At 25.7% G+C, this 72,089-nt stretch overlaps 2 protein-coding genes and 4 non-coding genes across 7 annotated transcripts; 5 read left to right on the plus strand and 1 right to left on the minus strand.

The window, feature by feature from the left end:
• The first annotated feature begins 7,987 nt into the window (after nucleotides 1-7,987).
• On the plus strand, nucleotides 7,988-22,516 carry LOC132929120 (putative leucine-rich repeat-containing protein DDB_G0290503). Its single transcript, XM_060994227.1, is given in 21 exon segments — nucleotides 7,988-8,173; nucleotides 8,880-8,971; nucleotides 9,311-9,375; nucleotides 9,444-9,716; nucleotides 9,824-9,897; nucleotides 10,449-10,590; nucleotides 10,815-11,029; nucleotides 12,329-12,460; nucleotides 12,765-12,953; nucleotides 14,489-18,651; nucleotides 18,713-18,860; nucleotides 18,933-19,007; nucleotides 19,067-19,210; nucleotides 19,284-19,348; nucleotides 19,424-19,490; nucleotides 19,492-19,513; nucleotides 20,890-21,122; nucleotides 21,197-21,274; nucleotides 21,341-21,403; nucleotides 22,241-22,255; nucleotides 22,257-22,516. Coding segments are annotated over 21 exon segments (6,384 nt in total). The 5' UTR covers nucleotides 7,988-8,140; the 3' UTR covers nucleotides 22,353-22,516.
• A 2,828-nt stretch (nucleotides 22,517-25,344) lies between these two features.
• Nucleotides 25,345-29,405, plus strand: LOC132930386 (tRNA selenocysteine 1-associated protein 1). Of its 2 annotated transcripts, XM_060996233.1 has the most exons (7): nucleotides 25,345-25,467; nucleotides 25,639-25,924; nucleotides 25,989-26,177; nucleotides 27,247-27,406; nucleotides 27,516-27,681; nucleotides 28,664-28,842; nucleotides 28,969-29,405. In XM_060996233.1, exons 2-7 carry the CDS (start codon nucleotides 25,703-25,705, stop codon nucleotides 29,088-29,090), a joined length of 1,038 nt encoding a protein of 345 aa, XP_060852216.1. In that variant the 5' UTR covers nucleotides 25,345-25,467; nucleotides 25,639-25,702; the 3' UTR covers nucleotides 29,091-29,405. The 2 variants fall into 2 exon arrangements, with proteins under 2 accessions (XP_060852216.1, XP_060852218.1); XM_060996235.1 differs by lacking the exon at nucleotides 25,345-25,467 and having other exon boundaries at nucleotides 25,784-25,924; nucleotides 25,993-26,177.
• A 1,871-nt stretch (nucleotides 29,406-31,276) lies between these two features.
• Nucleotides 31,277-31,439, plus strand: LOC132931088 (U1 spliceosomal RNA). Its single transcript, XR_009662336.1, has one exon. It is a non-coding gene; the product is annotated as a U1 spliceosomal RNA (small nuclear RNA).
• A 5,106-nt stretch (nucleotides 31,440-36,545) lies between these two features.
• Nucleotides 36,546-36,708, minus strand: LOC132931087 (U1 spliceosomal RNA). The gene has a single exon (XR_009662335.1). It is a non-coding gene; the product is annotated as a U1 spliceosomal RNA (small nuclear RNA).
• Nucleotides 36,709-41,082: 4,374 nt separating this feature from the next.
• LOC132931089 (U1 spliceosomal RNA) lies at nucleotides 41,083-41,245 on the plus strand. The gene has a single exon (XR_009662337.1). It is a non-coding gene; the product is annotated as a U1 spliceosomal RNA (small nuclear RNA).
• Nucleotides 41,246-45,014: 3,769 nt separating this feature from the next.
• On the plus strand, nucleotides 45,015-45,177 carry LOC132931086 (U1 spliceosomal RNA). Its single transcript, XR_009662334.1, has one exon. It is a non-coding gene; the product is annotated as a U1 spliceosomal RNA (small nuclear RNA).
• The last annotated feature ends 26,912 nt before the right edge of the window (nucleotides 45,178-72,089 follow it).

Below are 72,089 nucleotides of genomic sequence, written 5' to 3' on the forward strand. Positions count from 1 at the left end.
CTTGATATTCTTTTTTACTAAGAAAACATTTTTAAACATTTTTTCTTATTATTATTCAATACTTAGAATCTGATTTTAGTACATTGAACTACTACAAAACCGATTTATTTATTTTATGTAAATTATACTAACTAATACAACTATAGATTTATTCAATATTTCATCATACAATTACAATATAAACTTTAATGCCCTCTTTATTTATTACTACATAATTTTATAGTAAATAATGGGTGAACAATTTCAATAAATCGATTTATCTCTCTGCACTTTTGTGACATTTAATTGATCCACTCGTAACTGTTAGCATAAAACTTTCACTGCATTCGACTGCTGCACAAGCGTTAAACAAAATGAGTTTTTTAAAAGTCGCAGTTTTATGTAGATTTTCTATCACTACAAACGAACTTCATTGCCGTAGCCCTCGTCTGGCATAATGGGTATTCGTAAAAAGATAAATAAAATTACCGTCCTAACTTTACGATCCCATTTCCGGGGTTTATGACGAAAATACTTTTATAATATAGTAAAATCACAAGTGTATATACTATATATTTATTTTCTCTTTTTATGATTTCATATCTTTATATCCTTCCTCTATATAACACCCTTATAGATAGTCCAACAAACATTTTTGCTGATTTTAAGAACTCCCAAGTCCTGATGTATGCACGTTATAGCTACACAGAATAAATAGAGCATATTCTACAATTCTACATTGAGTACATAATATTATGTATGTCTGATCAAAAGATTCATAAAAAATATTTATTGTATTTTTTTTTTTAATTGGCCATTTAAGTATTTTTTATTAATGTAGGTATATATATATTATATCAATAATAATTAAATTAAATATACATTGTATTTTTCAATGACCACATATTTGTATTAAACTTATATAGCTTCAGTAATATTATTTAGTTATTTATTTTTATATTTCAATATACGTACAATTAAGACTAAATGTACTTGTATAATCCGGTTTATTTGAGTAAAAAAGTATATTCAATCGTTTAGATCCCGATGTTATATTGTTCCGCTCTTTTTCACTCCTACTTCATTAGTATAATACATAATGTGATTAATTGAAACAATTAGTTGTAACATTAGAATCAGTCACTAAATATAACCAGTATAAAATATCCCTTAGACAAAATTTCATCAATATAAAATAATTATTATAACAGCAATATAATTATAATATTTTTTTATAATAATTAGTATACAATATAATATAATAATTACACATTATTTGTAAAATTAAAAATTGAAACATTTAATGTACTTAAGTATACAGTATATTTAACAAACTGTTAAATATTAATAATCTTAGTGTATATTATAATTAAAATTATATTAGGTTTTAGGTCTTATACACATTATTAACTACATGTTGTCCATGAGATATTTTATTGGCGATATTATTTATTTGCACATATATTATATTAGTTTCGCTAAATTTTAGTGGTTATATATGGTCAGTATTGATCACTGATTCTAATGTTATAACTATAACTTACTGTTTAAATTAATCACATTATCATATAAATAATTTAGAAATGAAATAAATAATAGTATGTATAGTGTGTTAGTGTATGCATAGAATAGAACTGCGTCGAATCTTTTTTGTATGTCCGTTTCTAATAATGAAATAATAATTAATTTCTCCAATGATAAGGAAAAAAGTAATAGTTTTGACATAGTAACATTTTTATTCATATGGATAAAATTCTAAAATCTTTTACCATGTCACTAGTGTAAAAAATATTTATATTATGTATATTATAATGAAAAAACAATAAAAATTAAAAAATGAACTATTTTTTATTTAAAAATTTGTAATATTACCTCATTTACATCATTATTCTACGTGTTATATTTTATTAAAACAAACGTTCATTCCGTTTAAAATAAAACCACAATTATTTGAAATCGGGATAATAAAAAGCAGAATATCACTGATTCAAGTTGCGCACATGGTTAAAATCCTAGCTGTTGTTTAGCATTCCGGTCATGATTCGAAAGAGATAATCTGTTTGATACTTTACCCATCGTACATTTTTATTTTTTGTACTACCCTCACAGACATCAAATCCACATTGTCACTTGTCATACCAACTTGTGCATATTATACTCTTATTATCATATTTTGTGTAATAATGTAGTTATAAACGATACATTATTTTTAGATGTAAACTATACAAATGAATTTAGGATAAGACAATTCATATTAAATTCTACAAAGTTAAAATTAAATTAAAAAGTTTACTGCCGCATCGTCTATGTCAGCAAGAGATTTTAGATAGATTTTAAGTTTGATTTTGTTTTCTAAAGATGAGTTGAAAGTTTCCCAATCCATTTTACCCTGAATTAGGCATGGTTTAGTTGGTTTGTTTGGAGGGATTGAGTCGATCATAAGAAGGACTGAGTAGTGATCAGAGCAGAGTTCGTTCAAGTTTGTTCTTAGGAATTGTATGTTGTTTAGAATCTTTGTTTTAAAGATATCAATTAGTTTAGGTTAGTTAAAAAAGTCTTACGTAAAAAATTACCTGTACAAATTCGATTTCAAATACAAAATGTAATCATTCGCTCAAGTAAGTAAGTACCAAATCTTATTTTTATAATAATCGATGGGTCACAATATTTTTAGATTACCATTCTGTCAAACTTGTATTTATTTCTGGCTGGTTACTTCCACATCTTATGACATTCTACATAATATTATAAATACTATCTAATTGTTTTCGATGTTAGTAATTATATAATCGCATATTTTTTATATCGTATTTATTTTGAAATTGTATTGATAATGTTTTCAGGTTTTTATAAAACATTTAAAAATAATTTTCATCATATTTATTTTAGATTATAATATCAAATAAGTGTAACTGTCATTAAAAACACAATTTCCTCAACTTTATTTGGATGGATAAAAATACACATTTCATATACCAAAATAATACAGTACCTATTCGGAGTATTAAATAAATTTATTCTCATTTCAAAATGTAATTTATTGAAAATATTTTTCGTAACATTTATTTAAGCCTATAGGATTATATATTTATAATTTATATGAATAAAATACTAACAAAATGTATTTTTTTCTAATAATATGATATAGTTTATTACGTTACTGTAAAAAATTATTAAAATACTCGATCGTATACGTTTGAGTAAAAATATAATATATAACAGTGGGTACATATAGTTCTACATATTTCTGCACCACACAGTGGGCCGACAAAACGTTTTGAAAATATATTTTCCCTTTTAGGTACGAGACACAATCAAACATTCAGCGGTGTACTATAATTCTACAATACGAACACGCGTTTCACGTAGTTTTCGGTTATTGTTTTCACGACTCTTTTGTAACATACATATCTCTATAATGTCGTCTCGTGCAATATCCCGCCAATCGTGTTTGTCCGATGACGATATCTACGAGTTTCGCATTAAGCTAAAAAACCGTTTGTAAAATATAATATATTTATTGTATATTATCATAATATGTACGCATAGAACGAGTACCCGTTACAGTCGCGGCGACACAAATAATAATATACAAACGGTTTTTGGCCCAAGTTCAATATCATATTGTTTGGCGCATATATATATAATAATATATTATTATATTAGTGGTTTTAAATTTTTTTTTTCGTTAACCCTCGTGCACATATAATATATACATATACGCTCACAGACACCGCGACCGCGGTGGATTATTAATCGCTATCACGTGGCCGCCGACGGTATTTTGGACACGCAGTGCGTGTGACAATTATGTGTTCCTATGACGATGATGATGATCATAATAATAATAATAATAAATAATGTACTCATTCAGCATAGGATATATTCCGCTCTCTCCGGCGGCGGCGTCGGTCTGTTATTTTTGTTTTGATAAAACGCGCTCGAATGTTCATACTATACATCACGCGCGCATACGAACCTAATACACATAATATTATATACATATGTGCGGTATGAGTTATCCAGGATACTTCTTTCCTGTGTTACTCATAAATCCGTCCTCGGACGACACTCGAACGCCGCTGTTTCCCGCAGTAACCGTACCGTGCTGACAAACTTCCGGTTTGCAGAGACCTCGTGCACGCGTGTGGCATCTCATTCATGGTTATTTTATCACGTGTATAATATTATTATAATATAAAGCACTTGCACGCGCTTATACAAATACAATATATCATCGCTAACTCTTATACGCGTACAGTACGCACCCGCATCGTAACGGGTTGTTTGGTCTAGAAATCCTTATCGCCGCCCCTAGACATCAGTGAACAGATCCATTTAGTATTCAACGGCTCGGAGGTGGACTTGTCGTCAACCTGCGTGAATCTCGAGTGCACATCGAGTACGCGGGTAAATGACATAGCGATAGTCGCGTACAATCCAACGGAAAACTTTGTAAAAAGTGAGGTCGTATACGCATTACGAATAATTTCAGCATAATATCATGTTAGATTTAGATCCATAACTTGAATGTTTGTGACGGATTCGGCAACCTCCGATGCTTTTATATGAGCTCCGGACATACCCAAGCACCATAACATAATTTCGACGATAAAACATTGTAGTCATTTATTTATATGACTTGACTAAATAATGATATGGTTAAAAACTGAATTTTTAATTTATGTGTGTTTTCCAGTAAAATACATATGTTTATTTTAAAGAAAAAAACATTAACAAATTAATTATTATTTAAAATAATATTGTTATCGTGGAGTAAATTTAATCTGGAAATTATTTAAGGCGATAGACGAATATTTATGACTTCATGAGTGACGTATGATAGCGGTGATGGATTCGGCCGTATTACAATTTAGTGAAAACATTTCATGATAATCGCAATTATTATTTTTATTATAACTGATGAAGAATTTAAAGCGGTGTCGCGGTACCTAGTTTTGTAATTGTCCAGCAACACACAAAAATTGTTCGTAATCGACTTGAGATCAACTTCCAAACATCCAAACATTTTATTTCTCTAATTTAAAAGTTTTAGATACAAAAAAATTGTATTTAACATTTTTCAATGTCTTCGTAAGTATTCATAAATACTGTTAAAAATAAGTATCTGTATTTGTATTTGAATACTTTTAGAAAGTATCTTTTACAAAACTGATGTTTTCACTCAACTCAAGTTTAAAACATGCCACCAAGGTTATCACATATTATCGATTGATTACACATAAATAATATTTTTAATATTAAATAACTTAACAATATATTAATATTCTTAATTTGTAATTATTGTTAACGTACTAACGTTTTGGAGCAATTATATTGCTTATTATACTGATAACGCCCATCGATCAATCTATAGACAAAGAATTATTATTCCTTTTTAAACAATGTTAACAGTTTATCGCCATGGTTTATATTGTTTATAATATACTATGACAATTTATTGACAAATATTAAAATAAATCCGTTTAAAAAAATTAAAAATTACGATTTAGGTGCTGCGCTCTATTGGTCAAACTGTTATAACATGCATGATATTCCATAGTAAATATTCTTTAAATTTCGTTTAATGCGTCTTTTTTTTACTGTTGTGTATAATCAAACAATAAATTATAAATTTATAAATATTAAATTTGTAACTTATTTTACATTTTACGTCAACTGTACTTCATAGTGACTATAATGTGAACAAACTTCCGTTTCTTATTGTAAAATTAGACCAAATTAGGTAGTTCGATTTTTCCATTTTTTAGCAATCCTAGTAATTAAATGGTTTCAGTTCTTCTATTTGATACGGACATTTACTTATGGTTTAACTAGGTATTCTACGAGTATAATTATATTGTTTTGAGTTTTATTATTTACTGTATAGTTATTACTTTCCCATCCTGTCCCCCGTGTAGCACCACCACTGTTCACTATGCTGAAAGACATTTCCAAAAAAATTGATACGTTAAAAAAATGTAGGTATTAAAACAATTATATTACTTCATATGGTTTTCAATATAATTTATACTTTAACTATAGGTAACAATATATTATATATTTATAGAATTTAATTATATTATATATGATGACATATTGACATTACTTATATTGATTAGTAATAAGATTGTCTAGTTGTTATATTTAAGTCAATAATACAGCCAAATAGATATTTATTCAATATTATATACTTCCTAATAAATTTCGAGTGTGTATACCTAATGACCCCATAGGTGATAATTATTATATAGGTAATAGTATTAATATTAACACCGAAATAATTATCATAATATATCTACCATTGCTGCAATATAAATAATGTAGATTAATGTTAACCATCGCAAACGCGCGTATAGTTTGTTTTGTACGAACAAAATAATTAAGTATAATAATTTTTAGTTATGACCTAAAAATGTATTTTTTTCTTTCAAAACTATCTAGCATCTGGTGTTATTTTCGTTCACTGAGATTCAATATTATAATGGATGTTCTCAAATGACCTATAACAGGAAAAAGTAAAATAAACATTGCTTTTAGACTATGCAAACCGTTTTTATCTTCAAACAAATCTAAAACTAACTCTTATGAAAAACTGTTTCGGGATATATTTTTTGTGAAACTGTTTTTTGCGTAAAAATATTAATATCTGAGGCGAACGTTTTGACGTATTAGCCGACAGCAGATTACTAGGTCAAGATACATAAAAATATTTTCAAGTGAAGCCCGCAAGTGGCGCAAGTATAATTACATAAGCTATGCGCCTTCCAATAGCGCGTTATGTATTTACTTGATACTTTACCATCGAGTTTGCATATATATTATACATGTATATAGTACCAATCTCGATATTTAAAATTTTATACGAATTTCATATCCAATTCCCATTGAATAAAAATATAAAAATTATCTTTGGAATAAATATACCTTGCTTAGAATACAATACCTACTCGTTTTTCTGCAATTATTAATTTTTAATCAAAATGTATCTATGTTTTAAAGTATTAATTCTGAAAGTGTTGGAAAAATTTTTAAGTACCTAAAACGACTACAACCTACTGCCTACTAATTTTACATTACAAGCAGTTATACAGAAAATAAAATCCATGTATTACTGTATTAGCCTCATTTAAAATGTCCAAAAACTTTTTTTTTATAAGTACGTTTACAACGGAGTCTCGTTGATTATTGGTGTTAAAGAGTTGGGTGTAATTCGTATTAGGCGCGATTAAAAGTTAAATCTTAAACTAACTATATAAATTATGCTAAGCTATTTTTGGTTTACAAAAAAATTCTCATCTTCTTTACCAGTGTCTGTCAATCACTACAACGTCATCCGCAGACCGTACTGAATATATTGTAGGTATAACATAACTATAGGTATCTATAAATTCTATAGAATTTATACTGTACATTGGAATATTTTTTTTATAATTGTTTGAAGTTCAAATTTTGTATAACATTTTTTAAAACGGAAAACATAGTTATTACTTTGTGGCTAAAAATGTATACAATTTTGAATTTAAATACCAAAGACTTGAAAAAATGTAATAAATAACTCTTCATAGGAGTTTCAATAGTTTCATATTTTTGAAAATTACATAGGTTTAACAGACAACACACAAATATATTAACTATAAAACGATTATTAAATCTTCAATTTATAAACAGTTAATTTAGTGTATTGCATAGATAAATATAATATATTAATAATGTAATGAATGTATTGTAATATTTGACTGTGATAGGAAATGTTGAAAAATGATTCCACCCCACTCTATCACAGAAATGATTATCCATCGACATTACTCCAACGCCGTTCTTCAATGACGATAAAATAATAATAATAATAATAATTTAACCAATGATAAGTCTTGATAAAAATGCGAGATTCTTCAATTGTACGTTATTTCATTTTATAAACCGTAGCAACACTGATCGGTCGTCATAGTGTTATATTATGTTTACGGTTTAACGTATTTACTACTACAATTTAATGTTTACTATTTTAACGGTCATATCGAAAACGAATATCCCTATTCCCTACTGTCTCGTTCGCTCCGTAATTTTCGGGTTCGTTACAAACGCGCAATTAATACAAATGCACATTCAATACGTGCATATTAATTAATATTCACAAACCTGATATTTTGAAATCGAAATGGACAATTTCGAATCTACTTTTCTTCGTTGGGTAAGTCAGTCGAATTTGATAGTGTTTTTTTCTCGTTTAGGGTCAAAATTGATAATTTGAATTTAGACAGAATTCATATAATGTAGACTCGTAAAAATAAGTTCACATTCTTGCTATACATATACGTAATAACATATACAATTATTTGTTTTTATAGAGCCAATAATTGATTTTTACTATTTTATGCATACCTATTATACCTACATAAGTACTTGGCATAAATACCTGCACAACCTTAACACAATACTGATATAATAAAAGTTTTAAAACACAATAGTCATACTACAATAATGTTTTGGCTACTAAATACAGTATAATAGTATAAACTAATCAATTTATTTAATTTTCTTATCAATTTAAATTTTATTAATTGTTGTTTCTGATTTGTGTTGCTGATCTTATTTTATATAATATTAACTTAATTAATTTAAAAAAATTGTCTATACAAGACTAAGAAGTCCTCTTTTTGCACTAAAAATAAACATTAGAGGCGTATATTTCCGTTACAATTTATACACAAAATTGAAAATATGTATCTAAGGTAAAGAAATGCAAATTCAGTGATAACTTGATTTTGTCAAACATTGAACATGCCCCCTTTTTGGAATTACTGATTCATATAGTGTTATTTGATAAAAATTATAAATTATAACAAATTATATACCAGTTATCTTTATTATATAATATTATATTTAATAATTTTCAGATATGTTTGTTTGACGAATTTAAAGACAATGAATACTCAAATATAAAAAATCTTGTATCGAGTACATCGTTTAAACAATTTGTTGATAATGTGTAAGTATTGTATTTCATTTATTATACCTAAAACATAATACCAGATAACTCAAAATACTAATATTTTTTTTATATAACCTTACTACAATATTAATTTATATTTGCTTACCATTTTACTAAATTTAACATAAGTACTAATGCCAAGTTGTATAAACAATCACGAACATTTAAGGAATCAATAATGTGATAATGATCTCTTAAAAATAATTTAATGGACCATACAATTTTAATGAAAAAAATTAATTGAATTAATTTTTCTATGCAACTTGGCAATATTGTATTACTAATTAAAATATATTATAAAATATTAAATATATTTTGATTTTTTTAATTTTATAGATTTTGTTTAAAATGTTCTTCAACTTTGAGCACAGAAAATACACAAGTTTATAACACTATAAAAGGTATTTTTATAATTTTATAATTTTAAAGTGATTTTTTTTTATATTAACATTAAAAAAAATTTAAACAGTGAACTATTGTGAGTTTGAAGTCCAAAAGTATGAAGAATTATACAATGAAGAAAATTCAATTTACACTTGTGTCGTGGTTTTACTACATGCATTATTAAAATGCACAAATGACAAATACAGAAATCAGTTGAGTGAAAGAATGAATAATGAAGAGCAAGAATTACTAGCAAATTTCTTAAAAGCTACACAATCCTTATTGTTCACCAAACAAAATATTTCTGAAGCACTTATGTTAATAAGTGATTCTAAGCATACTTCTATTAATGTTTCAGGTAAACTTCTTTAAGTTTACAGTATAAATCTTTATTTATATTTATATTTTTAAATTTTAATTTATTTGTTGAAAGTAATAATTGTATTTGGTATTATATATGTATAGAAATATGTTCAAATAACAACACACCAATCAGATCAAAATCAATGCGCCGAAGCTATTTACAAGAATTTTGTGAGGTAATACTAACATTTATAAAATTAATTGACCACTTTTTAAAGTGTTTTCATAATGGTATTTATATATTTATGTTCAACCATCCAAATTGTGTGTTTTGTGTATTAATATTAGAATAAATTAACTTATTATCAAACTTTAGGGTAAAGACACATCTATGTTCTCCCTTAGTTTATTTACTATATTTATATTTTTAAGCTATCTATGTGAATTTTTAAATTGTAATTTATTATATACTCATAACTTACTAAGTACTACATATAGTATTATTATTTGCTATTTTGTATGCATGTAAGACAGATAAAACATAGTGGAGTCCAGGAAAATATTAATATTGGATATTTGGTCCACAGAAATTATTAACTATAGTACATTTTGGTCTGCAGCCTATTTTATTTATCAAATATTTGTCACCCAGTTTTTTAATCATACTGGATACTGGTTGGTGATAAACAATAAATGATACTATATGTGTTTAATATTTATAGTTAATAATATTATTTATAAGTCTATATGTATATATCAAATACCTATTTTAATTAACTTTTTTTAGTCACCAAAATCACAATGTTTAATAAATCAAGAGAAAGAAAAATATATTACCAAACTTACTGAAGATTATAAAAATGAATGTGAAGAAAACTATAAGTTGGCTGAAAATGTCAAGTATCTAAAAGATCTTAATACTAAACTAAGTAAGCACTAAAAAATAATAATTTAATTTAAAATAATAGCAGTTAAAGTTTAATTTTAAAGTAAATTGTACTAGGTTAATTAGAATTAATTTAAAAATTATTATTTATTAGTATATATTCAATGGCTTATTATGTTTTTTTCACTATACATAAATTAAAAATAGTTAATTGTTTTTACTTTATTATATATATATATTGAGTTTTATTTACAATTTATAATTTAGGTAATAAATTAGAAGATAAAGATAAAATATTACAACTACTGAAAGATGAGATCAAAGAATATTCCAAACCAAACCAGTCTCCAGAAAATAAAACAGATAATTCATTAATTATAAAAAAATTAAATAGAGACAAAATAGATTTGGAGATGAATTGTAATGAATTAAAGCAACAAATAACAGAACTTGATAAAAAACATAAAGAGCTTAATGGAAAAGTATGTAAATTATAATTAATTATAAACTGTCTTTCAAGACTATCAATCGTGGCTTTAAAGTTGATACACGTATGGCCCAACTAATATCTTAAAGTGTACATAAACTAAAATCCCACATTAATTTTTGATCGACAATTTTCTAATAAGGATATAGTTTTATATTATGCAGTAGGTATAAGTTTATTGGAATTGTGGCTAAACTTTTTTTGATTTAGATCTATTAAAACAAAATTTAAGTAATATTGCACACAGTTTTCCCTTTTTTTTTTATCTGGGGAATAGTTACTGAATGCTCAACAAAAACGCTATTCTAATTTATCATAAGAAAATGTAACTCAGTATTTAGATTTTATAAATTTAATGTGGAAAAATGACCACACAAATAGATAAATCTGAAACATGTATAGTTACATACATACCATATTTTTTACTAAATGTATTACAATAATTTCTAACACAGAAAGTTCGACTTGGAAATCAATCAACTGTTAAGCCTACCCCTGGTATATTAAATAGTGGGTACTTTTCTGATAAACTATTTTAATTATGACTGTTATTGTGACTACTGTGGTTTCAATGTAAAAATGGTCATGATACAAAACTATATTCTGATTATAATATTAAAAAGTCAGCTTTTTTGCTTTTTAACAGTTTTACTCCATTTGTACTGTTAGAAGATTTATTTTTGCCTAGACCAGACAGGTACTACAATAATTTAGGAGAACTTTTCATTCTCAGTAGTAAGATATAAATTGGAGGATATAAAAATAATGTTAACTTAAATTAAAATGTATTATACAAGCACCAAAATAATACAGGCAGAATACTTTCATAGCAATTAATTTTTGAAGAACTATATTAAGAAAAAAAGAGTTGAATAATCATTAATGCATTGACGGATAATCAATTATTAATTACGATTTTATTTGATATATTATTAAATAATAGGAATATTTTAAAGTATTCTATATTTCTATGTGTTTGAACAATAAGAACAATGAAAAAGAACTGCTGTACTATTAATGCTCTTGAGAATTTTGAATCAAAACATGATATAAACAGCTCTAAAATAAAATTAAAGATCAAAAATTAATTCGAGATTTTTGTTTTAAATTCTTTGGTGACGTACTGATTTTTTTTTTTTTTTGTAGATTTTCTTAACAAATTATACGGTCAGACTTATTATTGATAACTAAATATATAATGTTGCATTATAATAATACTACATGAATATTATTTAGTGTTTCTGTATAAAGTGTTGTAATTTTATAACTAATTTATTATTATTTTTGTTTTTAGTTTGAAACAAAAACTTCAGATTATAATAATCTTATTTTAATGTTTGATAATATTGAAAGTGAAAATATGATGTTAAAAAACAATTTAAAATTATTTGAAGAAACCATACAAGCAAAAGACACCGAAATAACTGTAAGTTTAAAAATAACTTGATTCCATACTTTTAAAAAAGTATTATTGTTATTAATATTTATTATTATTTTTTTAATATTATTTATTTCTATATGATAGAGTTTAGTAGGCCATAATAAAAAATATTTTTTGTATTAAAAATCTGTCAAGTCATAATATTACAGAAAAAATACTCTAAAAATGTAATTGTAAAACTTACAATTAGGCGCTTATTTGTTTGGTAGTCATCTCAAATTATAAATTTCAAACACTGTATATTCAATAAAATATTATGTTTAAAATGTAAAACTTTTTTTTATTTTAGTCTTTAAAAGATGAATTATGTAATAAATCAATTACAAATAATCCAACAAATATATGTGGTCAGGAATCCAATTCTATGCCTTCAAATACATTATTTAATGAATTGAGTTGTCTAAAATTAGAAGAAATAACACATGATAAAGAAAAATACAGACATAAGTACAAATCAATAAAAAAAGAATTATCAAATGTAAGTATATCAATAAATGATTTTTGTGATTATTTTTTTTTTTTTCTATAAAATTATAACTTATAGTTTATACATTTAATATTACAACTGCTGCCTAATGAATACAGTAATATTGTCATATCAAAAACTCTCTCAATGCTTCTTAATGATTTTGCTATAAAATTTCTACGTGCTCTAATGTTCCATACCAATAATATAATACATAATAAAGGATACTGCGACGTAGGCATAAATATTAGGATAACGATCACTGATATATTAGAATAATATAACACGCATTAGAATACTACAACGTAGAAATAAATAAATAATGAGAGTAGGGTAGCCATCGTACCGAGACCGTATTGCACTAGTCCTAAAAACAACAATAATAAAAACCGCATTAACTTTAATCCTCAGCGCTGGGAGATACACCCTACGGTGTATTAACCAAACCCAACCGCAAGAATATATTTAAAAACTATATCCATTATATAATTATATTGACAGACATATTTTTAATCATAACTTGAGTTCTGGAAAACTCAGACAACAGTTATGGCGATTGACCACCTGCGCGTGGGCAGAATGTCACCAGATGTCATTGGAAATAATCATCGCATGTGCCTCCTGAAATGCGTAATAGTGTAAGAACGAATGATGTACTTAAATATAGGCCAGAAGGGACATGGGTAGTAAGTCGGGGGACACTGACTATATAAGGGGGCCCTACAGAGGACTCCGGCAGATGTGATTTACCAGAGTTAGCGCAAGCACCTTCACGTCAGTCTACATCAGAATTTAATCATTTAGACTTAGAATATTTTCAATTAAAACAATAAACAAAACGACCTGTTTTCGACAACCACTTGTTGGCCCACTACAAAATAATAAAATTAAATACACCTAACATATTTTCTGGACACTAACAATATAAATTTAATTCATGTAGTACTAATTACCAATTTGTTGATGCTCAATTAAGAGGATGGTATACCAACATGTGTTGTTTCCATCTTATAAATGTACAACTATACAAATTTGTATGTATTATTAAACTTAAATGTAAAAATATTATCTTGATCATCTAAAATTTTTTTATTTATATTCTAATTTTAAAGTGAAATAAATACTCTATATTAATAGAAAATATACTAGTACTGCACATGTATCTTTCCCTTTCCACTGGAAAATAGCATGCAGAGATATTGTCTAGTTGCTTTATTCATAAGACAAAAACGTTTTACCGCCTACCATATTAACTTTCAAAATAAAACATAATTTAGCTAAAAGCACGGATTTGATAAATACAAAATTGCCATGTTGCATTTAGTTAGACCCGAAAAAGAAAAATATATGCATCCAACAAGAATAAATAAAACTAAAATAACAATATTTGTTTATTATTTAATATATTTCCAATATTTTAATTTATATCAGCTACTATACTGATGAAAGAACAAGTATTACTAAAATGGTCTGCAAATTAATTAACTGATAACTACTGTAATAATATCACATAATTGTATTTATTCTTTCTTTTTATGTTTTTCTAGACTGAAATACATGTTGAAGAATTGAATGAGAAGATAATTATATTAGAAAAAAAGTTGAATGATAATGAAACTCACAAGGATGAACTGATAGACCAATTCTCAAACAAAGTAAAAGAACTTCAAGAATGTCAAAAGAAAAAAAATAATTTAGAATCAAAAATTAAGCATCTTAAAGATACTATTAAAGACAATGAAAATCATATTGAATCCCTGTGCTCTAAGTTAAATAAAAGAGAAAAACAGATAGAAACTTTGTCTGGTGAAATAGATTCTGTTAAAAAATCAAAAACTATGATTGAATTAATTTTAAGCAAAACTAATACAGAAATTGAAGCAATACACGAAGAACATGATGAAAAAATAAAAAATTTACAATCAGTTATAGAAGAATATAAAAATTCAGAAAAATTATCTCATCAAAACTATATTGACTTAGAAAATAATATGAAAAATATTGAAGATAACTTAGCAAATAAAGAACATATTATCATTTTTTATGAAGAAAAAATGGCTGAAAATTACCATATTATGGGTACTCAAGAAGAACAATTGAAAACTATGTATCAAGAAAAGCTATTATTAGAATCTCATTTAAAAAATTTAAAAATAGAAATCGAAACACAACAAAAAAAATTCAGTGACAAAAATCATGAGATGGAAAACTGTTTAGAATATTATCTTGATGAGTTGAAAGATGTCAAAAATGAAAAAACAAAAATTGAAGAAATTTTACTTTGTAAAAAAAATGAAATAGAACAACAACTAGACCTTATCAACTATCAAAAATATGTAATTAAAACATTAGAATCAGAACAATGTAGTCAACAGCTCATCATAAATGATCTTAATGAAGTTTTGCAACAAAAATCTTCTGAAAATAAAGATTTAAGTGCGAAAGTACAGGAATCTACATTAAATTTAAATAAATTAAATGAACAACTTAATGTAGCTCTGGCTGATAATAATACTTTAGAAACAAATTTGAAAGAAAATGAATTGCAAATGAAAACTTTAAAAGAAGAATTTCAGTGTCAAATTAATGATATGAAAAATGAATTAGAAAATCAAAACAATCAATGTATAATAAAAATTGAGAAATTACAAGATACTCTAGAAAAAAAACAGAATGATTTTAATGATCAACTTATTATATGTAATAAACTAACTGAAACCATTTCTCAGTTACAAGTAGAAAAATACGACTTAGAGGAAAAATTAAAGTCAATTGGTCAAGATTTAAATCAAAAGCAGATACAATTTGAACAAACTATTGAAGAAAATAATAAACTGAAACAAACTGTTGATTATACTGAAAATCAATGTGTTGATTTACAACATAAATTAAAAGAATTGGAAAACATTTTATTAAAAAAAGAAGAAGACATTAAACTATTAAAAGTTGATATATCAGATTATTCAGATTCCAAAGAAAACTTACAGAAAGAAATTATTGAAGTACAGCAAGTTTTGAATAATAAAAATATTGAGTTAGAAAATAAAATTCAACTATACAATGAGCAAAGAGAAACAATTGTAAAATTGAACTATGAAAAAGAATGTCTTAGTGATAAAATAAAAAACCTTGAAGATTCTTTATCTCATAATGAATACAAATTTAATTTATCCGAAGGAAAATTATACGATTGTAGTAACACAATTGATAATTTGGAAAAAAAAATTAACGAGATGAAAAATGAAAAGTCATTTTTAGAATTAGAATTAAATGAAACTATTACTAAATTATCAAATGCGAACCAAGATCTTGCACTGCAGCTAGAAATTAATGAAACAAATTTATTAGAAACTCGAGAAAAATTAATTCTTGAACAAAATGAGTTAAAAAAACAAATGGAAAAGTCAAATGAACAATTAAAAACAATATCTATTTTAAATGTTGAAAAAGATAAGTTAGAAGAAGAAACCAATAAACTTCAAAAATCCTTAAATTTAAATGATGATACTTTAAAATCATTGCAAGAAAAAGTTCTTATTTGTGAAAAACAGTATGAAGAATTACAAACATTGAATACAAATTTAGTATCTGAACTCAGTGAAAACCAATTGAAATTAATCAATTTACACCAGGAGTCTAAGCAACAACTTGAAGATATGAATTCCAAATACATTGAAGTACAAGAAAAATTAATTCTTGAACAAAATGAGTTAAAAAAACAAATGGAAAAGTCAAATGAACAATTAAAAACAATATCTATTTTAAATGTTGAAAAAGATAAGTTAGAAGAAGAAACAAATAAACTTCAAAAATCCTTAAATATAAATGATGATACTTTAAAATCATTGCAAGAAAAAGTTCTTATTTGTGAAAAACAGTATGAAGAATTACAAACATTGAATACAAATTTAGTATCTGAACTCAGTGAAAACCAATTGAAATTAATCAATTTACACCAGGAGTCTAAGCAACAACTTGAAGATATGAATTCCAAATACATTGAAGTACAAGAAAAATTAATTCTTGAACAAAATGAGTTAAAAAAACAAATGGAAAAGTCAAATGAACAATTAAAAACAATATCTATTTTAAATGTTGAAAAAGATAAGTTAGAAGAAGAAACCAATAAACTTCAAAAATCCTTAAATTTAAATGATGATACTTTAAAATCATTGCAAGAAAAAGTTCTTATTTGTGAAAAACAGTATGAAGAATTACAAACATCGAATACAAATTTAGTATCTGAACTCAGTGAAAACCAATTGAAATTAATCAATTTACACCAGGAGTCTAAGCAACAACTTGAGGATATGAATATCAAATATATTGAAGTACAAGAAAAATGTAATAAGAAACAGATTGAACTTGATGAATACATTACTAAATATAACTGCCTCATGAAAACCATTACTAATTTAACCACAGAAAGAGATGATTTGATAAATAAAACTGATGTGCTCGAGAATACTTTATTAAATAAAGATATTGATATTACAGCTAACCAAGAAAAATTACTTAAGTATGAAGAAATGAATAATAGAATAATAACTGAAAAGACTGTAATGGAAGTGGATTTAACTCAGCGTCTTGAAGAAATGGATACAAAATTAGCTGACTTACAAGAAGAGCTACGTATTGTGCATTTAAGTTTAAAAACTCAGAAAGAAGAAAATGATCAACATTTAAAGACTATCTTTGTTTTGACTTCAGATAAAGATAATTTAATAAATGAAACAAAAACACTTAAAGACTGTTTATTAGAAAAAGAAAAAAATTTAACATTAAATGATACAAAATTGATTGGGTTTGAAACACAATTGAATGAACTACAAAGTCAAAAAAGTTACTTAGAAGCAGAACTCAATGTTACTAAAGAACAATTAGATAACATTCAACAAAAATTAATAGTGACAAATAAAAATTTACAAGAAGTTGAAAAACAGCATAATAATTTGCAAGAAGAATTGGATATACAGAACAAATGTTCAATTGAACAATTAGAGAAAATCAATTCATTAACGAGCGAGAAAAATAATTTTATAAATGAGACAAATAAGCTCAAAGAAAACTTAGCTCAAAATGAAATTGATTTAGAGTTAACTCAAAATAAATTACAGGATTATGATAAACAAAATAATGAAATAGAAAGTCGAAATACATTGTTATTGACAGAATTGAATCAACTGAAATGTCAGTTGAATAACTTGCGTCAAGAATCCACTGAAGAAATCGATAAGATCAATAAAAAAAATTTGGAAGCTCAAGAACAATTTAGCCATAAGCAATCTGAAATGAATGAACAAATTAAACTAAAGAATGACTTAATTAAAGATATCTACCAGAAAATAAATTATTTAAAAAATATGAAAGTTGAATTGGAATCAATACTAAGGAAAGAAAAACAAAATTTTGAAACTTATTTGAATTATTCATTTAACCATATTAAAAACAACCCCAAAGTAGATAATCATCATGATTCTTTAATCGAAGTTATAACTTCTGCAGATACATTTATTGAACAAAATGGTATTCAACTAACTCAAGTTGAAAACTGTGATGAATACTCTATTATTGAAAAGGTGAAAAAAATATTTGAAGCATTGAAAATGTTTATAATCAGTTTAAAATCACAAGGAAATGATCAAGCAATTGATTATACTAAAAATGAATCTAATGAAACTTATACTGAATTACTTGCTTTAACGAAAACGTATGTATTTCAGTTAATTAAATTTACTATACAACGAATAAAAATATTTAATTTATTTCAGTCAACAAGCAACCATTAAAGAATTAGAAGCTGGAATTACAACATTAAAATCAGAATGTAATTACAAAATGACAAAAGTGCAACAAAAAACTCAAGAGTATGTAACCTCAGAATATGAAAAGAAGTTTGAAAGAAAGCGAGAACAAATGGTAATGTTAAAATAAAATTCATCGTAGTTAAATATAAATATTAAATACATTATTTTATTTTTATTTTTTTAGAAACAATTTTGTAAAGATTTAGAGGCAAAAATTCATCAAGATTATGAATTTAAACTGTCAAAATACAAAGACAAAGTATGTTCTTTAAGTTCTTTATTAATTTTCATTAACATAAATTAATTGTTTTAAAACAGATAACCAAAGATGAAATACATATTAAAGAACTTGGTCGTCAGCTATGGGAAGTTAGTGATAAATATTTAAGGTTACAACAAAAAGACAGAAGAGAATCAACTATATCTTTACCACCATTTGAAATGTCAATGATATCTGAAACAGTAAGTATTTTAAAAATCCGTAAATTAAGTATAATGTGTTTAATAATTATTTTTATGTACATTTATTTTACAGACAACTACTCTCCCAAAATATAATTCTTTTACATTGCCAAAGTCTAACTCAGTCGGTCAAATCAAGTAAGAATAATATTTTTATAATAATATAGTAAATATAAATATTTTATATATTCAATTGTAATCTTATAATTTTAGATCACTAGTTGAAGAGAGCACTCGTCCTTATGATAATACTAAACGAAATGTGCCTGCAGGAATCGGTAAAAAAATTCAGCTTATCGTCTGGTGCGTTACTAACAAAAATCTAACATTATTAATATTTTTGCCTAATTAAAAAAATATTACGTTATATAATAATAATCAATTAATACTAATTATTTCAATACTCATAATATAAGCAAGGCCATAACTTGGTGGTCTGGATGACTTCCCCCGCCCCTAATATATTTTTTTCAATTACGGCATTAGATATAAAAATAGAACTTATATTAAATATTTTATTCACTATCTCAAAACTGGTCATTTTTAAATAATATAATTTAAAATTGTAATCTTAAATCATTAAAATATGGTTTTAAACTAATAACAAAATTAATTAACAAAATAATTTAAGTTATATAACTTTGAATTTGAACACTGGATTTGTATAATATATTAATTTTACTATAGAAAATGAAGTGATAAATCTGCTTTGCTACTCTCTAATTCATTAATATTCCTATTGAACAAAATTAGTTTAATATATAAACTATCTATTCATGAACTGAAATAAATTGTAACTAATAATAATGCTTTGATTAATAGTATTGGTTTACTTGTTATAACTGTTGCTTAATATGCCTTATTCATAAACTAAATATTATATTTTATCTGATATGAATCATTTTGTACATTATGCAAAAGATTCAAATTGTGGAGTTTATTATATACTATCAACATCACAAAATATTTATGAAAAATAAAAATAAGTAATAACAGTTAATTTTCTGTTAAAATTTAACTACTATTTTTTTAAATTAAATTACTTTTCAATTGACTAATTTACTAGTATTATGTAAAATATCACCCCTGTGTATATTTATACAAATTTGATCATTTTTTTATAATCCATGTTTTAATTAAGTTGGCAACTTATTATTTTTTCTTTCTTGCTCTCATTTTATTTAATTTAACATTTAAGAACAAAAAGTGGACATATTTTTTAATTTGATTTCAGTTAAATTTGTGAATTATTATCATGGTTCTTGATTATCGTTATTTATAAATAATAAATATATTTATCAGTTTTTATACTTGCAGAATATTTAAATATATTTTTGATAAAAATTATTTAATTTAATATATATCAAAGTACTTACAGTTAATGGGATATAATAATATAATTTTGTATATCAAAGAACATAATAAGTATAGTATCCTCTATAATTTTATCAAAAGTTAAAATGTATACATACATTATACACGTACAATTTTTAAATGATTATTTTGTACATTTTTTTTTCAAATAAAAAATATTGTATGTAATTATGTAAAAATAGGAGCTACATAATACTAAGAAAAAAAATATAAATCAGCTGGCCTTCCAACTGTCAGACCTTTTGTCATATAGTCTCAATCATTGAAATTTAGGAAAAACTTATATTTTTTTAATTTTGCTAAAGGTAAAATATTTCCAAAAGAAGAAGATGAGGAAGGTGAAATGTTCAACCACTCGTGTCTTTCAGATCTAAAACAAGGTAAAGTAAGACTCAGTGATAATAAAAAACAACACAATGAAAGACTGTCAGAACTACAAGCCCGAAACTCGCTTTGCCCACCACATTTAAGAAGCTGTTACGCTGCAGAAACCAATTTCTTGCCAAACACTTCGTTAGTTACAGAAGAAGACATTAAGGTAATTTATTATCATTTATTTGTCTTAGCCAATCATAGTTATATAATAATTTTTTTTTAAACCATATATTATAGACAACAGCTAATTTTAGTGATTATGAGACTGAAAACCTTATCCCAAATGATCGTACCAAGAAAAAAGATAGAAATCAGGTACTTATTATACAATAATATTTAATTTTTTACTGTACGCTATATTTAATTTTATTTTATTTTCAGACATCCTATAAAAAACCAGGACCACCAACTCCAAGCAAAAATGGAGGCCGTGTTTCTTTAACGGTATTTTTTTTATTATTATTTTATTACTATAAGGTTTTTACTAACTCTTAATTTGCAAAAAAATATTTAAATTCAAGCGTTAATATTTTTACGTTTTTCATAAATTAATCCACATTGTAATTATCTATAAAATTACATACATAATATTGTGACTTTTTTTTTCCTAATGCTACTGACTAATTATTTGTGTGTAAATTAAATTTTTTATTTGAGATACTAACTCAAAACTTATGATAAAATAATCATCAAGTTTCATTATTATTTAATCATTAAATAATTTTGTATTCATTTCCAAATATTATCAGCACCCATTTTAGAATTTGGACGAAGTGATAAGTGTTTTATAATTCTACCGTAATAAAGTCAAATTAACTTTTTATGACATAAGATATTCACTTGTTTAATAATTATTTCTTTTCAAACCATTTTCAAAAGAATATTATTAAACATTTGACTTTTATTTTATTTATTCATTTATATAATTAATTTTGAATTTTCTACACATATTATAATTTCTAAAATATTAGACACTGGGCTATTTGTTGGCATGAACATTTTTTTTCCTATAAATTTCAACTAAAATTAATTTGCTTAATCAAAATTCTTGAAAACTTATTACAAGATCCCACATGAATTATTCTTATAACTGTATACAAATTATAAAAATAAGTGTGCTCATTTTTTTTTATATATATATGCATTGAAGTTTAAATTTTTATAATTCTTTAAAATCACAAAAATGTATTAACTACTAGCTATAAATAAGGTATTCATAAAACTTTATAATGTGGTGTTACCAAAAAATAGTTAAATGTAACTATCTTAACATGATTTCAGAGCAATCAAAAAAACCACATTAAAAGAATCTAAAGAAACAAATACAAACAAAAGGCGAGCCAGTAGTACACCAAACAAATTATTTAGCTTATTTATGAGCAAAAAGAATTAATTATATGTGTAATGTTAATTCTTATGTTAAATTTTCAATATGTAAATAATATTAATTATTGCACAACTATATTTATGTTTTATTAGTTTATTACACTTTTTTTTATGATATTTTCATTGTCAATATTATTATTAAAATGTATTTACATTTTTTTATTACTATAATTATTTGGTTGATTATTATTGATCAATAATCTTTGGCCATTTTGTGTATATCTAGTATCTTTACACCTAATACTTGTTGTAATAGTCAGCAAATTATCTCCCATTTAATAAAACTCAAACTGTTTTATCCTTATTCTTCAGATGCAACCTTTGATTCTATAAACTATGCCACTGATATTCAAAAAAATTATTAAACTTATTTTTTTTTTACATACATAACATAATATTATATTAAAGTGTTAGAAGTCTAAAAGAATGCAGAAAAGTATAAATATAAAAATTTAGAGATTAGCCTTTCAATATAGTTGACTAATAATACATTTTTTTAGGACTCTGTTCTAGTTGTTCTACTTAATGTAATTTTTTTTTTAAACAAACACAATTTCATTTATTTTGTTTGCTGGTATAACTATTTTTATACTTTTTCCAGCCATTCCAAGGAATGTTCATTTTTGTATTTATTTATTAAATTTCCATTTATCCATTAATAACTTTGGTTTTTTATTATGAAAATTGACTATTCGCCTGATTCTACATCTACATACAATTTTCTAAAACTACTTTTAAAAATGGATTTACAAACTCGTCCTGTTTTTTTTTTTACTTACATATCTACGAGTATGTGTAATGCTATGCATCAATGTAGAATTCATTTATGAAGCGTATATTGTTTAAGCAATACTCTATACACCTAATCATGTATGTGAAGTTTCGAATGTCAAAATTAATTCTTTCTAAACTATACTAGAGCACTAGATATGTAGGTATTCTCATCCGCCATTTTGGTTACAGTTCAAATAAATGATAATGAATTATGGCTTACGCAAAAATATCAACAAAATATATATTAATTTAATATTTTAATGTAATTCATTACAAATTACATTTAATTCGGTTTGGGCTCATATGTTTAAATTTTTTGTTTATCGTGTACCGGTGTACCTATTATTCTATTATAATATCCAACACAGCAGTTCTAGCTTTTTAAAATGTCTTGTTGTAGACCTTGTAGTACTGTTAATTGTAGCAACATGTCGGAAAAGTTATTTAAATTATATAGATTTCCTAAAGACGACTGTAGAGAAAAATGGGTACAAAATATGAGAATCTAGGAAACGTGTTACATTTATCTATGTAACACTTTTTTAACATATTTATAAGTATGTAGCTGCAATCTGCATTTAGCATTGTCAATAATTGTCATTTGTACCTACATAATTTAAAAAATATTTAAGGGTAAGAATTTAAAATAATTGTAATTTGTTATTTGTATTATTTAATTTAAAAAATGTTAAATTAATTATTTAAATTATATACAATATACAAATGCCAAATAATTTATATTTTTTAATTATTTTAAATGTTTACCCTTAAAACATTTTTAAATTATGTAGGTACAAATGACAATTATCGACAATTTTATAATAATCATAATCACTTTTATAGTGCCTTAACTATATTATACAATTGATTGAGTATGCAATTATATATTATTATGAAATGCAATTATATGCGGATTAAATGCAGTTAAGTTCCCACACGATTTAGCACTGAATATCAAAGTCTAATTCAAAAATTCTCGAAAATCATTATTTTGGAACTTATATTTTTCCAAAGTTTACGATTTTACTCATTTACGCATGCATGCGCAAAACGCTGTATACTTTGCTTTCCTACGTTTTCGTATTGGATTGTCATTTGTCGCCTCTTGGCTCTTATTATTATTTTTTCTTGTTATAATATTATTATCTAAAGTAGTTTTGATGAAAAATTTAGTTCAGCCCTCTCCGAAAAAAAACCCTGGCTACGCCACTGCAATATCCCTAGCCAGTGACTACGGGTGTATCGGCACTCGTCGCTACACTAATCGGCGCCGTTGCTCCCGCAAATCGAAAATATCCCTCGACTTGCTGTGCAAAATCACCTCATCACAGGGTAAAAACTAAAATATGTACTAACAATCATTAATATTAATACCAATACGAAAACGTAGAAAAGCAAAGTATACAGCGTTTCGCGCATGCATGCAGAGGCGCCAGGTTTTGAAAATGTCATGAGGGGCTCACTATTTTATAAACACGTATACAGTTTTACCTAAATAATTAATAAACATTATTAAATTATAGTTATTTGTTGTTTTGTATGTTATAACATTTTAATAGTATTAGCCATTAGGCATAAGCAATTCCAATTTTAGGGGGTTGAGCTCCACCTTATCAAGCTCATGGGAGGCTGCAGCCCCCGAGCTCCGCTGTACCCGGCGCCCCTGCGATGCATGCATAAATGCGTAAAATCGTAAACTTTGGAAAGAAAGAACTTCCAAAATAATGATTTGCGAGAATTTTTTAATTAGACTTTTGTATTCAGTGTTTTAAAACACACATTTTGGAAAGAAAAAATGGAAAAATCGAGTGGGAACTAAACTGCATTTATACTAGAAATTACAATTACATGGATAGTTTTCCCAAAATTAACTTATAAATTACAACTATAGTTGCATATTATGATTTCATTTTTGTAGAAATTTCGTCCATTTCAAAAGGAATGATCAATAAGCTATTGGCTATGCAGGATGTGGCAAGTTCATACATGTAGAAATTTAATTCGAATTTGTTCAGAAATGTTTCGTGTTCAAATAATTAAAAATGATTTACTTTTGAACTAATGTATTTATTTAGTAGTGTTGAAAATAAGAAAAGTTTTTATTTTTTTTATAATATAAGTACAACATTGATTTTAACGCCATCTAGGTTTAGATATCGATGACACAGTATTTCCACAGAATATTATTATTATTATCTACATATATTTCTAGTTAGATTATACAGCTATTGGTTATCAATATTCTATCGTTTACAAAATTACAAAATATTAAATAATGTTTATTTAATATTTATCGTTTTATAGTAGCAACTATAGCAAACACAAACGTATTATGGCGCAACGCAATAGTAATTGTTAAATATAATTTTTCCGTCACGATTTAAGTACATCGGTACTCATTTAAATTTCACGTTTCATGTTCTAGAGTTCTAAAATAAACATTGAATGCATTTAAATGAAATATAAATAATTTACGATAAGATTTGTATAATTACTTATATATTTAACTTGTGTTTTAGCAAATAATTCATCTCACTTTTCTTCTATTTGTGCTTTATAATCCGAGTTGTATCAAAAATCAAAATGTATACAAATCAATACACTCCTCAGTATTCACAATATAATCAACAATATCAACAATATCCGTCTAATTACTACCAAATGTACAATTATAACCAACAACCTGCTTACAATGTTCCACCGCCAACGCAAACAGCTACGACGTTTATAACTCCAAATGTACCCGTTCAACAGCCACAAGTATCAACTCCTGTACAAAATGTTACAAGTTTATGGATGGGAAGTGTATGTCTTGTGAAAGAATCTATAATTATTATCGTTAATTAACCATGAATTATTATTATTTTAGCTAGAACCTTATATGACAGAGAGTTTCATCACGGGTGCTTTTCAAAAGATGGGAGAATATCCAAAGAATGTTAAGTTGATGCGTAATAAAAATACTGGTGAAACTGCTGGCTATGCATTTGTTGACTTTTATGATCCAGTATCTGTTATGCACAAACTCAATGGAAAATATATACCTGGTACTAATCCAGTGAGTAGTCATTTTGTTTAAGTCAATAATTTTATAATCTAACAGTAAATTCAAACATTTTATTTTCTAAAATCAAAAGTAATATTGACCACAGAACTATGTAAAAAAATGTACTTATATTAGATAATTTTTAATTTTATTCCTACTTTTTAATTAGGTTTTTATATTATAATACAAAGCTATACTATAGTATCTATTATAAAAGTGTTTATTTTCTCTCATATAAAAATTAGTAAATAATACATATTATATTATATTATATATTTATTCCGATAACATTTTTTTTTTTATTAAAAGGTATAAATATAATACACATTTGTTAGATATTTTACTAATAACAGATACTAATGCACAGACTGCTGGATGATTACCCTATTTTATTATGTTATGATAAATAATATTTAAATGGTGAAATATTTTAATTTACTAACAAGAAAATATTTAGTTACAATCATTGTCACTGCTAGTTTCATGTATGTCTGACTAACCAATAATAACATAATAGTATTTATAAATAAATTATTGCTGATAAACATGTTATGTATTTTAATTAGGTATACTTATTATAGTAGCGTAGCTGGTGCTCAATCTAGGGGGTAAGCTATTTAAAGATTGTTATACACCATAAAATATTGTGAGGAATTAAGCTCTTAAGCTCTAATCGTAATTAAAAAATTTCTCAGCTACGCCACTGACTAAATATGACTATAATATGGCTCAAAGGATTGATTCATATATTTTTTACTTTGATAAACAAAGTAATATTGTAGGTATTCCAAAATTAACATTCATTGATAAAGAAATATAAACAAGTTATTTCATTAAAAATATTATTGTCATTATAATTTACTGATGTATAATTATGAATTATACATTACGCTTTTGTATCATATATTTATAAGATGAATTAAATAAAAGTTGATATTCTTATTAAAAAGTTAAATAGTATACATAACTTAAACAAAAAAAAAAAAAAAAAATAGATAGGTACCTTAAATATTTTTTCTAATAAAGCTTAGCTTATTATATGTTTTAGAGTTATTAAATAATTTTGTATAATTGTTTACAGCCTGTAAGATTTAAACTCAATCATGCTGGAAATCCTGGAAAAATTACTACAAGCGATAGAGATTTTTCTGTTTGGTTAGGCGAACTTAGTTCTGATGTAGATGACTATCAGTTATATAAAACATTTGCTTGCCGTTATCAATCTATACGTACAGCTAAAGGTAATACTTAAAAATATAAAATATATGTATACTGTCATTAAAAATGATATATTTTATAAGTATTATGTTTACCATAATAGCAGTTTAATATATAGTTAAAACTTTTCAGTGGTTTTAGACAGTGCTGGTTATAGTAAAGGATATGGATTTATTCGTTTTGGCAGTGAAGAAGAACAAAAACACTGTCTCAACAATATGAACGGTTTTCCAGGTCTTGGTTCCAAACCCATAAAAGTTAGCAGTGTTATACCAAAATCAGAACGTCATATTGTTGTGTAAGATGATTTTAATTTTGATTTAATTCACAATTTATTTAAAGTATGTATAATAATATAAGTAATTTTACTAAAATTACCAGTAATCATATCAATTTATTATTGTGAAATGTAAACCTATAAATAAAATTAATTTATTAACTAATGGGGTTTTATTCTTTTTATTAGAATAATTACAATATAAATTATATTATAATATAACTTTATTTATTATTCAATAAATTAATTTTGTTATTTTTACATTACATATAAAAATGAAGTTATACTCTAAAAGTTCTTAGAATTTATCAAAAAATATTTTATCACTTCAACCAAAAAAAACTTCATTCATTTCTTAACTAAACTTCTTTAAATGTGGTCAAAGAAGATTAATTAATATTTAATAATTTACATGTGCAAACGTTTAATAGCTATTAACAATATACAATTAGAAATCAACAATTTTATACATAATAAGATTTCCTTCATTGATTTTTATAATTTCGATTGTTAAAATCTTGTTAGTAATTTTTGTGTGGAATCGTAGAATTTAATAAAATTACTAAATTGACGTTCCTCTGTTTATTAATGTATAATTAAAATCTATACTATATGTACAATAAAAAAATTTAATACCAACAAATGTATTATATACTTTTTTCAAAAAAAAATATTCTTTTACTATTAATTAAACGATTGTGATTTAATTCTTTTTTTTATTCTATTATAACTGGAATAATACTCAACAACAAAATTCAATATTGTGCTATAAATATTTTATTTTATTAATTCTCATTTTTAATAATTTTATATTAATTAATTATATTATTATTTTAAAGATACAAAATAATTAAGTATTTTATCTCATAGGTTAGGTTATTTCGAAAAATATAGAAATCATTTTTTTACTATTTAAATGATAATATAAAACATTATTAGCCAAGTATTAAATATAATTGTAGTGTAATTATAATTCAATATAATAATTGATCAATTATTTCAGTGCTTCAAATGAATCTCAAGGATATAAGGCTAGTCAAGATTATGGACAGTATTTTGAAACTAACTATTGGCATCGATACTCAATGTGGAATCAACCTCAAAGTCAGAATTGTGTGCTTAAGCCAGAACCAACTATTGAAACAACTGCTATTAAAACTAATGGGAATTTAAATTTAGTTGGTATGTTATCATAGCTTAGCATAATATACTTAAATACATTTTAAACTTGAAATAAAGTTTAAAAAAATGTACAAAAATATGTATGTTATTTTTAAATATATTTTTTAAAAATTTAAAATTTTGCAGATTACAAAAAATCAATTGATATAGATGCATTAAACAAAGACCTGGTTACACAAGATTACAATTTATGGGATGCGCTTGAAAGTTCTAAATGGTTACCACTTGACACCATAGAAATTATTTAAATATGAATCAGAACATCAAATATTTAAGACCATTTTTCTAAGTTTATTTGCTCAAATATGTTTTTTCTTGTATAATAATATTAAAATATTTTTTTTAGAACATAAAAAATACACTTTTGAGAAATATAACTTACGATAATTTTAAATTAATAAACAACTGATGATATTCTCCAAGTATCAATTTATTATTTTCTTCTTGTATGTACATATAAAATATAGTATTGAGTCATGTTTAGATTAAGTACACGAAAATAATATTTTATCTATTTATATATTGTATTTTTAGTGTTACCTATTAAATAGTTTTAATCACTATCATCATTTATGTTTTATCTAACCCTTGTTTTCTGAAATAATTCATTATTATTTCCATGTATGTTATATACTTGAATGATTAAAGGTCTGATAATTTTAATTGTCAGTTATGTAATTTTTTAAATATTTTTTAATGTATTAAATTATAAATTAGTTAAAATATTAAATAACATGTCTATTGTCTGTATTATTTTAACTTTTATTCTTTAATTAATGTTTACACTATTACACTAATTTAATAAGTATTTTATCCATAACTTTTTTTTTATTAAATTACATAGTCAATGAATATAACAACACAAATAACTAAAAGTAATTAAGACTCTTACTGTAAAATACTTAAAAGTATGTATGTTTATTATTATTATTTTTTGAGTAACTATTTTTACAAGACATTAAATTTATATTTAAGTGGGATTTTAGTTTTCATAATACAAATTCTGATACTAAATCTAGATTCTAATTATATAATATTTTACATTAACTATTAAGGTATCTCGTTTTCTAAAAATAAGTGACTGAAAAGATCAATGTACATATATTACATTGTTGACTTATACTTAAATAAAAAAACTACCAATCTTATGTTTTTATTATGTGCTTAAAATTATTTTAATTATTGTAATAGGTATATTCTACTATTTTTTAAATTAATTATTTGACTAAAATTCTAGGACAATATATTTGTATTTTAGACTTTAAAAAGGCAAATCTGTTTTATACAAATGTAAAATTAGCCATTAATATAGGCAAAAGGCACATTAATGTTATAACACTATGCAATGTACCTTGAAAAAATTAGAGTTAAACTATCACAAGATGTGATATCAATAAATGTATGTTTCTGACAAGAATTTTTTAGTAAACTAGGTATAAGATGGGCACAACTTTGTGGGTATTTTATGGTGATATGCCTTTCCCCCAAAAAATAAAAAGTAAAAACAAATAAAAAATACATCTTTCAAATAAAGTATGGAAATATTCCTTACATAACCAAGGAGTTACTAATTAAAATATTAACCGATCATTTATTTGAAGGTACTTATCGTTAATATTTTTTAAGATGACTGTAGTACAGGACATTATGATGCCTGAAAATTGTTAATTAAACTAGATTTTGAGATTCCATATATCTACATATTTTTAGGTACCTATACGTTATACCCTAATCTTAGTATTGATTATTGCAAGTATTATGGCAATCACTATTCTTAGATTATAGTATATTTCTATAACTTATGAACTTATGTTACTAGTAAGTCCATGTTATATCATGAAAACAAGAATGTTTCAAATACAAATTCACTTTTCAAATTTAACTAATTTAAGACAAAAATATTAACGAAAATATTTAAAATAAATAATAAGAAATATGTTTTATTCATTGCTTGGTATTCGTACAATTTGATAACATATATTGGCAGAGGTGTTTTAGGTATCTGTATAATATTATAGTTCTAACACACCACGAAAAATGTTCTATTTGCGCGTGTGCGAATAAGACGCGTCGAATGAGGAAATCTATAGTTGGTTATTGAAATGATGTTCAAATTTAACTACTTTCCAGATACAAGCAACCGTCGATGACAAAATCGTGTGGCCAGTGTGCCACAGATGGCGCTGTCCGCAGATTTGCCATCGGTCGGCCGGACGCGAACGTCTTACCAACCAATTTCCGCACAAGACAGATCATTACTGACGATCGGTAAGAACGCGTAGATATTTCCGTCATTACGTCAACGTCCCGTAATGATCGCAAGACCATCGCCGCTGGACTGAAAGCCAACGGCGAACTTCGCGTAGTATCCGACTCGCGTCATGTCGGGCAGACCGCACAACACATATAACCGTTCCCGGGACTCCAGACTAGCATACTTACCTGGCGTGGAGGTTAACCGTGATCACTTTGGCGGTTCCTCCAGGGCGAGGCCGGTTCATTGCACATGGAATCGGTTGACCCCTGCGAGTATCCCTAATGTGGATACCTCGGGCGCAGAATTTTTGGTAGCTGGGACTGCGTACGCGCCGTCCCTCATCATCTTTGATAATCATTTACTATAAAAGCAATATTAATTCAACGTATATTAAGGAAACTAAGTTTTATAGTATCTACGATTTTCGTTACGTTGTTCTACAATTGCTGCGTACATATCACCCCCCCCCACCATTTGACCCTTTTAGCTTATATTTAGGTGGTCTAAACGTGTTTTTTTACATATTTTATCAGTAGGTGGTGAGATACTGGGACATTATGTCTTAACAAGATATTATGAATATTTTAGTCGTATCTCCCCTTCCCTCAAAATCGATATCCGCCATGTTGACTATTTTGTGGTAGTATAAATAAACTAAAGTACAAGATTATGCATATTTTATTTTAAAAATGTATTGTGATTCTATTGATTCGTGGTAAATCTATTTTACATTTGCACAAAAACAATACAACCATCAAGATCAAATAATTTGACCTCAGAAACAGTAGGTACTTAATTCAAAACCAACATTATGGAAACATTGTAAACTATGATAAAAACCGTGAGATATAACATTGATATATTATTATGGCAGGACCACACAACTATAGTTTTAATCAGTGATCTTTCTTAGACTTTTAAACTTGGTAAGATAATGTGACATATAGTATTATGTACCTATATTCTGTTAAAATACATTAAATATTATTATTATTATTATTTTTATATAGTAGTCATTAAAAATAAATAATCGTGTATATTAGTTTTATTACAAGGTGGTCAGGTCATTGCATTTTAACATTTATCTTTTAATGAGATATGAATTAATTTTTACATAGTCCTGTACACTAACCAGAAATATTTTAAATATTGTAGTCTTAAACATATAGGTATATATATATCAGATGATCACATATGTAGGTACTTAATATATTTTTCATGGCAACACATAAGGCCAGTCAAGTGTCGGCTAGTCTATTACAATTGTTTTAAACATTTTGTAATTTTATTAATTATTTCTATAGCAAAGACCATCTATATACATAAATAAACAAAAAATTATTCAATTTTCGTAAGCTAAACCGAAATTCACGATACACAAAAAATACTACACATAGTAATATTGGTGTTGAATATAAATAAGTTAAATTAAGAAATATTTGTATTACAGATGCCGAAAATGAGGGGTTGAATTAAGAGTAATAATACAAATGTTTAAAATGATGACTAATAACTTTTATATTTTAAATATACATGTATGTCAAATTAACTTATAATAATTAAAAAATGTACATGAGTACATGATATATTAAGAATTTAGAATTTTACTTTGAACAATAATTATCTATTATTCTGAGTCAAATCAATATAATCCATAAATGTAATTTTGATTTTGACCACCATAGTTCATAATATTATATTCTATAAAGAATGGATAACTACGACAATGTTGAATCAACTCCATTTTATACTTGAAAACGACTTTCGATAAGGACTAAAGAGTAAAGTTCACTGGAAGTCTATATTTAGCGCTAACTTTCCGCAGCCGCGTCCCGAATTTCCAAGATATAAATAATATAACTACTGTTTGTGTATCATTTTTCGATGTTTGTGTGTGTTTTTCATTTTTCTAATAGTTTTATTACGTTTTATGTGCATTATGCCGAATCGGTGTTATTTCAATTCATTACTACATTTTTTCCGTTTTCGCAATAGTCGCAATGACTGCAACGTCTGCAACGATCACTAATCAGTATAAAGTTGTAAAGTTCTATTTTAGTATAACATAATATTATATTATACATTTATAGTTTATACTACCTATTATTTACGAATATGGATTTTTTCAAGACCATGTAAGAAGAGTAATAACTAATAAGACTATATATTTTTACACATTTAAATCTATAAAAATAAAATTGAATTTTCAAAATTTTCATTTTTCATCAGTTAAGTTTGTTGAATCTATAATGACATTTCAAGTTACATTTATTGATATTAACTATGTCTCTGTTGAGCTTCAAATGGAAATAATAAATTTGCAGTCCCGAGATGTTCTTTAAAACGCATTCAAATAATCGCTTTTACTTTATTATACTGAACTTACTGATAATTAAAAATATACCTGCAAAATATTAGTATGTGTTAAATGTCTACATACATGTGTGTGTAAGCAGGTCTTTTCTCATACAAAAAAAAATTAAAACTCAGACGAATCATGCTTAAGAGAATGCTATACCCGCGTGTGTTGTCTCCGTCTTACAAAATATGTAAAACATAGCAAAAACTGTTTTGCCCGGGAAAGAACCGAGAAGGCTATAGTAATAAACTAATAACTATATAAGGAACAAAATTTTCACCATATTTATAAAAAGGAGAACTTTGGCTGTGAAATATCGTTTTTATTTTTAAAATATCTTAACTGAAAAAACTTATTCAATAGTTTAAAAACGATGAATTTAGAAACAATAAGAAATGTTGTTCGAACACCGACCCTCTTGGCGCGTTTCAGCCGTACCAAAGGTCATCGCGGCGCTACAAGTGACAGTCCGGTCATCACAGTTGGCCATTTTGGCCATTTTCCCTTCCGAGTGGTCATGCTGTGATCGCCGCCGTCCCGGTCGACTCGTCAACTTTGTCGCGCCATCTTGACAGCTTTATTGACATATTCGTCAAAAACCGGTCGTGCTGTGTTGTTGCCGCGGTAGGCTCAGGTACATTGTACCTGTGCCCTGGTTTTTTTGTCCGGTGACACTTAAAAACCAAGTGTTTTTTTTTATTATACGCCAAGTTCGCGTTTTTATTAATTTACATAACTTTATTTAATATCGTTGCATCGTGTGCGACCCGATATATAATTGTGTCATATTATGTTGATACTCAACGTGCGATCCACCTTTTGCCCATCTATCGGCCAGGGTAAACGTACTTTTTTCGGTCGTTGTAATACATACAGTATTTTTTATATATATACATATTATATCAGTATATTATACGTATACTGATTTACGTCGTCAAGCTAGTCCTAATATTCGATTATACCAGTGAAGATTCCCAACTTGGACCCGGGAAGTTTAGATCGACACCACTACTGGATATCAGGTCTATTTTTTTATATTGTATACCCTTTTTTATTGCCTTAAAGGTACATTAATTATTTACGTTATAATTTGATGTATATAACTCATATTATTGTATTATTTACATGTTGTTATTATTATTATTATTTTGGGGACCCGTGTTATTATATAATAATATTATATATTTGTAACACTTTGCGACAGTGTCGTATTATTATATATATTGAAAATTCGTAACTAATTTATTATCATAATTTTTTTATTATATATTGGTCACCTTTATCTCTTCCACGCGAGTTGAGGTAAACCCCGCGCAAGACAGCTCTTTGTATGTCTTACACATGTGTGATGTGTACGGCGGATACAACACACGCGGGTGTAGTTTCCTCTGAACAGATGACTATCTCAATCGTCTGCTTAAAGCGTGCATAAATAATTTATAATTTATAATTTTGACGTGAAAATAGAAAAAATAGTGAACAATGCCCAACATTAAGTGTATTCACAAGTATTCAAACAGTTGTAATTTCATTATTTTCTAATTTCTAATTGATATATTGTAACATTTTCACATAATGATTAAATATTTTTAAAATAAGACTAAAAATGAAACTTTAAATTTTTGAATGCGGCCCCAGAGTTTAAAAAGGTTTCTGATCACCGGTATAAAAGTATTCATAATTGTGTAATTTTTATAATATATATTTTAATAAAAATCATGTTTATTTATTACAGATAATATTAAATTTATTTTAGTTTGATGGCTACTAGTGTCTAGTATGATATATAATAACAATAAGTCTATGGCAATAATATAATACTATAAAAATATACAATACGAATGAACAATAATTTATGTTAATTTGGAAATATTGTACAAATATAGTTGTAAACTGTAAAGTCATATTATAATACTATTATATAATAGTAGCCGCGGTCCGCGGACAAACAATATTTTAACAAGTTTTGATTTAAATTTGTATAATATATAAATTGTTTATATGCATACTAATGGCTTTATTATTTTTATGTTGCTTTTTTCGTATAATTAATTTATTAATTTTTTTTTTTAATTTAATTTACCTGCTAATTTACACCATATTACAATGTTAAATATTGTAATATTAATATTGATACCTAAACAGCTCCACACAAGGTAATAATAATATACGCTAATTTATCCTGCTGGTCATAATAACACACATTAATAATAATAATTGTTTAATATACAAACAATATTATTCCAGCCTCCTATCAGATATATCTACCTGACTTTGCACTTAATGTAACTTATGTATATTTTTTAAATGTCAACCAAAACACACAAACCGCAGACTATAAATTTAAAATGTAAATAGAATAAATAATTTTATTTTCATTAGCTCAATAAAATGTACAGTTATATTATAATTTATTACAATATTCTAATATTTCGTTGTATTGAATACTATTTGTTTATGATTAATAAATTATTTATTAGTATAATATGCATTGAGTAAAATATGTACTTATTAACATGTCTATTAAAAGCGGTAAATATAAAGTATTTATTTTTTAAACGTGAACATTTTGATGAAATCGTATGTTATACAAAAATCATCTAATAATTATGTTAATTTTGTGAATAATTATTTACCTATTAATTGACTTCACATAGTGGCATTAAAATAATACGTAGTAGACAAATATAATATTAATAGCTGTACGTTTTACAATGCTTATTCCAATGTTTCGATTAATTTTTACTTCGCATATTACTATTATTAATGTGGCCTGTTGTAGTGTTGACAGTGCAGTTATAGGCCTACACTTCGGCTACATAAACTAACTAGTTTATATGGTCGAAGGGCTAAACCATATGCCATATATATGGCATAAATAACAAATATCACGAATTAATAAGTTAATTTAAATAGTGAATATTAAAGTTTATCTTAGAATTAATTATTTAAGCTCGCGTAAAATTTTGTTATGGATCAACGTTTACGGTAAATATGAAATGCAAACTTTATATAGACGACTATGGACTAATCGGCTGACTAGGAAGGGCCCTTGGTGTTAAAGCTAATCAAATTTCATAGGATTGTGAGGGACGGCGCGTACGCAGTCCCAGCTAACAAAAATTCTGCGCCCGAGGTATCCACATTAGGGATACTCGCAGGGGTCAACCGATTCCATGTGCAATGAACCGGCCTCGCCCTGGAGGAACCGCCTAAATGATCACGGTTGACCTCCACGCCAGGTAAGTATGCTCGTTGAGAGTTAGACGAGACCTTATATACTATACTCCAGCCACCCAAAAACGGTACATGGCTGTAACACAACTATGACCCCATAAGTCACTCGACGGTGACTATAATCGGCGACCAGTGCCGTGGCTGTTGAAGAACATTTTTATAAATATTAAATGATTTTAGAGATGCTAGAGATGTTATTACGCGTTTAGACAATAGGTAAATGTCAGCCGTAAGCGCCGGTTGATATGCAGCGCCTCCTATGAGTCCCAAGACGCGTTTCTGAACTCCTCAGTCCTCACCGATTGCGTGTTGACGATATTCACCGCCGGGCGTAAGTGCTTCTTGTTTCAACAATAACACATACATAATATTAATATATTATATTATTATCAATATTATCATATCTATTTTGCAATTATTATCGTAACGGTAAAATTTTATAAAGCACGTACATTTTATTTGCGATAAAAATATCATATGAAATAATAAAATTGATAATTATATTACTCAATTATCGTAACCTTAAGGATTTTATGCCCATTATGACCGTCATCTGATAATAGGTAATTAAGTAATTTATTATGTTGTTGAGCAACATTTTAAAATATAAGTATAGCGGTACTAAAAAATACAAATTGAGGATCAAAACAATAAATAAACGATCGTGATCCTGCGATCCTGGCTTATTCCTCGATTCCTCAATAGAATCAATACTTCTATCGGTAGACACTGATGATGCTAATGAAAATAAGTCACACTTTACACACTTTAATATAAACTCTATTGGTCTCTATGTTATGTATATATTATTTTTTCGTATATTTATTGTCACTTATAAATACACCTTTTCTCAAATTATTATAAAATATTTATGTACTTATCATTTACCAAACTTGTAATATGTTAAACATTTTAAAATAAAAAAAGAAATGTAAAATGTTATGATAAATAAATGATTGCAAGTGTATAAGATGGACCCAAGCAAAATCTCAGCATTAATATAATATATTAAAATATACAAACATGCGATAGATATCGATATTAAGAATTTACTGTTTATTAATTATTTATTGACTATAAAATTACAAATTTAATATACCCATCTGGGATCTGGGATCTAATGTTCAATGCAATATGCAAATAATAATTGCAATATCTGTAGTATCTTTCTGCTTTCATGACGATAGCTAACAGTCTAACACTCTCTCACAGTGCTTTTTATTATGGTAGTTACTTGTCATCGCTTATTTAAAACCAACATTTTTGATTTATTATATCTATTATTTTTTCTGTTATTTTTATAGGTAGGTATTCCTATTTTGATTTACATTATACGATTAAATAAGGAATTTATAATACACGTAAACTAATATTATTTGATTCTTGTTTAGTACCGACCACACCGGCTACGATAGGGGAATTGTTTTCATAAATATTATTATTTATTAGGTACGTAATATTATAAATTTGATATGCCGTATATCTATATAATCCTGTACAAATCAAATAACTACCTAAATTAATTTAAGGCTGTCCAGAAGGCAAAAACTAAGAAGTAATGTCAAAATGTATATAAATATAACTTCGACTACTATTTGTTACCAAAGATAATCATTTAAAACTATATTTTGTAAAAAAAAAAAAAAAAACATTGGGTATAAATGGTATAATATATTTTTATTCAATTTTATAAATCCTGGAAATTATATTAAGCCAATAAAAAACCTACCTAGATTTTAATTTTTATTTGAGATAGATTCATGGATAAAAGAATCTTCACAGAGGTCTTCACTTTCAATAGATTCATATTATCATAAGAAGATTTGAAAAGAAATACATGAATTAAAATATTTATGGAATCTTGACCATATTATATATTATATTTAGATAATATACTAAATTATTATTATAAACATGGAGATTAAGTTGTTTGCTCATCAGTGTTATTAATAAAAAATTAACAGCTCATCATAGCAACATTTTCTTTTCATGTAAATTGTTTTTTTTTAAGTTATATGAAAATAGAATTATTTTTTTCATATAAAATGTATTCATAGAAATGTTTAATACAATATACTTGGGATAAGTATTGTACAAACGGTTCACGTAATTACAAAAAATTTAATATATTTATTTCATAAAAATGTTTAAGTGTCTAACTCGTTAATAAATAATAGTTTTTCTACTTGTATAGCAATTGATTTTGAACATAATTTAATTTATTTTTGCCATGACATTTTATACTTGCAGTAGGAAAAGTGGATGGCAAATAATGTGGACACTATGGAGTATAGATACTTAAATCCGGCGTCAATCAAAAGGATACTGTAAATCATATTCCAAATATAATTAAAGACATTGAAAAAAATAAATGGTATGTGATTACGTATTTCCTATTAATTAAAGAAGAAAACTACTTGCTCCATTAATATTGTTTTACAGGCATTAGGTACAGCTTTGATAAGTGCTATAAGTATATCTTTCATGTTTCATTGTATAATGTTGTTCACCGTTATTTAGTATTGATAGATTGGTAAAATTAAGTTTTTAAGCCACTAATATTTTTGTAAATATTATTATTAATTACACATTAAATCTTGTATGATTTTTTTCAATTTAGTGAACAATATAGAATAATTTTATGATAAAAACAATGCTAACTATATAAAATTACACTATAATATATTATAGTATATTTATAATGTATAATGTACTCAATGCCAATATGCCATAATTATTACTATTTACTACCAATATCATTAATATCACATACTCGTTGTGACATTGTAAAACTGAAGTTGAAATCAAAACCTATTGTAGATATTAATATTTAAAAATGAGCACTTTTAATATTAATACAATAATACCTACCCATATTAAATAGTTTGGTTTAAAAAAAAAAAATGTTTTTCGTATACAAACAATAGGTAAATACTTGTGTGATAGAAAAAGTCTCCCTAAATTAGTTTTAAAATTGTCTACACGAAGCGCTGAGTACCAATCTGACTTATTAAAATTCGAACTTATTATTATACATTTAGACTTATTAACTAAGTCAGTCAGAGATATAAGAATACTATACTCAGTCGTTGACGGACTTTTTCTTCGCAGTCGTTGCGCTAATGTGACATTCGATTGTCGATCAAACTGCATATTATTATTATGTGCGTTTGTAAGACGGACGTATATTACGCATATTACAACGTACCTATTAAATTGACATTTTGAACGATTGATTGTAGTTGATGTCGCGCCATATTTTCGTCCGTACTAAATAGAATTAGGTATTACAATATGTATTAAAATACCATACTACCAAAGGTATTTATAACAAACGATTAAACGCGAAATAAATGTTTACTAAGATCTTTTACGCCATCTATGAACACAGTGTATAAATAAATAATCTATTCTCTCGATCGTCGAGTGGGACTGCTATCGTTACGATATATAAATTATCTTATAATTTTCATACATTTATATAAATGATGTTATTTGGATGCATTATAGTATATAACGTTTCTATTATTATTCACGGATACGGTCGGATTAATCGTTTCTCGTACTATACAACAACATACGATAATAAAACACATTTTACAGAACAAGAAAACGTACGCGTAGGTACTATTGAAAACGGCTTTACATATTATTATAGAACTGGTTCACTAATAATTAATAACGTGATCGATTCACGTACGCACATAAATCAATGCACTTTTTTTACGATCACGAAACGGAAATTAGACCGAATAAAATCGTTAACGGACGAAACTACGAGTGTTTGGCGTATTTAGTCGTCCTGGTACACATCTATAATAATATTATTTTTAATATCTGCGCGACGTCAGAATGAGGGGATTTCACGTTTTGTCGATTGTCGATAGCGCGTACGAAATATCGATCTCCGACGTCGACATAATATTGGCAAACGACTTTCGTTCGATTTGTAGCGATATCTTCTTTTGACTATTGCTCGGAAGTGCAACGGGAATCGCGGCGAAAGGCTTATGTCGTCGTGTGATATAAGTCGGCAATATTCGTAATACGTTCGCAAACGATCGATCGGTTGGAAGCGCGATCGTGACGGTAGCGGCGTAAAGGCGGCTAGTCTTTTCTCGCCGACAGATGGCGGCGCGCCGCTCGTCGTTTGTGGCCGCATTGTTTGCCAACCGATTTTCTCGCGATTTGTCGGCGGTGCGTCGCGCCCGACATCCGTCGGCGGCCGCGCGACCCTTCCGACGGCCGGTCGTCGGACGCGAACTGACAAGCGGCGGCCGATTAATCGTGCGCGATCAGGCAACCGGACCGGCGGTCGAACCATCGAACCGCTAGGGCCGAACGGAACCGATCCATTATATGGGCGACCGGCACGGCGACAATCGGCATACTTACTTGGTGTCGAGGTCAACCGTGATCAACGCGGCGGTTCCTCCAGGACGAGACCGTTCCATTGCACATCGGAACGGTTGAACCCTGCGAGTATCCCTTTTGCGGATATCTCGGACACGTAATTTTTGGTAGCTGGGACTGCGTTCGCGCCGTCCCTTCTTATAATATTGAAAAATGATAAAATACGATCTCTTTCTCTTAAAGATTGCTTTCTCAGTTCTCACAAGCTAATGGAATAATTGATTAATGGGTATCGTGTATACTTACTTGATCGTTAAACTTCTTTTACTTGTTGACCTAGTTTTTTTTTATGTTATAATATTATGCTCTTTTGTCGTCCGGTTGTTGTTAATATTAAGTTACTTGACACTCGTGTTTTCGAGATATTTTTTACCGAATTCACAGCTGTTCAGAGTGACGTGTTGATAGGCCGAGTAGGTGTTCGAAGGTACACGGCTTACGTGGGCGTCGTCTACGTGATAACGCTGTGTTTTATTATTCTTTCACGCGTTTGAGCGAGCAGAATGCGGTTTCTATATTTATAATAATTATGCAACACGTCAATTAAGTCCAATAGTAAATTAATTACCACTTGTAAATTAATGTAATATTTTAGTTTTTCTCAGTCTAATTATTTTTTTGAAAAATGCATATTTTTTCAGATGAATATTATCACAAAAAGTAAATATTTAACGTTATAAATAATAATTGTCGGGTAAAAAACAGTATAAAATTAATATTTTGTAATATGCTATCCCAAATATAGTACAGATGTATTTTTAATACAGTTAGATAAAAAAAAAATCCGTAAGATGAAAATTATTATTATTGATCAGAGATAGAAAAATTAAGTACCTAACAATTAATTTTGTACTTATCATTATACTAGCTTGGTGTAAATAATACGTTACATTATAAAAGGAATAATAATAATTTATTTAAATTAGTATCTATTTATAATATTCGTTCTACGGGTATTTTGCCCGAGTGGCCAAGTCTACCGTCTACCTATCAAAAGTGTTAACTAATTGTGTTCAACTCAAAATTTTTGACCACCGTGCACTATACATTGACGTGTATACACATTAATACATTATATACAGTTTTAAATTTTTAAAAAAGTTCAACATAATTGATTACATGCAATTAATTAACTAAAATGTAAATGTTTATTCATCAACTATTGTCAGAATGTAAATTATCCATGTAAAACAAAAACATAACAATCATAATGTAAAAAACAAATAAAATTATCATAATTTTATTCAATTTTAGTTTGATCTTAATATCTCTTGTACCTATTTTCTGTATTGTCTGTAACATTTTTAACTTTCTATATATTTTAATTTATAACAAAGTCGATCAATCATAAGTACAAGTTATGATGTTCAATCTTTTAGTGAAATCATATAATATAGTATGCAAAAATCTACTTCTTGTTTTTTTGTGAATGTTATTAGTAGAGCGCGGATTTTTATACACTTAAAAGTATCGAAATATGCCATATAATATGCAGTAAAAATCATGAAAATATGCAAAAAATATGCAGTAAAAAATATGCAAAAATTTTTTATTTATTTAAAATGTACAATAAAACTTATAATAATTAATTACTTAAATACTTAATAAAAATAAATTTAGGGAATTTTCTGAACTTAATTTATTTTTAAAATAGTATTTATTATTAAAATGAATAATCATTTGCATTTCAAGTTTTTCTTCTGTGAAGCTGTGTCATTTATCGCCTTATCTGTTAACATATTTTTAAAGACTGAGAACGAACGTTCGACGTCAACCGAAGTTATCGGGGCATATTTGAAGCAACTTAGTATTGTCGGGTCTTGATCTTCGAGCTGAATGTTTTCGCCTAATAACACTGAATTAATTTTTACGTTGTAATCGATTATTTATCTTATAACGAATTATATGTATAAATTATTATTTAGTGACTATGAAATTTGGTTTTAATTTTTCTACTTGACAAAATATTATTTTATACATTTTTTTAAATTTTCGCTTCAATATGCAATAAATTTTGAATTTTTCCAAAATATGCAATAACCTTTAAATATGCAGAAATATGCAAAAAAATTTTTCACCATTAGCTTCTAATTTTGATGATTTGTGGAGATAACTGATAAAAATCCAAAAATATTAAAAGGAAAAAATTATGAAATTGCATAGAAATCCGTGCTCTAGTTATTACTTTATTAGTTATTTATTATGTTCGTGTTAGAACATGAAATAATTGTGTTGTTTCATGAACTAACTTGGTTAAAGATGATAAACTTAAAACTATATAATTTATGACTTTACAATTTCTCCGTGATTGTTTAGTTATAACACTTATAACTTATATTGTGTTCCTACACAACGCAAGTATCAATAGTTAAAATAAAATGATATTTCTGCCGCAGAAATGTTCCAAATTTTGATCCCTATAGATAATAAAATACAATATACCCTATTTTTCTACATTACATTATATTTTATTATTACAATAATGACATAATGTACATATATTGTATACGTAGGTATTTTATACATTTATAATGTATTAGTACTTAGTAGTTAGTACTTAGTAGTCCGTATTTTGTGAAATGTGATCCATACATTAAAAATTAAAATAATGTGATTTATAAATGACATTTATTATCAAATACGAAAATAGGATATTATTAGTTTTGTTGTGGTCTGCGGCAGTGGGGCCCCTGCAATCTGTGGGCCCCGGTGTTTAACACCCCTCCTCCACCCGGTAGTTGCACCATTGTTTCTGTGACGTGTAAACTAGTAGTATTATTTTCGTTATCACTTATCAATAACAGGTATGACGATTAAATTGATTATTTTATCTTAATTATCAACAACGTGTCATTAACTGCCGTAAACTCGTTATAGTGGTTGGTTTTTAATTTACGGTTTGTTTATTTCTGGTGTGATATTGTCTAAAATATATGAGTATTAAATATTATTTATTAATAAATAATAATATTGTCATCTATGAACTTGAGTTTTAGCATTTTCACATCGGTGCACCACTACTTTGCACACACTACTATGGTTTTAGAATTTAAAATAGTCTGGAACGGAATTTAATATAATAAATAATTATATCATTTATATCAATTCAAACCATCCTATTATCAGTAAGTTAAAAAAACTTTTGTCTTACTATTTCTAAAATGCAATTTAAAATTTTAAAACAAAATATATAAAAACAATGTTTATAGACATTTGCACATATTGGTGTATAACACTATTTGTAATAATGGTATTTATGAATATTATTGTTTTTAAATTATGAATGAAGCAAAGGAAATATTGATTTGTGGTTTTGGTTTATGGTAATGATATCCGTATAATAATTACTTTTTCAGATAAATTTAAATGTTTTCAAAATGTTATATAAACCTTCTACAAATTGGTTTATACATAGTCATTACTCAGTCATGCAGTTTCACATAAGTACGTAAAACATTTTAGTTAGTGTATGTACAACAAACCTATTTACCGTACAATATACCATACGTTTGAATTTTCGAAATATCTGTTGCGAATAAGTACAGTTTGTTAAAAACTAAAAAGTCATTTACAATATTATGACATGCAGCATTTACATCGACTATCCGTGAATAAATGCGTAACATTTTCGATAGCGAATGACAACTGTTGCACTCATAGGTGGCGCTACATATCGACCGACGTTTTCGACTTGTGCTTTACCGTACCGTATAAGTACGTAATAACGTATCTAAAAGCTACACAGATATTTCTAATTTTTCAAAACTTTCTTTAACAACTATGGCCCCGGCTGAAGGTTAATATCGCCGTCATGTAACTAACGTAGTCACTGGTATGATTCGTGTACATACCGTTTTTGAGCAGCCAGAGTCCTGTATATAAGGTCTTGGCCAACCCTTAACGAGCATACTTACCTGGCGTGGAGGTCAACCGTGATCAAATAGGCGGTTCCTCCAGGGCGAGGCCGGTTCATTGCACATGGAATCGGTTGACCCCTGCGAGTATCCCTAATGTGGATACCTCGGGCGCAGAATTTTTGGTAGCTGGGACTGCGTACGCGCCGTCCCTCACATACATCACAATCACTCAATAATCAGCTTACTTATCAAAGTAGTATATTACATTATAAATACTTACACAAGTTAAGAGGACTTCTTACCCTACCCGCGTATGTTGTCTAGTCTTACGTTCGTAAGGCCTAGCAAATTTGCGTTCAGCTGATTCAATTTTATGCTGTTAGCCTTAATATTAGAGTCTATTTATCTATTATCAAACTTAAGGTAATAACATAATCTAGGGATTATCATAGGCTTTTATTGATATCTTAATTTTTAAGTGAGTTATAGTTATAGTTGTAAAATATTAAGACTTTAAAATAGTCGTAACTCGTTTAAAAATTAAAATATCAAATAAAGTCTATGAGATGCCCTAGATAATATTATTACCTTTAAAATATATTAAATATATTTAAATATAATTGTTTGGTAAAGATTTCCACAGCTCTGCATTTACTGAGTTATTGTAGGAAATTATATATAATTGATACAACGCTTTTGCCCTTTTGGTTAATACTTAAAATTAATAATAATATAATTAATACTGTTACGTAGAATCTGCAATAGAACTATTTAGTACTTTAATATAACGCTGTTCTCTAGCGATGATAGATATGAAAAAAGTAGATACTATGTATAAGTAAAAAAATGACGAAGGTTATAAAATGTTACACTATTTATTAGTAAGTAGTAAGTACTATAGAGACTATATTTTAATATATAAAAAGGTAAATTATTGTCGATTGTTTAAAATTAGTCAGTTAAATAAAGCGGAACGGTCACGGCGAGTGGCGTATTTTATGTGGAGCAAATTATATCTTTGACGAAATCATTGACTGCTGTCTACAATATAATGTATTATATATTTATATTACATCGTTGACCTTGTTTTTACTTAATAAAATAATTAGCAACCTTATAACGTACACTATAAGGATTGTGCACAGCATGTTACTTAACAGTCGACCATTTATGTATAATTATTTACATAATTAAAAACATTGAACATTTCATCTGATACATAATTTTATAATACCAAAAACTAACTTTAAATACATTCTGAACTTACGTGTGATGAAATAATGTCATATGCGGCCCATGTGGGTAACATTGTGGTTAATATTAAGAGTGTTCTATAGAATTTTATCTCATCAGTCATCGCATCAACATAATTTATTAGATTAATATACACATCATTATGATTTTATATTTTTTGACTCAAAGTGTTCATAATATAATTTAATGTTTGTTCTTGAATTCTTAGAGTGGATAATATATGTATTAGTATGTTATAATTTATAATGTTATTAAATGTCTATGTATTCAAGATCAAGGATACAGTAATATAAGCTTTATTTGTAGTTTATTTTACTTTTAGTTCAAGTTGATATAGATATCCTAAATATTTTCATGTTTTATTGTATAAAAATACAATTATATGATTATTTATACTTTATCTATACGTATATATTTAAAATATTTACAAGTATAAAAGTTAAAGTTAAATATTTTATATTTTTTAAAGAAGATGTTAAATTTCAACATAGTTTAATTAAAAAATTGACTGAGTATTCTTTATTTTATTTTTGAGTAGGTACCTACTAATATTCTAAAGTACTTGCCATTAATATGTTTATAATAAATTATAATATGCATGTATTTTATAAAAAATAAATTTAAAGAATTATTAAATAAACATTTTAATTTAAAAATTAATTAATACTTTTAAATAATTATCCATTAATATATTTAATATTTTAGTCAAGTCTCAGTAACTCGAATTTTTTTATTGTCCCTAGAAAATTCCTATATATTTAATGCAATATTTGCTGCGATAAGTTAAATGTAAAAACAGTTGGGCATACATAACTCAAATTCAGTTATGACAAGTATATCTTAAATGTTATCATCAGGACTGGTTTACAATCATGAATGTACAAATTAAACTATCACTAATCACTATGTACAATTGTGCTTCAAAATAATCGACAGATGTCGTGTATCTCTGTTGTATAGACTTAAAGATGCTGTGCAACCGATTCCTATATATGATTCGGAGGGAGATAAAGAAAAAGATGAATATTCAATAGTATTGTAGTCGTCTTTAATAAAGAAGAGAAGGCATATAGCTTTATAAAGCGATAAGAGTGATCATTTAAGAAACTAAAGATACAGGTGAGATACTTTTCAAGTACTTAGGTGAAATTTAAGACTTTTTTTAAAAATAATTCAAACATCAAACTCTTATTTCAAGTTATTTTTCTAAATTGAAAGAATGATACACATAATTTGTTTTCAAATGTAATCTTCTAATTATAATTGTAGTTAATAAATAAATACATAATAATAGCTAAGTTGAATTTATTCGTATTTTTAAAAAACGAGTTATATAACTTGAAAATTACATAAGTCAAATTATTTTTTACCTCTCTTGAAGTAAAATTTATCGAGACAACTGAATTTAATTTATAAATTATGTTTTATTTATGAATTTATGATATATTAGATGCATTAATCGTAATATTTCACAGTTTTAATTGATTGGTTTTTAAATACTTTCATAACCGTTTTACTAACTTTACTATTACATTCTTTGATTTTCATAATGAAGTATAGACTAAAGTAAAATTTATCACCACCACCTCCAAACCTTTAATAGATTTCCATTCAGAAGTTGGTTGTAGTATTCATTGAAGTTCGATTACCGCTAGTAGTATGTTAAATTGCATACTCGACTATAAATAAGGCACGATAAATTTTTTATTTATATTTCAATTAAATTAATATTGATTAACAATGATTAATAAAATTGTTTTACAATATAATAATAATAATTTTCATATTTATATTAAATTATCGTAGTAGGTATTAAATGCTTATTAACATAAATTATAATTTATATTTAAATAAATACTAATGAGTATTGACTATTGAGTAATGATTAATCATCTGTTAGCTTTAGTAGATAGTTGATAATAATAATTGTCGATATAAATTATTTTCTGATATTCAAGCAACACACTAACATTTTGTATTAGATAAATTTTTATTAATTAATTTGATGATTTAGACATAAGTAAAGTTATACTTGCCATACTAATAGTAGGCAACATAAAGTATTTAGTGGCTTAATATGAATATGAAATAAGAGATAACAATGATTAATGATTATTACAGAATTTGGGTAAGATATTTTTAAATGTTTTTAAATTGTTTTCTATACTTTTTATTTCTACTACATCTTAATAATATTTGTGTTGTACATATATACGCACATAAATAATTCTAATAGGAATTTTCATATGATTTTTTTTATAAATATGTAAAATATTTAAATATGCAATGCATTTATATTACAATTATAATATTTAGATACACAAAAATTGTAAGCTTTAATAATATGATTTAGAAGCAAATTTTATTAATTAAATCGTATACAAATCATTGCTAAAGAACTTAATAAAATATAAATAAAAATCTGATTGTTCCTTATTTATAAATGTGTAGTTTATTCAACGCACATTTACAATTTACTGCGAATATACTAAAAATTATAATAAAAAAGGGGGAAAGTATGTAACTGCTCTGCTATAAAGTAGGCGTCGTCATTGAGTAAGTCACTGTAATTTATATGTTAAATTTGAATTTAATGATAAATCTTTATATACGAAAAATGATTTTGAGTAAATACGGTTTATCATAATCCTATATTACAAAGTATAATTTTTGATATATATTTTATATTGCTATTATAATAATTTATTTTAATATTAATAATACATAAGGTTAAATACATTTTTTGCCAAAAACATTGCATTTATTATTTTATTAATAGTAAATTATCATAAAAGTATATATTTATGTCATATTATAATAATTATATTACTGTTATACATTTTTGAGCCAATAACTGACTTAGCGTAGAATGGTACGAATAGGTTCATACCATAATTAGGCAATATTATAGTATACAATTAATATAGTGATATAAAAACAATCTATATACTTTAAGAGTTCAGTATGAATAATTATGGGAAACTTTTCATTAAATTTTCAAGCTTTAGCTATAAAAACTGAACATTAAATACATTTTCAACTACAAAATAATTTGCAAATTTTCGTGATTTTGGCGAATTTTATCAGTTTGAATTTGAATATTTCTAAAAATAAAGTCATGTAACAATGTATCATCTTTAAATAGCTGAAATAAAAATTTATGCGAAATCTTGTATTACATTTTCAAACCGTAGGTATGAATATTAACAATTACAGAATTTTTTAGCAACATAATAATTTCCAAATTTTTGCGATGATAAAATATGTTTAAATTCTAATTTCAAACGCTCATATTACTTTGGACTTACGCTAAATTTATTTTAAATTTCAGTAAAAACAATTTATTTTGAATGTTATATTAGTTTTTTCAAAATTTTTGACAGAGCGTAAGTTATTTTACTAATATTTATAAATAACAGCTGAAAAATCGAAATTGTCAAATATTTATACATAGCTAAAAAAAGTCAAACTGCTTTCAAATATTTACCAAATTTTGCATAACTGTATTTAAAAATTGATGATATTTACATTTGTAAAAAATTTCTATATTAATTCGTTTTTGATTTATACAACAAAACAAGAAAATCAATTTTGCTGAAAAGTGAAAACTGTTAAAATTCTTGTTTTTCCTAGTTATTTTAAAAAGTACTGTGAATTTTTAATTTTGACTTCTTAAAAGTACCAAATAAATTTACTTTCTTATCACAAGATCTATTATTGAAACTGAAAATTAAAGAATTTTTTTCTACTATAAATCGTGTGCTCATACAAAAAAATAATAATACAAAACAAACACACATCATTGTAAAATTAATATATTCATCACTCCACTCTGAATCTTAAATTATATTAATAAAACATTTAAGTATGAAAATAGTGTATAATATTATGATGTGTAAAGTATGCATATTGTTTAGCTAAACGTAAATCTATATTTATATATATACATATAGATAACCACTTTAAGGAAAGAGCGATATTTTTAAGTTGATGTGATAGATATAACTTTATACATCGCAGATTAAACGCATATATTATCACAATGTTTAAATTACTGTTTTTTAAGTTTTCACTCGTACTTTCACTAATGTGAAACGTCAACTGGATAGGTCGCAGAGAATACAACTTTGACGGCGACCGCATTAATAAAATAATAACAATTATACGGTAAAAACGGCAAATAAAATAAAACACACATTACTGCATACTTGTTAGTCATTGATTATGGATTATGGTAAATAGTAAGCACTAAGCACTATAATTATATATACGTACCTATATAATATAATATTCTGGACTAGTATTAAATAATACACTTATTTTATTATATATATTTCAGTATTTTATAGTCAATGATATCGTAATGTGTTAATATAGTAAATGTATATTATTTTGTAAGTTAGGTGTATTATTATAATTTATAATTAAAATAAATAACATACGTTTGTCGTCTTAAAAAAATAACGAATAACCATGACATTAACACGGCAATGATAAAGTCTCGTTAGCCTTCAAGGGTTATACGAAAAGAAGTGTTTTTATTTTACCTATACTTTATACTTCGCACTGGGCCTAAATACGATGATGTCAAAATTCTTATGAGATTTTTATGTAAAATTTATTCGTTTTTAAACTGGTTTTTAAATTCTGAACGAAGTGATTAATCTATATTGGTTTTAAAATTGTATTTTGAAGAAATAATTTTTATATTGCACATACAGTAATTTATCAATTTAATATCCCAATTATTAACCATATTTGATTGGTAAAGTTTATCTAGTATGATTACAATATATATATATACATAAACAAAAATGAGAGAAACCCAGATTTCCATTTTGTAATACGTCCAATCCACGGGACCATTTATACTTAAGGGGGGAGGGTAGTTAGATTCAAAGTGGAAAGGGGTCCCACTAATGCAAAACATTTTAACTTTTAATTTGAAAAAGAATTATAATTCATGTTGGTAATGATTTATAAACGCCTCTTTCTCTAAGTTTTTTTCTTTGCACGTGGTTATTAATCTGTTAGATCTTGAGACAGTCTCAAATAGTAAGAAAATTTGATGAATTATAAATTTACACAATTGTCGATTTCATGGTAATGAAATATTTCTTGATTTTACCATTTTTAGTCAAGTGATTTTAATGAGTTAATTTTTTTAAAGACAATAGGGAGGATTAAATTGAGGGAAAGGTTGGTTAGAATATAAAGCTCTAGTCACAATGTTTGTATTTTTTGACCTGAAACTTGAAAGTTGATTAATTGAAGTATTATTGCATTGACGTGTTTAACGGAAGGAAAGATGAATTCGTACCGGTTTTCCTACTTTCAGAACGTGTATAGAAAAATTGGAGATTTATTTTTATTTGACTGTTAGTGCCAAGTTTTTGGGTAAGTATATATTCTAATTTAAAACAACTGTTTTATGAATGCACGGTATACGTATACCGTTATTATGGATCATGTCTGCAATTCTGCATACCGGTATACAACAATAATATATTATACATGCAACGAGTTTACGGAAAATTGGAATCTTCCAATTTGTAAACAAACGGCTTTTGGTTAGTTAAAATTCAAGGAGATTATGAATGATTTATTCGGGAAATATCATATAGATTTCTTATCTTATATATTTATATATACAACAATAATTGTGTTTTAAAGTTATATTTGACCTGTAATTCACCGTGAAATTAACGAAAATACAAAATATATTTGTTTATACTTCCGTCTTCCGAGGAAAATAAATTGCATAACTTTTTATACCTTTAGGCATTTCAAGATTAACTGTCTATTTATTCAAAGAAAAATATAAGCATATATTTCACATATAGGTTTCTAATGTTTATTCTCATATATTTATGTATATTATATATATATATATATATATACTACTAACATTGTTTTTAGAGTTTGTATCTCAATATTTGTATCAGTAATATTATACTAATATATAGTAAAGGTCATATTAATACAAACTACAAAGACAATACTCTTACATATTATATATACAATAGAATATGTATATTGAACGTTTAAGTCTTAATTTTATATGACTGCGCTTTAGGCTTGTTAAATAATAAAATGAGGAATTCGTGAAAGAAAAATGGCCAGTTTAGTTTTAAATTTCTCTTTATATCTACAATGCCACACTATATGTGCCTGGTATAGTTGTTTATCTATATATAAAATCAGTAATCTGCTTATTAAAATATTAAATAATATATATCACACGTTAGACATGTTTAATTTCTGTATATTATTAGTATATTCTAAAATTTAAAATTCATAATAAGTATTATAGATTTATGTATAATATAATATATACGATAGGTACTAGTAATAAACACGTGTAGTAAAGAAATCAAACGTGTGATTTTAATGCAATTATCTTATCATGGATTATCTAATAGATTTATAATTTATGTGTACATTGGCGCTGAAGTATATGTTTATATCTTAACCATACAGATATTCAATTTGGCTGAGAGATGAGTCTTTAACTGTGGGTCAAGGAGATGTTTGTAATTACTAGTTAGCAATAATTGGCAACCGATTTTTTTTCTCAATCGTATATTTGTAGGCGAATGGCCAATTGCCATATATGTAATTTCTTATTAATCTTTGGCGCCGCTATTCATATATATTATGTGTAGTGTATTAGATAAATAGCCTGGTATAGGTACATATTATAATTTATAATATATTAATATGTAACATTTCGTGAGGTGTAAACTATGAGTATACGTAGTTACAAGCTAATGTACTCTAAAGAAAATTATATATTTTCCACTAATGTGCTACGCATTATGGTTATTATTATTATTATTATTATTAGCACCAGATTAAATTAAAATAGGTACTTATGCTATTAACAACTGAATAAAACAATAATTACATATAATTGAAGTTTGTACTATTTTTATCATAAAAAATGCATACCCGTTTTTAAATACAAAATAATTTGAAAATTTGATGCTGTGATTTTAGCGAATTACAAATATTTATTAAATAAATGTTTATATATTTTAATAACTATTGTAAATACAACTTATGAGAAATCAAAATTAAATTTTCAAGCTTTTTTTCCTTAAATCAAAAAAGTAAAACAAATTATAATATGTTAAAATTATTAAGTAATAAAAAGTAGATTAGATATATCTACAAGAAATTATTTTCTATGCGGATATATTTAATGCATTTTTTATATCTATAAACCAGCCTTCTTTTACTATTTATCTTCCTATACTATTATTTTATATTAAATTATACACGTTCATTTCAACTTATATTGATCAGTCAACTGGTATTTAAATCATATTAAGCATTAATTTCAATTTCTCAAATATAAATAAATGGAAATGGTATGATGAATTTTCTTACCTCATACGTTGTGAAAGTTATTATTTAAAATCTATAGGTATAAAAACATTATCTAGGTATAAAATAAAGTACTATATGTAATAGGTATATTACATAACTGATTTTATAGAATAATTACCTATTTAAACATTTTAAAATTATTATTTTACAAAAACTATTCAAGAGTAATAATTTTAAGTTAATGTATACAAAATGTCCAAATTGCATTAGGTTAAGTTTCTATCATTACGTAAGTTGAGAAAAGTAGTAAGATAGCTTAGATAGCTTTAGTGATTGGGGGGCGACAATAACGTAACGAATAAAATGGCACTGCGGAAATAATGCTACAGGCTTGCGATTAGATGTCTTGAGACTTATCATTTATTATTGAATATTAAACATTTAAGTTGTTATAAATATTATAAAAAAAATTAGGTAGTATTTCCAATGAAAAAAATATAATTTTATTTCAGTTTATGATTACTTTTTTTGCACCATAATATTTTACTATGAAAATACGTTTGAACACATTGACTGAGTGTAATCTTTTTTTGCAGTCTTAGATAATGATTAAATGAATAATATTATAGGTGTCACATTTATTTTTTTTTTAATATTTTATAATCTGTTAATATGTATGTCTTATAATATTTTAAATATTTTGAATTGTTTTTTTTTTAAATAACTATAGAAGCCCGCTGCAGGCTTATTTTGCCAAAACTCAAGAGTGTTACATATTTTTTTTATTGTTGTTCTGAATTATAACTTAGGTTACTGAGTAGCTGCTACTATACGTTGATTAGTTACATTTTAAATTTATATTTTATCAAACACAATATTAATAACTTCACCTACATTTTTTGTTTTAATGTTTATTGCATGATGATTTATTTTATACAAATTAATATATTGCAAAAAAATTGTTTTTTATTAAACTGCTTATATTCTTGTTGAAATAATAAATCGAGAAACATACTATTGAATTTATATAATATAATATATAATAAAAAATATATTTTCATTGAATATGTTTTAGCTGGGAATACATTATTATCATGTTATATAAAGAAGCACGTATTTTAACGACTTACATCACATAAGACAAGTATTCATGAACTATTGTATACTGTAGGTATACAGTTATATTATTGTTATGTTATTAGACGTAATCAGTATATGGTTTTGTTCAGACAGAGTCTGGTAGTTCAACTAGTTCTTCTGAATGACTTGGAAAATATAGCCGATTTTGTCATTGAAAATAGATTTTTCAGATAAATAAGAATATTTTTGAGTATTGAGGTAACGATCTAGCTGCGTAAGGTGGAACTCGAAGCTTGTGTTTGAATTTCTTAATTTCGGAATGTAGTACAAAATTACTCAATGACATTTGATGTATTAAATTTAGTTTGCTCTACTAGTGCAATCGTATTGTCATTTTTAACATGTTTAGTAAAAAAAATATCGGTTACATTCATGTTTTCAAATTAACTGTGAACTTTTATTTTTTTTTTTTTAAAACCTTTTATAATTTCAAGCATTTGGGAACCATATTATTACTCTTATTAATGAATTTTTTGATTATCTTAAAGTTATGTAAGATATAACTGTTTTTCAATTTATTCACATGGTTTTATTTGTTCTGTCTCAAAATTTCCAAATAATTCTGATTACTCTTATCTACATTTTTCTCTCATAGTGATTCTTGATGTTGTTTTTTAGTAAATTGTTATAATTAAATTTTTAAATTATTAAATCATACATTTTTCTATTGGAAGTAAAAAAAATGTATTTAAATACAAAAAATAAATATACTCAAATAATTTTATGGAAATTATTAAATACACGTCCAATACTAAATAATACTGGTTAGGTATTGGTTACAAATTTATAAAATATTTAAATTATGAATAATTTAATACGTATAATCGTATAAATAAGTAATAACTACATCAGATTTTCGTGTTATAGTAATCGTAACATAAATAAACCAATAATGTTGACAACAAATTAAAAAAAATGAAATGGAAATAATTGAGAATAGCCGCTTAATAATAATTTTATTCTTGTAAAATTAAATTAAAATTCTTAATATTTTTGATACAGGAAATTATATTTAATTTATTATGTAACATAATTTAGTAATTCTAACGTACTACATTAAATTACACATATTTCAATATAATGTGATTTACAACTTTCCCCCAACTAATCTATTTTTATGAATTAAAAAAATATCATAATTACATGACTATATTTATCTATTTTTTAAGATTTAAAATTGTAAATATATAAAAGAAATAGTCTTAAATATATTAAATAGATATAGATTTAAGTGTAACATACTTAGAATTTTTAATCCCTTCCCAATATCTTACCACGCTGTCAGAATTGTTTACCCAATCAATTTATAATTAAATTATACTTTATGAAGTCCAACTTGTTTAATTAGTTTTTTTTTATAATTATACATAAAGATTAATAAACCAAAACCACGATGTAGTGATATAAAAATAATAAAAAAACAGAAAAGTAATATCTCGTGGGTGAGGGTTGAATTTCCCTATAATACATGCATTTCAACTATGTGTATTTATATATTTCATATTAACTCGCAGGTGACGTACGTGACGTGCGTAGTCGAAATAGCACGTGAATTTGTGTAGGTAGTGATAATTAGAGTTAGGATGTTTATATAATTATATGCACTAAAAAATGTATGAATTATCACTGATAATAATATGTTCCTCGCTTAAGCTTATGTACATTATAAATATATGATGTTGTGGTTATTGAAAGCTTTTAAGGTATAAACAATTTTTTATATTACATTTTTTTGTCGTTACTACGACTGGGTATACTACCAAATTACAAAGGTTACAATGTCCATATTAATAACAATCAATAATGTTATACTAAGACACACTCATAATATTCATTCATATTTTTAATACATAAATTATTCTATTGTTACCATATTTACGTACCTATATTTGTTATAACCTTAATATTTTGTTTTATAAATATTTCTATCAATACTTCTATAGAAACCGATTGGCGTTAATTTATATAAAACAAAAATTAAAAAAAAATATATATAAGATTATGTATATTGTTATGTTTAAATGTTTAAATAAAATATGAACTTTGTTTTGGGCTGATACTGTATATAAAGTGCACTTTTAATAAAAATCAGTCATTGTTGAGCCACCCCACTTAACGTGCTCATGTAATTAATGTATATAAATCTATAAAAAATTATATTCATAAACATTTTATAAATATTGAACTATTAAAGCTATTATAGGTAATATTATATCTATTTATCTATTAAAATAATAAATAATTAAAAAATATATATTTATTTATAAATACCAACTATAACATAATACGATTTCGGGTTACGGTTGAACACAAAACCTTGATTCTTAAAAACCATTTAATAGTATTATGTCCATAACGATAAAAAAAAAATAGGTACTAAATAATAAGTGCTTGGCGTTTAATATTTTTCATGCGACGAGAAATCTATCTATTTGGCATTCGTCCTTTCTTCTGCTCAAGATAAACTCGCTATTTTGATAAGAAATTTGATGGTCGTAATATTTTATTACACATAATTATATAGATCGATAGCTTGTAATATTCAAAATTCAAAGTCTTAATATCTATAAATGTAGTTAAAATTTATGAAATGACGTGTTCTCTAAACAAAATACGATAACTATATAATTGATAATGTAACAAATTGGATTGTATAATTATTATGAGGTTATAAGTTAGTTGTTTTGGTCAATAGTAGTGAAACTAGATGGCAAACCAAATTCAAACGAAAAAAAAAAATAAAAATATCTACTATTTAGTGTAACCACAGTGATCTAAAGTAAAATTAATGTCAAATATTAGCAATTAAAAATGTGTAATAATCTTTGATACCAACAAAGTTGGATTTACTTATGAGAGTTTTAAAATGATATCCTATTATAAAGCTCATCATGTTAATACATTATATTAATCAATTCAATTATTTTATTAAAACTTAATAACATATAAAAAATTATTATTTCATGTTTTAACAAATTGTATAGACAACGATTATACAAAATGTGCCAATGTATGTTGACATTTTAAATTGACGAAGAACAACTAATGAGATAAATTATCTTAAAGTATTTAAATTGAAAATTATATGAAGTTTTACTACAAAATAAATTGTAAATTTTCGTAATTTTGACAAATTTTGTTAATTTAATTTTTTTTTTATATCATTTAATAAAGTATAATATGAATGTATTAAATAAAATACTTTTAGGTATTCAATTTGTTACGGGTAACGCCATGTAAGATCAGTTAGTATTAAATATCAATACATATACATTTTAACACAAAAAATAATAATTATTTTTATTAAAATATGTTTATTAGACTTATTATAATATACTATAATTATAATGTAAATATACATATAATGTATACAATATAAGTAATACACTTGTGTGTAATCACTTATTAGTTTATAGTTATCATCAGCCAATACGTCCAATACGTTTTTCCCAAAGCGTCTTGACACGATATATAGTGTTAATATCAGTCCGGGATATTGGACATGGCCGACGTCTAGACTTTGACTGTCTGAAGCTGCACGGAAAACGTATCTTAACACTTATACTTATATATGCAGCACAGATTAACAGACACTTTTTAGTAAAAAAAAATACTTTGATTTTTAACTTTTGCAAATAATTTAATTAAAATGAATTAAATCTTTAATTTGTATAGCTAGGTCTAGACAACTTATTACAATGTTTATTATAAGAACTGTTGAATCACTCGTTATGGGTAATAATGACTTAAACCTGTAATGTCTTGCCTTCGTACACTCTTAATGACCCGTATCCAAAAATGAATTTGACCAGTACTGTCAATTTATCGTGAGATATGATATATACATTTTTCTCTTTACACTTGCTTATTTTAAGATCTCAACGACTCATATTATAATGGTTTGCATACACCCGAAGTTGATTCAATCCTTTTAGAAAATACGTCACGAACTAATCAAATGGTACTCAAAGCCTTGATCAGTCTTAAAGGTTAAACGCTAAACGATTGTAAAATTAAATATTATAACACAAATATACAATTTATTATTATAACTATTTTACGTAGGTGTGGTAGTTAAAACTTACTCTTACCGAACTCTACAACAGCAGACTCTTCATATGCAAGCCAGCAGTATAAATAATATATTATGTTGCCTCAGCAAAATGATTTGCTTCTCAGGCTTAGCTTATGTTAGCGATGTACACAATAAAACATATTATTCTGAGTATAATATATTCGTATTATATCTATATTATTATATTGTGTCCATACGCATTATATATATACATATATATGGATTATATTATAATGTTAATGGCAGTCTATATAAAGTACATAAAAGTATTAACTATTAAATATTGTAACCAAAAAATCTAAAAATCTAAATATATTAAACACAATTTTTTCTTATAGAAATTTTATGTCCGAATTTGGACAAAATAAAATATTTAAGTAGAGAATAACTATTTTACATAGTTGTTTTGCAGTAATTTAAAAATATTTATCGTGAGGATTCGACACTTTTACATATATTATTTTATTTTATTATATATATATATATATATATATATATACATTACAAACACACATACACACACACATACAATGGATTTATCGAAATATTTAAATTAATTTTATGCTATTGCTTATTTATACCATAAACTTATTCATCACACCGTTCTACGGTAAGTTTTTTTTATAGAAAATCGACACGAAATTGAATAAAAATAATATATGTATATATTATACAGATATAGTTATTAAAATAATTAAATATTAATTATAACATAATAAGTGCAATGTGTTATCAGATATTCAACCTATCGTATTACTTATAATAGCAACATAAATATATCTTAAAATATACTAGTGTTAGTTATAAGCTGACAGACCGTCTTCGTTCAAAATCGTTTTTCGAATGTAAAGATTATTAATTATTAAATCAAAATTTAATATATACATTACACATACTTACTCGATGACGAGATATACTTGGAAACCTACTGTTAAGCTAATGGTTACCTACTTTCCCTCTTTTTTTGTTTAGTTTAAAGTTTTAACGTACAGCGACTCGGTGTCCTTAAAAATATTTAGATATTAAATTAATTTTTGATTTGTAACATTATAATCATTAAAGTATATTTAAACTACTGCTGACAAAAATATATAATTAGAGTTGTTCGATTTAGGCTACGATCAATATTAATAAGAACAAGTCTACTCCCTTTCTGTTTTGGTAAAAATATTTGCTAAGTGTATTTGAACACATTTTCACAACAGATGTGTTTAGTAATAGTTGGTATATGTATTTAAAATTCAATCAAATAAGTACTCCTAATTTCCCAAGTGTTTTTTTCATTTAAATTTTTTATTCAATGTCAATCCAATTAAATTACTAAACCCAATAAGCCTTATTAATAATTAATATGAAGATATTTATTTATCAAAAAAAAAAATTACTCTGTTTTCGAGTAAATTATGAATCAAATTACTTTTTTTGAAAATATTGATGTGGTGAGTTATTTATCTTCATGTGCTACTTATGGGTAATAGGTCCACAATAATATGTTTAAAAGATATATAAAATATATGATGATTGTAAAATTATAGTTAAAAAAAATTATAGTTATATTAATCTATAAGCATTAAATAATTTGTATGTACAAAAAATAATTTAAATAATTTGATCAAATTTTACATATATTTTATATTTTTATAAAATCTTACATTATATACTTTTTAATAATTTGAAACTATTTTCTTAAATTATTATTTAGATACATTAACATTAAAAAAAATCTTTTGAATGACAAATGTACAAGAAGAAAGTTTGGATAAAAAATAGATATTGGTACTCTTCAAGAAGCTCCTTAAATGGTATAAAAAATAAGAGTTATAATATTTTAAATATTGTAATTATATTAAAATTTCAGTCATATATTATTGTATGAGTTATAATTTAGTGTTAAATATATATTCGGATACTAATTACTAGGTTTAGAAAACTGATGTTTAGTTCAAGTTGATCAACTATATTATTATTTTTGACTTATAAATATCGTGTAGCACGAATATATTAAACATAAGTAAGGCGTTTTTGAAGAAATCCTTCAACAGTAATTATAATATTCAATTAATAAAGGTAACGACACTGATAATAGCCTTTCGTTTTGAGAAGGCGTAACGGTAAAATTAATTTCATTAATTTTTAAAAACGTTGCACATATTATACATTGAAAACATACATTTTTACACATATCATTATTTTATCAACAATTATTTGAGTTATGCATATTTTTAATTTTTCATTTAAAAAAAAAATCTATAAGCTACATTGTTAAGAGCAACGTTTATTGTTATTGTTATAATATTCACAACAACTATTTGAAAATTCAAAAAATTCCAATTTAGAGAATAGAAAGATGTTTTGCATTAAGATACCTGATTTATTCTTTTTTCCTAAAAACAATGTACATATCATAAATATATTTTTCGCTCAACTTGATTTTTAAATTATCGTGAATCAGTAGTACTTAATTAACATATCCAACTTCAGAGTTATTCATACTTTTAGTATAAATATATGCCACTGTCACCACTGACACAGTGACACCAAAAATATGAAAAAATATTTCCATCCGCTCATAGAAGACATGGGTATTTTTCGGCTACGACATAATATTAATATACTGAGTTTATCGGGATGACACGAGTGTCTGTATTGGTCCAGGAGCCCTCGTTATCATAACCGGATATCTGCATAGTTGTATATACTTTATAGTATACGTCATATACGTTATAACTTATAATGTATAATGCAGTCTAGAGCACAAAATGTGGCTGCGTTGATTCTCGGGTTGCTCGTGGCTGGTCACGCCTAAGGTACGGTAACTCATTCGGGTCACACGCTGAAGACCAGCTGTAGGGGCTATATATTTCGGTGTCCCACACAGAGCGGTGGCTTTGGAAGACACTCCCTCAGAAATAAAAACATATTTAAATTAAAAAAATCCCAAGGGCGCCACCCCCGAGTTTGCCGTGTCAAAGTTCACTCTCGACCCTTGTGTATATTATTTATATGTATGTAAAATATGTATATGTACACAAACATATAATATCAGATCTGCTCAGTCTCCGGTCGTCTCCAGGTGGCGACTCGACACACCGTGGTCTATTGACGTCGTTGTTTATTATAAAATCTTGCTGTTTATATAGGTAAACCAGTGCGCATAATATATATCACATGATATAAATGCCAAGCTCGTGATTCACAGATACGTCGTCATTTGATTATGCTCGGGATAACGCGGCACTCAAGGTCCTGCAGATGAACAGATCCGATTATACCAGAGAAATTATACGATCTTCAACGTTTTCACATCATACCAACGTCACAACGCTGCTGATGCTATCAGTATATCGCGAAATAATGGGATCGATAGAACGACGACGGACTGATGGATGATTTCGGGTGATATAATCCGATTTTCCTATATATGTTATCGTTATTATTGTATGTACCTTTTTATAAATTATTTATAGCAAATTTTAGGTATCTTATTTTTTTAAGTTACGAATATTTTACAGAAATATTCAATGTTAAAAAAACGCTGTTTTTAATCGTGTGTATTCAAATCATAACACATATAAATACTCCGCGAGTAGTTACGCAAATTTTTCGCAGTTAATAATTATTCCAAATTATGTATCGTCCGAAACGATTTTCAGTGGAATAATTTAGCTGATTACCTGCTTTATTTCTTACAGCGAAACATTGAAACACTGTAATTAATTATAATTTATAACTTATTATGACAGATATAATTATAATATTATGTAATTAATACAATAATTAATATCGATTATACTAATTTTTAGCTAAATAGTAGTCATTATATGTGTGTATTTCCTAACTTACCTATTTTATTTATTGTATTACTCTCTAACTCAGTGGTTCTTAACCTTTTTCGAATGACGGAACACTTGACATTTAATAAGGTTTTCGCGGAACACAGCCGTAAAATACAACAGTAATTATATACATTTTTTAATATTTTTCTTACTGATTTTAAGATTTTGACAGAACATTTATACCAAGTACACGGAACACCGGTTAAGAACTACTGCTCTAACTTAACTGAATATAACTTAAAATATTTCTGAATTAAGAAGCTCGATATACGCTTTGATCTTCTTAAATTATTATTGTTATTACTGCTCGTACATAAATATGTCTTTATTGATTTTGGAAGGTTTTACATTTTAAATAAATACTACAATAAATTTTAGCTTTTAATTTATCATTCAATCTTAATTTTAAGATATTAATTAATAATCTAAAAAAAATGTATACATAATGTATACTAATTATATTATGCACATGTATATATATATAATTGTTTTAACATAACTTAACATTTTTACAATGTACTTTTAAATTTAATTTAAAACACTAAAATAAAGAAAAAAAATGTTTTGTAATAATGTTAAAAACAATATTATATAATAATGTACATAAATAAAAGCACAAAATTATTTTGATTCTTATTTTGATGATAAATTACAGAAATCAGGACAGAAATATTGAGGATTGGGTGATATTTCAATTGGCTATCTTTCATTTTTCTTTTCAAAAAAAGATTAGGATATTAATTAGAAAATGGAAATATAATTATGTACTAAATACAAAAATAATTAACCAAAAGTACCTAGTGTTAAATTGTATTTATTAAATGAAAAAACAATTTGGATTTAAATTATAATACTGCAAGAATACCTAAATGTCATGTTTTTTTTGTAAATCGAAATTGAAATTTCACTTAGAAATGAATATACTTATTGAAATTAATTAAAATTATATAAAAATGAATATTCTGTAATTTTAAGTTTTATAATTGTGGAACAACTAAATTTTGATATATTTGTACCTATCAATAGTTATCAAATTTATATTAAAAAAAATAAAAGAATATATTTTAACTTCATCTATTAACATAATTGTAAATTAAAATTATATATACATTTATATATATGTAATTATCATATATAGGTTAACACATGCAATAATGTAATTTGGAGGTCTCTATTTCACGTGTGTTTATTTATACGGATACACGTGTTTTTGAAAACAGTGTTAAGTCCATGAAAACATAACACACAAATAAATTAACATTAAAGTCCATGTACATTGCATTAATTTTTATCTATAATACGTATTTCAAGTTTTTATCATTCAAATTTTATATTTTTAATATAATTTACACGAGTACAATAATTATTTAAATACAATAAGTAATAAAATAATACATTTTAAACAAAACAATAAAAAATATAACAATAATAAATAAAAATATATATTTAAGAAATATTTTTTCATACTTATAAGAATTTAAGATTTTGAAACAAAAATACTAATATGTTTATATTTTCTATTGCTATTCAGCTCCTCTTATTAAATGTGACGTTATTTCCAGATGTGGAAAAACAACATTCTGAACTAACCAACATTGCTGATAAACATAAATATTTTTTTTGCTATTTGAGCAAATAATATAACAACTAAATATTTTTCATGAATTTTCCACTTTTCCCTATTCTAATAGGTATAAATCATATCTGAGTTGTGACTTCGTTAAGAAATTTTAAGCTATTTATACAATGAACTTAGAGGTTTAGTATATTATAGAAATAGACATACATGCCATTTATCATTCAATTCAAATTTAACAGATCCATTACAGCGTGAGTCACTCTATAACGAACTTGAAACCTACTAAACAGCAAAGCATCTTCCTTAGGTTTTTCGTTTTTATTTAGGTAGCTGATAATATGAATAAATAAATAAAATAATGAACAATTCATAATAAAACTGACATAAATAAAAATTTAAAAAAAAGTTATTATAATATTATAATATGAAACTTTATTAGACTATGATACTTGAAAGTTGAAAGTTGAAAACAAAAATATTGTTGAAATTGTTTAGAACTATCATAATAATATGTTATATTATGATATTTATGTATATTGTATACATAAAGAATGAAGATTCCAAAAGAATTAATGTAATAATTAAAATTAAATTTTAAAAATATCATCGTTTTATCTAATTGTTTTTTGTTTATATTTACATTCATACTTAAAATGTTACAATATTTATATATTTTATATAGGTCTATATGTTAATTGCAAACCGCGTAATTTATGTAGCTTTCAACCGGTTATCATTTTATCCGTAGCTTACAGGCATTACTGTAGGTGCACATGGGCAAAAACAAAAATTTTTTTTTTTTACTATGTTAATTCGAGTATAATAGTCTATTTTTTGATTTTCAAAGAGTAGGTGACCTTATAGATTAATATTAGTGCGGGTAATATACTTACCATATTTGTATTTTGTCCTAATGATTACATACTAACTCATAAAAAAAAATAATAGAAACTCGTAAAGGAAGAAATTATGAAGAAGTTGTTAGAGGTATTTAAACGAATTTCACAAATCTACTACAATTTAAAAAATACCTGTAGCTTAAAACTCACAGTTATAATTATTAATGGCGTATTCGTTTATTCCATTAAAAAAGTTGAATAATATTATGAACCAATAATATATGGTGGGTTTTCTATATGATATGAATTATATTAAAAATATATGATTATTTTTAATAGTTTAAGTTATTGAAATACATTTTAAATTTAAATCAGTATTTTTTTTTATATATTATATTATGTAGGTACAATTATTTCTGAATTGAATTTTTAAATTTTGAAAATTGGATATTTATTTATTAAAACGGGTTTAGACACAGTATAAACTTTAAGGTAATGGTTAAATAATAATAATAAATGTATAAAATAATATTAAGACTAATATCAAAGTAGTATAATCAATGTGGGCACAGGGACAATGCAATTTTAAAAACCGCTTAAACTAATTTTAAAATTTTTAGTATTTACAGACATTTTCAATTTTCAAAATTTTTTAGTTGTTTTCAATATTATATGTTGATAAAAATTGGGTTTCTCCTTAGAAACACTACAAATGTATTATAAGGTTCGCCATAAGGATGGTCTTATATAAATATTATATCGATATTATAGAGATATGCATTTTTGAATTATTTGTCTTTGTATATTAAGGATAATAGGTTTAAAATTTTTAGAGGGTATGACGAGATGAGTGATACCTATACTAATTATCAGATATTAATATATTATGATATCGATTATTGGATTTATATAGTTATTTTCCTACGTAAAATGTATAATAATATATTGGTAATATCAATCATATTAGTTAAATAGTTTAATGCTTATACAGATCATTAGAATTAAACATATACATTATTTATTTTTGATAATGAATACTTTATAAATATAATTTAATAATATGTACTGTAAAGTATAGTATATATTATATTATAGTGATTGGCTATATTATTTCGGTGCAAAATATTGATAGTTATACCTACTTATTATGACGTGTCGTTGTGCCCCTGTGAAAAATTAATACAAATTGATCATAGGCGTATGCGCGAATCATGTAATAGGTAGGTATGGTATGTAATAAACTATAATAATATATACTATATTGTATTTTAAGTGTAATTATCTATGTATATATTATTATATTGATATTTGCGGTATAATTATTAATCATTGCGTATTAGATGAAAACCGCTTGTTTATATCGGAATGTGTGGCTAGCACAATTTTTTTAATATAATATCATACCGTATAATACTATAATTATTGCAATACATAACGAGATAATTGGTGAATATAGGTATAAATAAAGGAAGTGGGCTATTTAAACATGTGGTTACGCGTCGTACGTAGGTATATATACAAACTTTCGAGTCATATAGGCACTATTATGATTGGTCCAAATATTGATAAACATATTTTGGTAATAATGAAAATATCACGCTCTAATATAAATATACAATATTAATAATACTTCGGATTTTTAAAATTGTTATTGTTATTGTTATTTGTTTCAACCGCGAATATTATTAATAGTTATTTTTACACTATGCCTAAATCAATAAATCATAATATTAATACAGTAGTGGAGTTTCTATTGGTAGTACTCACGGGGTAGTTATTGTATTTTATTACAGAGCTTTAATGTTTAATGATATCATACACTCGTATTATCGAGGCCCTCTATATTTCACTATTGATTTTTTAATACTATTTTGTCACATAACACAATAAGTTTACTGTATTGTTCATAATATAATATTTATTATTAATAAATAATAAAATAATTTAACTGCTTATTACAGTTATTACTACAGAGAATGTCAGTCCTCGGTATATTAATTTACAAATATAAAATTTAATCTCTCCGACACACGCGCAAGATAGTCAATTATTTTTGTTCAACAGCGCCAATTTTGTGTTTTTAGCTTTACTATTACAGTGAAATAATCTATTGCCAAACATAAAGTAGTTAAGAGTATATATCTGTGTTTGCACGTTGGATTTATCTAAATATTTTATTTTTTGTGCAATATATGAGAAATATTTTACATATTCTTAAGAATAAGGAAAGGATATCTACACGAATCGACTCATTCCGTGATCTTAATAGTTAACAAGCACACCAATCAACTATTAAAGTTTTACTTTTATTATTTTTTTGCTAAAAGATTTATTCCTTTACGATTATAAGCTCTGAGCTGCTATTCCAGTTGTTTTAAAATTGATCAGCATAAAATGAAACAGCCTTTGACATCGTTCTTGTTAATTTGTTATGCTCGTTTATGTTTATTAAATTGAATCTCACAAACAGTAAATATTTTTTTATGAACAAGTCTATGTTAATGGGTTTCACATACTTGTAATTAAAATGGGGACATATTTATAACATAAAATAAGAAAAACAATTACCGTTTCTATTATAATATTTCTTATGAATATAAAATAATTTAAGTTATATGTTTAAAATACATTATAATATACATAATAATTACATTATACTTATATACAGTGTATAGATACATATACATTAGAAATAATAAGTAATAACTAATAGGTAGGTACCTAATTTATAAGTTTATCTAAGTAAAAAAAAGCTACAAATGTTACTGTGATAATTGTCAATTATCATCATCATATTTATATGTTTTGTATTTATTATTGTAATACCGATTTCTTTTTAAAAAATGTAGAAAAGTCTTTTAAAATATTACAGACTTACCTGATTTTATTACATCCGTGGTGCGCTAGTTAGTTAGTATGTAGTATATATAATAACATTTTTTTACAGTATCATTTTGAGATATCAAAAAATTGACTAGCAATGTGTCCATGAGTCATGATTATATACTGGGATATAGGAAAAAATAATTGTAAACCGTAGTAGAAACTAAAAATGTATCCAATAGCAAATATTAATCTCAATATTTAAAATACTCGAATAATAAAGAAAAAATAAACATTCATATTATAAAATCTGGTTATGACATAAAAAAAATTGGATTATTTATAGCTCTATAAATTGATGCGTATAGCGAACAACTTAAGAACGATGCATAATATTACGAGACTGATGACGCGATATTTTTATAATGTATTGCTCGACATTAATATAATATCGTCGGCCAAACCAAATTTATATTATGATTATAAAAAAAATAGCCCGAAGAGTAGCAATGCAATAAAATATAATGTCTTATTACTCTAGCCTAGACGGACTATCGTAAACTACGTGTTCATTCACATTTCACGCAAAATATAAGTTATAAATTATAATTAGAGATAATAATAATAATAAAAATAATAAAAATCTAAAATAATACATGGCGTATTGCGGACTGTTGTAATTATTTCACAAGTGAAATTGGGTCAAATTATATTTCAATAATATATTTTGTCCACCAGAAAGCTATATATAAAAATATAAAACTTGAATTTTTGGGTAATTTTTGAAGAATAACAGAACGTTAATAATTTACTCATATAACTATAATACTGTCTAATTATTTAAATTCGTCTATTCACGACGGCCCTTATTTTTATTATCAATATACGATTATTGTATATATTAAAAATATTACTATAAATATTAATATATTTAATCTATACTGTGATATTACAGTGTTTAAAGTACCGCAGTGATTCGCAATATAGTCTTTTACAGTGTTTAGTGAGTTACACATATAAAACGTGTTTTACATAATATATAAGCGTCCAATAAGGATTTATATACGTTTATGTCCTATGAAAAATCAATAAAATCGTTTCATTACGCCTATTATGTTTTTACAAATAATATATATGTCTACTTATAGTACATTATTATAAATTACGTGTATATGTGTGTGGTATGGCACGTCATGGCCCCATCGCGTGTTTCCAGACTATTTTATATTTTAACGGTTTTTTTTTTTATATAGTATTCTTTATTTTAATGTATGCAATACGTCATCATCGCGTTGTTATCGATCGGGTTTCCGAACAGTTATTATAATTTTTATTAAATTCATAGACCTTAGTAGTAGTATAAGGTCTATGATTAAATTCAGGTTTTGGTCTTCAAATTTTACACGAAGATACTGCATCAATATAGGTGAGTACCTAATATTATAATTATGTCAGTATATTTAGGGTGTGTGTGAGTGTGTGACGTCAATGTGACGTAGTATTCATATTAATTTGTTTTCCATTGTGAATCGTCTAATAAAAACATTAGCATAACTTTGATTGATTTTTCGCCTATGTACTGGAGCGAAATATTTATATAATTACCAGAGACACGCTAAACTTACTTTAACAACAATTTTATCTATATAATATATAACATATAATAATATGTAGATATAAATATATAAGTAAAAAACTATTTAGATATTCGTATTAGTATATATAATAACTAATAAGTAAGAACATAGTTTTTTATATGTTGCTAAAGTATGGTTGTTATACGCTCGGCTTGGCTGGGACTGGTTTTAAATACATCGTCTCGGTGGGCCGATAAAGTATCTCGAGACGGTTAAGTGTCTCGAAATTATAAACTTTAATAATTTATGTTGATAGTTTGTCTTCTACTAAAAATTTTAGTAGAAAAACAATATTGCTTAATATTTTGATAAATGGTAAAATAACCAAGTTGATTAATTGATTGACAGACGATATTATCAAATTTAAAATTTTATTTCCAGGTCATTGATGGCAATTGTTGCCGAATATGTTTATTGTTTTCCCGTTCTATCACGACAATTATTGTAATTACTTATCGCTGTTTGATAATTTTGTCGGTTAAGAGGTGATTGGTTGGAATACTTGGTATGCTTTTGTGCCAGAGTGGTTATACACAGTAAGTTGTGTTACCGTATTGTTGTACTTTTTAAGCACATTTTTCATGAACACGGCATAAAAATATAACTATAGTTACTTAATTTAACTATTGTGAAATGTTTGGGGGACCTTTCATTAAAAATATATAAGCGCGAGCATTATGTCTTGTAGAAACCCGCCTTAACAGTTAACGACGCACGACGTATATTATAGTGATGTGCTTATCATAATTTGTGTGATATTTCAGTAATTCAGTTACGATAAAATATTATGTTAAAATTTGTGGTCGACCGTGGAGGAGTAATAATAGATATTCCCCTTAAAAATTATTCAAAAACTGCTTATCTCAGTTTAAGTAAAATATGCCAAATATGGGAACACTTAGTTAAGTTGTCATTGTATAGAATTTTTGACAATCAGTCAAGCAAATTCTTTCTCCTACTTGTTTTTTCGCTGAATAAATTAGATTTTTAGGAAAAACATTGTAATAAAACAAACAAGTATCCTTTATAGTAATCATTACACCACAAATAACTATGATATAATAAAAGCCACTAAGCAAAATACAATTTAAATTATTGTATATATTATAATTATTAATCACTTTCTAGTAAATTTAAAAATGTAATATGTTTATACAGGTTTTCCAAATGAGCAAAAATGTTATAACAATAATATATGCAACCAGTTTTATAATATTTAATTAACGTATTAAAATTTAATGGATAATTTATGTTTTTCCCAAAAATAAAAAGTTATACTTGCAGAACGGGGAGAAAAAATACAATAACGATATACCTGCGTTACCTGTTTTAATTTTCGATGCAATATATTATAAGTATTACCTATATTTTTATTTTGTTAATATTTGCATTACCTTTAAAGGTTAGGTTGGGCAATTTATCATATTTTATGCATAAAGATATTATATTTTTTAGACTTATCACAGGCAATTTACTTATTTATAATTTCAGAGACTACAGTATAGTTATAGATGCATGATTATCAGGTTACCATTCGATTGTACTAATGAAATATGCACGGACTTAACATTTATTAAAATTAAAAAGGATAGGTGTATTAATTGTTAGTAAATTTATAAGTATAATAATATACCTATATATATATTACTAATTTACTATCTCAGTTACATGGACTTAAACACGATTTCAGTTAAAAGCACGGTTATGAAGAACTCTTTTTATAACACGCCTATAATTCAAATAAATGAAAATGGATATTGTTCTACACCGGTACGGTACCATACAGAGACTAGCTATTTAGGTATTTTCTGAGAGTAACAAAGGTGATACTGCATAGTAATGAATAATAGCTACATGTCAGAAACGGATGAACGAAAGGGGTTTAAAATAATGAGTTTTTACGGAGGGAGTGGTTAAAAACAGGCGCCATTTTATAAATCCAATAGAGATATGTATTGCATGGTATAAACAATACAATTGGTGACACGATTAATAATATGCTACCACCATATTCTTTGTGTTATGTGTCTCATAATAATATTTTCAGTAATGCTTAAAATTAGTATATAATATAATATAATTATTAATTTAGTCATAATAATACATAGTAATTTTCTTTGAAGAAAAAGAGATAGTATTATAGCAGGTACATTTGTTTATATTCACTGGCATTCCATTATTATTGCACCAATCATTTTAACATGTTTTAATCATTTTATAGTAAAATTTAGTCAATCATTACATTTAATTAATTGAATTAGTTAAATATCATCGACAAATATTAACAGTCTGGTATGTTTTATATAAAGTTAACTCTAATTCAAAAAAATTGATTCAACTAAGACCGTTCTATCAAGTCGGGATATTTTAGCACAATAAATTATACAGATTATTATAACTATAGAAATGTGTATCATGCGATCTCTTGAATTTTAATTGTCAATAGAATAATTTATACTGAGTGTTAAAATATATGTTTTTTATAAATATCACTAGACACGCCCAGTAAAATTATTAGCACTTTCATCGATGAATAAATTACTTTTAATTTATCTTATACTGTATAGATTGGGGTGACTTTGATAATGGAAACTGAGAGGTGGGTTTGA

The sequence above is a fragment of the Rhopalosiphum padi genome, chromosome 4 (genome assembly GCF_020882245.1).
Source record: "Rhopalosiphum padi isolate XX-2018 chromosome 4, ASM2088224v1, whole genome shotgun sequence".
NCBI classification, from domain to species: domain Eukaryota; kingdom Metazoa; phylum Arthropoda; class Insecta; order Hemiptera; family Aphididae; genus Rhopalosiphum; species Rhopalosiphum padi.

Bases quoted from the DNA above. Each gene is read 5' to 3' on its own strand.
- LOC132930386 (XM_060996233.1), top strand. From the start codon at position 25,703: ATGTATACAAATCAATACACTCCTCAGTATTCACAATATAATCAACAA. The intron at 26,178-27,246 runs GTGAGTAGTCAT...AATTGTTTACAG, and splicing joins ATATACCTGGTACTAATCCA to CCTGTAAGATTTAAACTCAA. The intron at 28,843-28,968 runs GTATGTTATCAT...AAAATTTTGCAG, and splicing joins TGGGAATTTAAATTTAGTTG to ATTACAAAAAATCAATTGAT.